The sequence below is a fragment of the Sphaerodactylus townsendi genome, linkage group LG10, assembly GCF_021028975.2.
Source record: "Sphaerodactylus townsendi isolate TG3544 linkage group LG10, MPM_Stown_v2.3, whole genome shotgun sequence".
Classification (NCBI taxonomy): domain Eukaryota; kingdom Metazoa; phylum Chordata; class Lepidosauria; order Squamata; family Sphaerodactylidae; genus Sphaerodactylus; species Sphaerodactylus townsendi.
Window position 1 is genome coordinate 36,474,455 of NC_059434.1, and position 72,089 is coordinate 36,546,543.

At 40.3% G+C, this 72,089-nt stretch overlaps 2 protein-coding genes across 4 annotated transcripts; one reads left to right on the plus strand and one right to left on the minus strand.

Annotated features, from left to right (window-relative positions):
* Positions 1-20,350: 20,350 nt before the first annotated feature.
* CEP44 (centrosomal protein 44) lies at positions 20,351-31,728 on the minus strand. Of its 2 annotated transcripts, none has more exons than XM_048509592.1 (11): positions 31,428-31,728; positions 29,943-30,071; positions 29,218-29,365; positions 28,214-28,360; positions 27,423-27,527; positions 26,589-26,696; positions 24,861-25,073; positions 23,316-23,391; positions 21,418-21,542; positions 21,174-21,211; positions 20,351-20,551 (listed from the first exon to the last, which is right to left on the minus strand). In XM_048509592.1, the coding sequence occupies exons 2-11, from the start codon at positions 30,029-30,031 to the stop codon at positions 20,503-20,505; spliced, it is 1,098 nt and encodes a 365-aa protein (XP_048365549.1). In that variant the 5' UTR covers positions 30,032-30,071; positions 31,428-31,728; the 3' UTR covers positions 20,351-20,502. The 2 variants fall into 2 exon arrangements, with proteins under 2 accessions (XP_048365549.1, XP_048365548.1); XM_048509591.1 differs by lacking the exon at positions 31,428-31,728 and adding an exon at positions 31,258-31,421.
* Positions 31,729-31,793: 65 nt separating this feature from the next.
* Positions 31,794-49,741, plus strand: FBXO8 (F-box protein 8). 2 transcript variants are annotated; one of them, XM_048509589.1, is made up of 6 exons: positions 31,794-31,932; positions 39,587-39,923; positions 42,832-42,958; positions 44,827-44,945; positions 47,686-47,882; positions 48,935-49,739. In XM_048509589.1, the coding sequence occupies exons 1-6, from the start codon at positions 31,794-31,796 to the stop codon at positions 49,120-49,122; spliced, it is 1,107 nt and encodes a 368-aa protein (XP_048365546.1). In that variant the 3' UTR covers positions 49,123-49,739. The 2 variants fall into 2 exon arrangements, with proteins under 2 accessions (XP_048365546.1, XP_048365547.1); XM_048509590.1 differs by lacking the exon at positions 31,794-31,932 and adding an exon at positions 39,122-39,245 and having other exon boundaries at positions 48,935-49,741.
* Positions 49,742-72,089: the final 22,348 nt, after the last annotated feature.

A 72,089-nucleotide genomic window follows, 5' to 3' on the forward strand; every position in this document is an offset into this window, starting at 1 on the left:
GGGTAGTCCACACGTAGGTCTTATCAGGTTCAGACGTTTAATGAGTACAGAACAAGGAATCCAGACAAGACAAGAAATAGTAAACTGCAAACTAAAACACAACGTTGCTGCACAAGCTAGCTCAGCTGCAACCTCTCTTTTATAGCCAGCCTCCCATTCCCTTGTGCAATAACCTCTTGCAGTTGGGTTACTCTAGTCTGGCTCCTGAAAAGACTTTGCATCTACTCTAGCTTGCCCCATAGCTGCTAACCTGCTGCCGCATCTCCGCTGCTGTAAGCTAGCACTACTCTCCTCCTGCGTTGCTTCTGTGGCTCTGGAGACAGGGGGGTGAGGGAGCTGTCAGGGTCCCCTCTGGCTCTGTATCAAGGGGCTGAAGAGTCTCAGAGATAAGCTCTTGCTGGGGAATCTCAGAGCTTGGATCTAGCTGTGGATCCCAGCCTGAATGCTCTGCCTAAGTCTGCAGACCTGGTCCTGCAGGAACATCTGGCTGTCAGTCTGCATCTACAGGTAGTGCCTGAGAATCTGGAATTCAACACTGTTCCCTCCTCTCTATCTGAGTCTTCCTCCTAGGCCGGGATTCCCATTCAGACCAGGCTGAGCCCTAACAGAATTAGAAGGAAATAGCCTTCCAAATCCTGAATGATACTTTTTAAAATTACTGAAAGGGTTAACAAAGCTCTTTTTAGTACCTAGGGCTTTAATGATAAGGGGTAGTAGGAGGAAGGGTAAGAAAGAAAAGCAAGTACTTATGAAAAGGAGCATGGAGAGCATGTAAACCCAGATTTTTAATTTAGTTTATCCGCAGCCTTTTGCAAACTCATTTGAATCACCATCAAAGGACTAGACGCAGACACTAAATTATTAAACAGATAAGAAAGAAAATGTCTGTCAAAATTAAAGCACAGATGTAATATATATGTTGCAGAACTTTCAAGGCAAAAACTTATCTAAGAACCTGCATGTGAATTTTTGAATGAAATGTGACACACAAACATGTGCACGCGCACATACACACAGCCTTCTTCATAAATGAGGTTCATGAAAAGAAGGAATGCATGCAGTGAGTTCTCAAGATTAAGAACCCTTACCATCAATACTCAGTTTTTGGTCTGACTTCCTTCAAGATGTTCACATGGCTCTGATTAGGGAACCAGCCCACTGTTTCAGACTACTCTGGCCAAGGTTTTCTGCTCAACCTTAACCCCACAGGTATCTGGATTATTGCAAGTGGCTTCCTGCTTTGAGATGGAGTAGAGTAGACTGTATGCCTCTGCCTGCCTTAAACTGCTGATCCTTCTGCCACAGGTGATAGCTATGGGCAGGATTTTAGTTAGCCTTTCCTAGGCAGCTGGGTCCTACTTGCCTTCATTGGCCATTGGACCTGAGGCATTGGAGTTGCAGGTCCTGGATGGGGATGGCATTGATAGTGCAATTGATACAGTCCACTACCGTCTCTCTATACTCCAATCACTCCTTTAAGCAGAAGAGATGTGAAGATGAGGGGAATTAGGTGAGTGTTCTGTCAGTGGCAGTCTGGCATCACTTCTGGTCCAACCGTGTTTATATCTGCCAGAGTTTGTTGTGCTGCAGAACAATTACCCTATGGTTGTTTCCCACCACAGTCACAACATCCCTAGAGCATGACACTAGCACCATAGTGTCCTTTTTGCTTGTGTTCGAGCAGCTCTTTTAGTTTCAGCAAGCAAGATGCTGAGGAACTGAAGATACACTCTGGTAACACAGGCTATTACAGTGGTACCTCGGTTATCATTGACTTCGGTTTTCGTCAGTTTCTGGTTTTGTCGACTTTTTCTGGGCAAAATTTGTCTCGGTTTTTGTCGACTGCCTCGGTTTTCGTCTCAAACCCAGAAAAAAATTGTCCAGAAAAACTCCACAAAAACTGAAACTGACGAAAAGTTCACGAAAACCAAAACCTGCTGGGGTTTGAGGAAGTCCAGCCGGGAGGCAAAGGAAGCTCCTTATTTGGGCAGTGACACCCCCTGATGTCACTGCCCAAATAAGGAGCTCCCTCTGCCTCCCGCTGGGGTTTGAGGAAGCCAATTAATCGGTTCAAGGCACTTCTTGGAGTGTCTCAAACGGATTAATTGGATTTACATTGATTCCTATGGGAAATGGTGCCTCAGTTTTCGTCGATTTCGGTTTTCGTCGATTCCTTTCGGACAAATTATTGACAAAAACTGAGGTACCACTGTATATCATATATGAAGAGAAGAAGAAACAGTCACTTGCCTGTTCTTCCTTGCAAAGAAGCAACTCCAATGCCTCAGGTGAACAAAAATGAAAGAATCACTGTTTACTAAGAGAAAGTCTGTTACTGTGGTTAAAGTATTTGACTAGCATGTGGGAGAACTGGGTTAAAATCTCCACTCTACCTTGGAAGCTTACTTGATGATTTGGGGCCAATTACATGCTCTCAACCTGGCCTATCAGACAGATGTTGTATGGATAAAGAGCAGGATAAGAAGGAGAGATGTAATATTGAAAGCCTGGCAACCAGTGAGAGTAATGGTATGGGAAACAGGGGTGTGCAATAATGGCTATGCTGCTATGTTACTTCTGTGAAAACTAAGAAGTGGCATCAGATACCTCTAGGAATCCCAGGAAACTCTATGGTAAAAAACTTCAGGTGGTTTTTAAAACTTCTGGTTTTCCCCAGAAGTGATCTAACGATTCAACTGATATCACTATTTTTAAAAATTTTGAAGTGTACAAAGAAGGCTACTGATAGGAGAAACCCCCCCCCCCCTCTTTAGTAGGAGTTCTGACAGCTCTAGGAAATGGGAGGAAAGTTCCTCCCTTATTGGGAGGAAAATTGAATATAAATTAGGTAAATAAACCTATAAACTAACAAGACCTTTGCATTTATGGCAGTAGCTTCACCCTGCTCTTTCAGAAAGCAGCTTGTATGTTATCCTTTTGGCAATTTGGAAATAAATCACACCAGTCAATAACTTTGGGTGGGGGGAGCATCCACTTTAGTAGAAAATACAAGATAATCATGTTACCATATACTTCTTCAATGAATTGCAAACACAAAGGATAGACAGAAAACTCACCGGATGAACTCTGCCCAATGATCTTATTCCCATTTCACTGGCTGTATTTTCAATGGCTTTTTCAGATTCTTTCCCATTAAATGGCATTTGCTGCATTTTAATATCACTGTATTCTCTCATGTTTTTAAAAATCATTCTGGTTTCACCATCCCACAAACGTGTCCTTAGGGACCATAAGCAAAATCTCTAGAGATGGCTAGCATGGAGGATTTTTATTGGGACATTATCACATCATTGCCACAGCAGAAAAAGTACTCATCTTTCTAAGAATGCTGCAAAGGAACCCATTTTTGGAATCATTCCAATTTTGCAAACATCTCTGTCAAATATGAGGCCCTGGAGATTATTAGGGGAATGTTAAAAGTGAAACAGAGCTGGAGAGAGAAGACAGCAATGGCTGCTGATAGCACCAAAAGGAGACAACGGAATGGGAAAGAAACAAGACATTGAGCATTATGATTGCCCATACCTGGCAAATTCTGCTAATCATCAACAGAAGAAACCTAAACCAGGTTGTGCAGTATTCCAACAAATGATAACAATTTAACAGAGGTCATAAAATTAAAAAAAATGGTATGTTGCAGTACACAGTAATATATGTTAATGGCAGGAAAGCTTTATGGATTGTAGCAAGTCTGTATATTTTCTGAGCTGAACAGAGGCAGATATAAATAGAAAAAGCAGATATTGCTAGATTACTAAATAGAACCCCAAGTTTTTAAGTACAGTTCAGACACAAAGTCTGACACTTTACAGTCCAGAAATTAAACTTTTCCATTTGGTATAGAAAGACAAAACAGAGCTGATATGCATGTATTGGACTATACCTAAAACAGCAAATGATTTACAAGTGGTTAACTAGTCATGAAGTACTGTTAACGGGAATTTTATTTTGCTATATTTGGAGTACTGAACTCAGAAATTTTTAAAAAGTTACACCATTGTCATGCACCGGGGGCTAATGGTCTCCTCAGAAACAGTTCTGTGGGTTGAGGTGAGGCAGGCCTTACCTGACTTCAGTTTTCACATCTGGCCTTACCTTCTCTTTGGCTATTTCCGCACGGGCGGAATATGGCGGCCTGGGGACGGCAAAAAGGCCATCCCCAGGCCGCCATTCGCACAGGGGGCGCAGCTGCATCGCAGCCGCGCCGCCCTCACGCCGCCCGACCGGCGCCAAGCCGGTGTTTCCGGAGTGCGTTGGGAAGCGCACTTTCCCGGGAATGCCAGCTTCAAGGCGCCTCCCCCCCCCCCACTCCCTCCCTGCACTTACCTTGTCCCCGGGCCTCCGGCGCGTCGCCGAGGCCTGGGGACACGCCCCCCTGCCCTGTGATGCTGGAGCAGGCACGCAGGGCCGGGGGGGGCGTGTCCTCAGGCCTCGTCGACGTGCCAGAGGCCCGGGGACATGCCGGGTCGGGCCAGGCGACAGCACTCTGCGGTGCCGTCTTCCCGGCTCATGCGGACGGTCCCAGCGTCGTCGGGTCGGCGCGAAATGCGCCGACCCAGCCGCTTCCGCCTCCGTGCGGAAACGGCCTCAGTCACATCGAGAACAATTTTTACATGGACTGCTTTTTATATAAGACATACTCTGTGTGAAAGCTGAGGGGCTAAACTGGTCACTGAAATGTGCTGCTTTCTTTTGTTTTTTACCTATAGCTTGGAATTCTCAAAATCAAGTGTCGAGAACCTCCATCCACTAGATTAATTCTACCCCTCCCCTTTCCACTTATACATCACTTCTGCTCTCTAGGTTCTATATTTTTTCCCTTGGTGGCTATGTAGAGAAATGGAATCATAGATTTGGAGGACATAAAAATGCCATAGGCCCTTTCCACACAGGCCTCCGGGTGCCCTCACGTCGGCAAGAATTCTGCCGGCGTGGGGGTGGAGGCCGTTCGCACGCAAGCGTGCGAGCGACCCCAGCAGAGGCCGGTGCAAGAGAGGCGGCTCCGCATGGAGCCGCCTCTTCCCTGTCCCTCTCTTACTTGCCTTGTCGCCGTCATCGCCCTGCTGTCTTCCTAAGCCCCGCCCACGCTGCCCTCCGACCTCCAGGGGTCAGAGGACAGCATGGGCGGGGCTTAGGAAGACAGCAGGGCGACGACGGTGACGAGGCAAGTAAGAGAGGGAAGGGGGAAACAGCGTGTTCCCGGCGGTGCCGTTCGCACCGCGCCGCAGGGAACACACGGTTTTCTCAAAAACACACCTTTAGAGGGGTGTTTTTGAGGATGGCCTGATGCCGCCCTGAGGGAGGGGAAGGGGAGTCAGGTTGGCGCTGCTGCGTTTCAGCAGCGCCGCCTGTGCAAACGGCGGCCTGGGGGCGGTGTTTTTCCAGTCCCCAGGCCGCCGTTTTTGGCCCATGCGGAAAGGGCCATAGGGACATCAGGGAGAGCTACCTGACCTAGGGGGGAAAGATATCTTGACCCAGCCTGACCAGGTCAAAAGAGGGTGGGACCAGGGAATTGATAAAAGTGCTGGGAGAAGAAGGGTGCTATCTCTTTCTGCTGGGTCACTGAAGGGAGCAGACCTCTTGACTGGACTCTGGAGAGAGCAGCCATCTTTGGGCCATGTGCTCATCCAGGTAATGGGAATTGCAACCTTCTAAGCTTTAAGTGCCTACCCTATTTTCAACAACTAGGGTATGTTTAGAGAAAGGGATAGAGGATTTGCATTTATTTCTCCATTGTTTTGGAAACCCTAGGTCAATCTGGTACAGTGCTAAAATAGACTTGTGACCATTTTATTTTTAATAAATACTTTTTAAACCTTGGATGTGAGGAAGTTTTCTGTACCACGAATGCCCCCACCATATTGGATGTGCTATCTAAATAGGAGGGGGGAGGAAGGCTGACAGCTGGCAAGCAGCTTTTCCCCCAGGACCTCCAATGTGCCCTGTGGAACCCAGCAGAGGGAACCAGGGGAAACTGAGGCTAGGCCTTACGGTTGGAAAGGCCTCACCTTCCTTTGCAGGCAGTTCCTCAAACAGTCAAGTGATGGCAGCGATTTACCCAGAGAGAAAGCTAGCTCTCTCCAGGAAAAATTGGCCACCCCTAGGAGAGACTTGGGAGTGGAATAGTGCCTGCCAGACAAAATAAGCCGATTCTGCCACAGGCTATACAGAGAGGGAAAGAAACTAGTCAACATTACTTGTTTTTGGGGGAGGACCTTTATTTTAAATGAGGTTGATGAGATGTTAAAACCAGAATTCAGGGGCAAAGCAGTATTGTGCAGATTTATTTCAGTGTTGGGATTTAAATATTCAAAACACATGGAATGCAGAACTGAACTGTTCCTGTAGTCACCAGGCAACACAGTAATCTTGATCCTCTGCTGCTACAAATGGTAGTAATTGACAAAAGTGAGATTTTTACAGCTAGTCCTGAAATCCATTAATTAATTAGATGCCACAATTAAGGCTTACAAATTATTATATAAAATCTTGGCTTAAAAGTATTAATTTAATGTTTTTTCCAGCACAGTTCCACAAGGTTCTAAGGCAGGTGTGTCTATTATACACCACTTCAATGCACACATGAACATGACAACATCACTGGAATTTGAATATGCATACTGTGCATAAGACTACAACATTACTTTTATACGAGATTTATTAAAGTTCTTGGTGGAGGGCAGCAGCATGTATGAAATATTTGTAGGGATTTTGCAAGTGTCTGTCACAACTCAGTTATAAAAGGGTTAACTGTTCATATGTAAACAAGTTGCTGAAGTCACTGTTTATGATCTGATCTATTGATTAGCTATTGGTCAGTCAAACAGCCATTGCTTACATGTTAGTGAGCACGTGAATCTGAAGTTATCAAGTTAATTCTGTTTCTCTGTTTGAGCAGACACATCAGTAGAGAGGAGACATGAGGTAGAGACATCATGTGAGACAGCAGATAGCAAGATGTAACCAAACATACAGTAATGTAGATGTGTAATATATATATATTGTATATTGTATAATATATATATAATATATATATTGTATATTGTATAATATATATAATATATATATAATGTGTGTGTGTGTATATATATGTGTGTGTGTGTGTGTGTATGTATATATGTATATATATGTATATATATGTATATATATATATGTATAATGTATATGTATATGTATATGTATGTATATATATATATAAACATAAAAGACAGATTCACAGTTGCTTTCCATATATATATGGATATGTCAGTGAGCACTAGCCATATGTGCTTGCCAGTAGCGGAGCTACAACAGGGCAGGGAGGACAAATGTCCCAAACACAGGCGTGGGGGGGCAAAGAATCACTCACCCCTCCCCTCATGTCGCCTCCACGGCCCGCAGCAGCCTCTGCAGCTTGCAGCATCCCCCATGGGCTGCAGCAGGCTGCTTTTTCCCTTTAAAAAGGTAGGTAAGGGGTGTTTTGCGAGGTTTGAGTGGGGCCATGAGGGTGCGAGAAGGGGGAGCAGCCACCATTTTGCCCCAGGCGTCATTTTCCCTTCCTATGGAACTGGTGCTTCCATTTCTAGCTATGTTGTCCTACAAAATTTAGGATGTGAACCCTCTGAAAATAACTAGTCACGAGCAAATTGAATGGGAAAAAGCATGGCAAATGAAGTTCGATGTAGTTAGGTATGAGGTGGTGCAGACTGGAACAAAAATTCCTCATCTTTCTAAATAAAAGGATCCATCCATTTGTCTGTAGTACGCATAAGTTGTCAGAAAATCAGAATTGGCCACCTGCATCAAGGTGGTTTTGCAAGTTACAGTGCAAAACGGGAAAGGAATTGGAACATTCTTGTTCCATAAACGCACACACATATACCATTTCTGAAAAAACATTGGCTTGGGCAAAATATGCAAATTTCAGCCTTGAAATAATTTTCTTTTTATTCATAATACTATAATTGCCTTCAGAGATGTGCCTCTTCAAGCAGCAAATTTATTATAGTTTCAGAATGTTGACATTCCTCAACATCACTTGCAAAAGGAGAGACACGGAAGCATTTCTGTAATGCAGGTTCATTAATAATTGCCATTGTGTTGCCATTATAATCTCGTTTCCAAGACTGAAGATAATTTTTCATTTTATAACTGAAAGCTTTAGCACTTTATCATATAACTGTGAACCATAAAGCATCTGTACATAGACTCAAACCAGCTTTCAATATGACATGCAAAAATTGTATCCCCTGGATTTAACTTCAGTAACAGAACAAAGTTCCTTATAGAGAAATTTGAGTGCATTGATTTACATCTAAAATAATCAGAGCTAAATAACATTTTCAAAACATTTCTCTCCCTTTCTACATAAACTAACTTCAAACTGGTTGTTGTGGGTTTTCCGGGCTGTGTGGCCGTGGTCTGGTAAATTTTGTTCCTAACGTTTCGCCTGCATCTGTGGCTGGTATCTTCAGAGGTGTATGACAGAGAGAAGTGTGTCACACACTGTGTCCGGTGAGAAGGGAATGTTTTAAAAATGACATAACACACTTCTCTCTGTGATACACCTCCAAAGATGCCAGCCACAGATGCAAGCGAAATGTTAGGAACAAGATCTACCAGGCCACGGCCACACAGCCCGGAAAGCCCACTACAACCAGTTGAAGGCTGTGAAAGCCTTTGACAATAACTTCAGACTGTTGATAATAGGGTAGAAGAAACATACAGTATAGGCAACTATTTTGCAATAGTATTTATAATCAAAACATTTTAGGAAAACAGCCCCTTTGACAACCTGCAGACCATCAACAGATATTTTCATATATAAATAGATGTGTCTTGCTAGAAGGAGGCACTGCTGGATTTCTGCCTAACAGCCAGACTTTTATTTGTTCCTAGCTGACTGCCAACGGGTTTTTCTAAGCTAAGCTTGTAGCTACTGTACATAGGCCCTTAGCAAAAACTGGACAACCAACTGATTGGGCAAGGCTCTAAGGCAGAATACGGTCATTTGCTTCAATCCCGTGTGATAAAATAATTATTTAATTTGGAATATGACCATTTCCAGGTAAGAAGTGAGATCCTGGTTTTAGAACAGGATGTCTCTGGTTTTAACAAAAGAAAAAATGGTGACTCTAGAGTACGAATGTATGCATTATAAAAAGGTAAAAGATTCTGAACTTACAAATTAATGGCCCTTAATATGTACCCTTTTGATACTAACAATCATAGACATTAACACAGACACATTTACTGATAATGAGACTGTTAAATATGTTTGCTGCGAAAATGATGACCGAAGGGCGGGCTCTAGCAAGGGCTGGCTACATCTAAGGTTGCTGTGGTCTGTCCTTTGGGGCTCAGTGAAAGCCCAGCTTATATACAGAAAAAAAGATCAAGCTGGATTTAGTCCAAATAGGCCCATTCAGAACCAAACAATATTGGATGGTGGGTCCGGGGCACATAAAATTGATAGAATTGATAGTTTTTATCCTAATGAGATGTTGTGATGCAATCCAGGGTCATTTTTTGTTTGCAAGCATTTTCTAGATTGCATACCGTATATACTGGTGTATAAGTCAACCTATATAAGTCGAGGCACCTAATTTTACCACAAAATGGGAAAACTTATTGACTCGTGTATAAGTCAAGGGTGGGAAATGCAGAAGCTACTGGTAAATTTCAAAAATAAAAATAGATAGAAGAAGAAGAGTTTGGATTTATATCCCAATAAAATTACATTATACCAATAAAATTACATTAATTGAGGCATCAGTAGGTTAAATGTTTTTGAATATCTATTCCAAAGAAAAACAGTAAACTAGTAAGTGGAAAAGAGGGTCAACAAAAACAATATGGTCTCAACAATAACTTTAAAAGTACAAAAACCTTAGCTCATCCAGCAACCAAGCTAAAACACAAGAGTTAAAATCCTTCAAAACTGGATTTTTGGTCAGGGGAGGAATGTTTATGTTAGCAGTACCAACATTTCAGAGTATCTTTAGGAGACCTCCTGATGATACCACCCAGGTTTGGTGAAGTTTGGTTCAGGGGGTCCAAAGTTATGGACCCTCAAAATGTAGCCCATCTACTATTAGTTCCCATTGGAAACAATGGGACATGGGGCACCCCTTTGGGGGTCCATAACTTTGGACCCCCTGAACCAAACTTTACCAAACTTGGGTGGTATCATCAGGAGGGTCTCTTGAAAATCCCTAAAATTTTGGTGCCGCTAGCCTAAAAACTGCACCCCCTGGCGGCTGACAAAGTAAAAACCCTAACATATTTTTTAAAAAATACACCTCACTCGCATATAAGTCGAGGGGGGATTTTTCAGCACAAAAAATGTGCTGAAAAATTTGACTTATGTGCGAGTATATACGGTAAAACCTTTAAGGTGTTCAGTATGAAACTGGTTAGCACATCACATCTTGGTGGTGGTAAAAAGTGCCATGAAGTCATAGCTGACTTATGGTAACGCCATAGGGTTTGCAAGGCAAAAAGACATTCAGAAGTAGTTTGTCATTACCAGCAATCCTAGACATCCTTGGTGGTCTCCCATCCAAACGCTAACCAGGACCAACCCTGCTTAGCTTCTGAGATCAAAGGTTGGGCTAGCCTGGCCATCCCTATACAACATACAGAACAAGAAGTAGGAGACATTAAACAGTGTTTGAACAAGAGCATAATTATATAGCCCCAGTGGCTCATAACTTTACACTGAGCCATATGGATTGCAAATAGGTTGCATCCTCTGGATGGTCATTAGTCTTCCAAGCTCCAGATTTATAGACATGGGAATTGGAAGATCCATTTTTATTACTGCATGGTTGAACATCTATATCACATAACTGGTTTTTGTTCAGCTAATTGCACTCCATGTGTCTGCAATAGCTACAACTCTATATTTCTTCCAGCAGGACAATATCCTTCTCTCTATATTATTCTTCCATCAGTCTTTAGGACCGGCTTTCCTCACAATGCACTTGAGTGCTGTTAAGAGCTTTATATGTGAATGTCACACAGAATGAAAAATCCTTTTAAACCTGTGAACAATTGATCCCATGGAGGGATAAGTAGTTCTATACCTCAAATAGTCTGAGTTGACTTCAGAGTAAAACACTTTGCCAGTCTCCTTGATTTATAAATGTGCTTGCACACACACACACACACACACACACACACACACACAATGCTCCAGCACAAATACCAGAGTTGGGCTTCTCATCAACTGGAAAGTGAAATATTGTCAAACTGATGATTATTTTTTCTTGAGCAACCTCACAGAACAGGCAAAGTATTTTTAAAATATTGCTGAGTGAAGAATTGAAGACAGAAAGGAAGCCACTGTAGTACAGTATTGGCTAGGATGGTATCCTGACATTTCACTCTGTCATAAAACTCTGTGGGACACACTTCAAAGTATTTCACACAAATGCACAGAAGAGGACCCACACAAAGACTTTCTTTTTTAATTAAAATTACCTCAGAAGGTGCAATCCTTAGACCTTCCACATGAATAAGAACAATGTTCTTATGTTTGCTCTATTTAAAATCCTCCATTCTCAGTTCCAGTTGTACATTTACAAAATGTAAATACATATCTGAAAGGGTATTCTGCAGACAAAAGGGGTTATATTTTTCTGCTCAAAATTGAAGGCTTACGAATTTGAGTGTTTTTCCTAAGATTTTGATATAGGAAATTGCCTTTAAAATGTATTTGATTCGGGTATACTGGAGCTGGAAAAATAATGGCATGGTATTTGGAGCCAGGTTTTTGTTCATGAATACAAAATTATCTTATTCCATTATAGCCTATAGAAAAGTTATTTGGGGGCATGGGGAGCTTTTTTAAAAAAAAAAAAAAAGCTAGAGCACCAAAATTGCAACATAGGTACCTGACCATGGGGGGGGGGGGGGGGATGGACCATAGGGGGGGGGGAAATAAGTTTCAACAAGATTGGCTCAGAAGGTCCAATTCTATGGGCCCCCGTAGAAGGGGCCTCCATCCACCATTGTTTCCAGCATTGTTTCCAGCAGGGGGGAGGGGTTAGCCATTGGACAGCCATTTAGCCAATGGACAGCCATTTTTTTTCATCCAGAGTAAAAGCAAAAAGCAACCACTGTTCATGCCTTCCCATGCCAAAAACCAACACAAGCCCAACAGAACCAAAGAAGAACCCAGAAAGCCCAGCAGAACCACAAGTAATTGTAAAAAGCTCAACAGAACCAATGTCAAACCAGAGAATCACAGCAGAAAACCAAGCAGGACACTTTTGCAATGCTAACAGAACCAATTAGTAACAGATAAGCCCGCAGAACCCAGAGCAGAACCCATTTTGAGAGTGCAAGCCCAGCAGAACCAATGTGCAATCAGAGAATCCCAGCAGGTTTGTTTATTTGGCAACTCACAGAAATTCAGCAGTACAATTTGAAATACAAATATATATATCCATCACAATACAATTGCATGTGCAGACAAAATATTTACCTTGGCACAGCTGATGGCTGCTGGGGGGGGCACACAGGGCCATCAAGCTGCCTCAGTATTGGGGTGGGGGGAAGTGGTCAGGAGCTACTCAGGGCCCAGCAGCTGCCTTGGTGTTGAGGGGTTGGTTGGAAGCTGCATGGGGCCTGACCAGTTGTCTCACTGTTGAGAGAGGTGGCTGGGAGGCGTACAGGGTCCAGCTTCTGGCAGCTGCTCTGGAGCTGGAGCAGCTCTCTGGCACTACTGCCACCAGGCTCCACCAGGATGGACGGACCTTGAGATGTACAAGTTTTGGCAATGGGTGAGGGGAGAAATAGAGAGAAGGGGTAATTGTTTCGAGGAGCAGGGATGAGGGAGAGAAAGAGACGGGTAGATTGAGAAGGGCTGAGAGGTATTGATATACAAGGGTGAGGAGTGGAGGGGTAAGAGAGGATCGGGTGTGGGAGAAGACAGACATAGAAGGGGAAGGGGAGATTTATAAATGGAAGAAAGGAGGGGTGGGGCTTTGACCAAGACACAGAAAAACTGAAGCAAGCAAAACAAGGGGAATTCCCACTCTCCACAAGTTTCTTGCAGGTCCCCACTTGTTCCATTCTATTTTTCATCTCCAACAATGAAGAACAGCTTTGGTGCAGCTACATTATTTTTAGCATACAGTTTGTGGTTGGGGTGGCTGATTATTAATCAAACTGGGGCAGGGAAAGGAATAGATGTGTTTTCTGGAAGATTCCTGAGCAGGAAGAATCTCATTACTTGAAGTGTATCATCTGATGCTATCAGTCAAACCCTATAATTGTAGCAGTTTAGGTTGGGCTTTCTTTCTCTTTTGTCTGTTTTTTTCCTTTACCTGGCTGTTGCACCTAGTGCTTAAACTTGTATACTGTATTTTGCCATAATTTGGATTATTTTTCTGTTCAATATTAACAGATTGCTCACAGCAGATTTACCACTTTTGCTGCAGGTATTCTGTTATATTGTGAGTAGGTTTTATTATTTAGCCACTATTGGACCTAGTGTAGAATCTACTGAAATTTATTGTTTAGCTTTTTATTTTTAGAAACAAAACATTGATGTGTAATTTCTGGTTCTGTTACTGCATGAGCAGAAAACACCTTGAAACACATAGGGAAGGGGTCTGGCAGCTTTGCCAGGTTTTCAGGAGGTTTCACAGGGTTCCAGGTACAAGGACTAGGAACACCATCCCTGTAGGGTGATTTCAGTTCTGTTAGTTTCTTTTTTATAGAACTCATGGCAGCATATAGCACAGACAAATCACATAAAATGTATTGAAAACATACAAGCCAAGGTTAAAAAAAATTTTTTAGGACTGATAATAACCAAATGCAGACCTAAATAAAACCATCTTATCTGCCTCCTAAAGTGAGAAGGAAAGGCGAACCAACCTGGGGAGGTTGTTCTGCAGTTGTGGGGCTGCCACTTAAGTCATCTCTTGTGGACCCACCAAATGAGCTTTTTTGAATGATAGGCCAGCGAGAAGGGCCTCTCCCTATGATTTTAACTGCTTGGCAGGAACTGTAATCCTAAGCCATATAGAATTTTAAAGGTCAAACCCAAAGTCTTAAATTGGGTTCAGGAATGGATTGGTAGTCAGTGTAATTGCTTTTACACTGGGGTCAAGTGCTCCCAATAACTGACAGCAACCGGCAGCCTAAGCCACAGAGTTCTGAACTAGCTGCAGCCTCTGAACGCTCTTCAAGGGTAGCCCCAAGTACAGCACGTTGCAGCAGTCCAGTCCAGATTTTACTAAGGCATGAGTCACTGTGGCTAGATCTGACTGACCCAGCCACACAGTTAATGCACCAGCCAAAGCTAGGCAAAAGCATTCCTTCCTAGTCACAGCAGTTGCCTAATTTTTCCCAATATAAGAAAATATCTTCTAAACAAAAAGGAGTGGTTGTTTCTTACATGTTGGTTTGATTACATTCCTCATAAATATTTTATTTCTTACACAATAACCATCATTATTTTCAATGTTTGGCCAGTGCACTTATCATTTTATTTGGGTTTTATTGATTTTAATTGCTTTTTCCTTGTGTGTGTGTGTGTTTTTGCGGGGGGGGGGGGGTTGGGTTAGTGGTGGTTTTGGTAGTTTTTACAATACATTTAATTTTGTTTTAAATTTGATTCTGGGATCTATGAATTCCCTACAGTAGGGCATAGAGAGTAGAGTAGGGTGAATTTCCGACATTAGAAAATTAGCTTTTATATTTCCTAAATAAAGAAAATATTTCTGACAGCTGCACTAAAGGGAGGGGAAGTCAGCAGTTTACATCAATATCAGAAGGATTAGGAGAAAAACTTGCCATTATCCAGAGTGAAATACATGTAGTGAAAGGATTTTAAAATGTATCTCCTAATTATTTATAAGAAGTAATATTTGAATAAAAATTAAATACCACATTTTCAGCTAAAAGAATATACACATTATTTTTGTCTGGCATAAAAATGATAATGTAGATCCCACCTTCTCTATCTAAAAAGCTATAAAACACCAGCACTTTCAAGATTTAAGCATGGTTATAAATCTGGCAGCCATGTGTTTCTAGATCATTTTCTGTCATCTGCAAATGGTACTTACCTTGCTTGATTCAAGCAAAACTTGAATGTCACTCTTGTTTATATTAAAAGTAATGCACTTAAGAACAAATATGTCAAATACAACAAAAGTACCCTGACACTTAAAAAAATATATGGGGGGAAATGTATCCAACAACCTAACTTGAAAGTATGTGAAGGTGATGAATGAGAGATGACATGCAATCTGAGGAACAAACTAGTCTGGACAAAATACAGTTGAATGTCCAAGTGGCATTCCCCTTAATTTATGACCAGCCACAAGTCTCCACATTTATGTTAACACAGATGATCCCACACGTGTTCTTTTCCAAGTTCAAGCCGCCATGAACAGTGTGGATTTCCAACACTTCTGACAGCAAGCAGGAAAACTGTTTAAACTGCCAAAAGCCTCACATTCATTTGCTCCAACCTGGAGTCACTAACCCATAGGCTTCCTATGGGTTCCAAGCCTCTCTCATCAGCCATACAAAAACTTCCCCTCATTACCTTGAGTGATTGCTTCAATTACCAAATGAGCAAGTTGCTAGCCTAACGTTCTAGGCTTTGGTCCCAGAAAGGTAGAAAGGTTCAATGATATGCTTCAGATCCGTCTAATTAGGAGGAAAATTAACTTTAATGCCCCAGGATCCTACTGCAGCAACAGATTGCAAATGTTTGGTTGAATAATCTCCAGGTACTATCTGCACACCTCTATGCCTTTTGCGACTATAGCTTTGTTTACCTTGTACATTTGATTCCCAAATTAGTGGGTGTGATTAATGGAGCTTTCCACTGGTAACGCTGAGAATTTAAGAAGTGCAGAAGGCAATTCTGGGACAGAAATCATAAAAAACACAACAATTAGCAGGTGACTCCTGCTACAATTAATGAACAGGCTTCAGTTTTCACCACAAAGATATAAGTTGGAACAACTAGCTTACAAATCAGTAAAATCAGAAATGTGTGTAAAAGAGAAAGGACACTAAATGGCTTATAGATGTTTGTTACTCTATTTTTCTTTTCTTATCCATGGACCACACATCCTAACCCTTGTTGATCCACTGCTTCCTGGATGCAGGCATCAGGATTTTTATCATGAGTACCCTCAAAATAAGAGAAATGCTACATGAGTATCTGAAAAGAAGGGATGTTAGGTCAGAAGTTACATATATTAATAAAACGCCATTCTTCAAAGTAAGATAATGGTACTTATATAGTGCATTTCAAATGTTCAGTGCTCATCTCATGTTTGTTTTCATTTCAGCTTTTTAATTAAAAATCTTTTCTATATTCAGTTAACCTTGTGGGCTGCATCTACCTACACTTCAAACTTTGAGGTCAGCCAAGAAAGCCATTTTGCATCAGCCCCATTAGAGGAATCCAATCAGTGATAACCTACAAGGGCTGACTTAGCAGTCCTTGAGATTTCACTCCCTCTCGTACTGCAGACAGTACCTTCTCATAGATCTCCTTGTATCAGCTTTAAAAAATAAATAAATTCCAGGCTGCGGTTAGTTAAATCTGCCTCTGGTGCGTGTCTTTAATGACTGCTGTTTCATACAGATTATTGCAAGCTGCCTTGGGTTTAAATAGTACAGTATTGATAAGTAGCAAGTTATGCATTGGAATACATACATTTCTCCAGCTTGCTTTCTTAAACTATATGTAGTGTACAAGGATTGCACTGAACAGAAGTTAAAAGACTGTGCTAACATTGTTCCTCTTACATACCATATTTCACAGAAATTTGTGCTTGCAACAAGTTGCTAACGGTTTATATAACTGGATTAAAAATCATATTGTCATGCAGCTGAATTGTTGACAGATTATTTGGGTACACAACAGCACAGAAGTTACACGAGATTTGTGGGGAGCATCTTCTGTATCAACAAGAAGCTCACAAAGGTTGACAAACTATTTCTGGACTATTTTATTAGAAAGTCAGGAAGCTACTGCTTTTTTACCATAAAACCATAGAAACTTCTCATGTTCCACAAGGTGGTGCCAGACTTCCAGTATACTTGAAATCCAGTCAATACCAATGTAATTTAAAAAGAGGAATTTTTATAAGATGTCTGAATGAATTGAAAGGAAAATATAGGGTTTCAGAAAGCATGACCTTGTAGTAAATGCACTCACTATGTACAACACATTTTTATATCAGTAACTTCAGGAGATAGACGTTTTTGAAGAGAAGTTTAGTGGAGGTGCTTAGCCACTGCTCTGTCTAACACCACACCACCCCCACCCCGCCCAATAACTTCTCCAACATTTTTGCCCTTAGCCTTGGCTATAACAAAGATGTTTTTGCATCCCCTTCCAATCCATACAAAAATTTCCCCCTTGTATCCCAGCCTTATTATTTCTCCTTTACTTAAAACCCACCTGCATTTCTACATCGGGAACCACGCATGGTGGGTGGGTATAGTAAACTTCCCGTGTAACTTCAAAGTATTTTTTGGGCTGATCTTGAATGGGTAAATTTGCTGCTCACTGAATGAAAGCACTTATTGTCTAAATCCAGCTTGAATGTCTCCCTCTCCCCCTTTTTACCTTTTTGTAGTCAATAAAAATCACTCTATTAAATTAGAGTTGCCTCATTTCCCTTAATCTCACCTCCAAACACCCTTGTACATACACAAGCTTCAAGATCCTGCAACCTGGGTCCAGAGATGCATGTGTAAAGACCATGAAAGAAACTTTTACTTCCCTTGTTTCCCATACTGGAATGTTGGATGGAATTTTGAGCCTTTAATTAGGAGAATGCACAGAAACGATATTAAAAAGTAACTAAAACTATCCCCTACAAAAGTAGTGTAACCCTGGCCTTCATCCCCTGCCTTATAAAATATTGAAGTTCATATTATTTCTCATACTGTGTGCTGCAAAATGCCAATTTCCATGTTTGTATGGGTGGATAGCAGAGTGTCCCAGCCAAGAGCAAGCCTAAGGCAAAACAGCCTGTTTGCAGAAAGCTAATCTGTGAGTTACTCCAGGCAATTATCTGGACCTCTCATAACAAGGACATGCATCTTTGATTATCTTACCCTACCAGAGTACTCCATTGACATAATGGAATCTGAACATCTCCTGGACACCACACCTCAATAAGATGCTTTTGGAAGCCACTATGCTTTTGAGAAAACCTTTCTCCAAACAATTGCTTTCTCCCTGCATTTCCTCATCCTCTAGATATGATCTCCCTAATAACAAAATCCCTTCCTAAATAAATCAGCCTCAGCGAAATCTGAATACCGCAGGCAGAGACTTGAGGAAGCATCTCTGCATAAACCATTCATAGTATCATTGATATAATCTAGGACCAATTGGCCCCATTGTCCTGGGGTTTAGAACAATAGATAGAGCTGTTAATTCGCTCAAGCCCTGCAAGTCCAGCATGGAAATCCCAAGTAAAACAAAACCTAAGCTCCCGCCAAACTAGCGATCCACCCTATAAAATACTGCTCACCAGAGCCTCAGAGCTCATTGCTAGCTTGAACCTCTCTTGGTCACATTGGTGTGAGACATGATATCGTCCTTCACATTGGATTTCTATGCTGGCATAGAAATCCTTGCCTTCTTCTAGATCTTCATCAGCTGATTTAGGTAACATATAAGTCCCCTGCTTCCCCAAATCCCACTCTATCATCCCACCTATCTTTTCCTCCCTATCTATATACTTAGGAACTGTGTGTATGTGCCTTGACATCTTACTGTGTGATTGCTTGCAACAAAATTTATATAAAAATATTTAAACTACAATTTGGTCTTTCGTGAATTCTCTGCAGATACGTTTCAAGCCGTTTCTGGTATACATAGTCTAAAAAGATCCCCTCCCAGCCTACCTCTCACAGTGCTAAGCTATTTTCCCCAGCGCCATTTTAAAGATATTTGTGTGCTGTTACACTCTTAGCAGCTGGTGGAGATTCCCTAAAAATACATCCACAACCTGTTAAAGCTGGGTAACAGTAGTTTAGAGAACTATAGCCTTCAAAAATTAGAAACAGAAATTCATAAAATTATGAGTGGTGGGTGAGAGAGGTCATAGAGAAAAAATGCAAACTTTTGAAAATGCTACAAAAAATGTCATCCACAGATGTTATTAGGGACCAGACATAAGAAACAAAAGTCAGTACTTAAAGAATTAACACATGCTACTCAATGCTATAGAAAGTTGTGAGAGTAGCTTATAAATTATTAGATGCAAGGGGAACTAAACATGAAAGACTTTATCTGACAATTCTTATATTGGGAATATATAGATCTTCTAAAGGAATGGAGGCTTGTTCCATTGTTTTGCAACGATTTTCTGTTACGAAAAGTATTACAGCAGTATTTTATTGCTGATGTTTTGTACTCTTGTTAAAACAAGCCAGCATAGCTCACATTCATTTTTAGAAAAAGACACAAGGTTACAAAATAAATCATGTTTTACAGCAAAATGGAAACAGCTGTTTTCTCATCATCTGCAAACCACACCACTACAAACCGTTTGATGTCAAATGCTATTACAATGTTACTGAAGGATCCTATCTTTTGAACAGACAGAATTAAAGTTAATCTGTCTGATTAAAAAGTTCCCTTTGCAACCCAGATTAATATGCAACCATATAGAAACCTAAATAGCCGAAATTGATCCCCTCTCCCACCATCTATTCGTTATTTGATTAGATCATATTTATGACTGTTTTACAGATACTTTTGTCTCCAAAGAGTCATTGGCCTCAAATCATAAAACTGCAGTGTATCTGAGTATACAGACTGGATGGCCTCCATCTGTGCTGCTGGTCTTAAAATGTGTCAGGTAATACAGCTCTAAAACGCTCAACACATTTCCTAGTCAGAGTCTGTAGACCTACATATGTTTTAATGTTTCAGATCAAAATGGCCTGTCCAAATCAATGGAAGCCTATATGTACTGGTGCGTTCTGATGAAACACTAACAAAAATACATTTAAAAACCAACAAAAAACCTAGAAAGAGGACACATTTACAATATGTGTACTTGGCTTTTCATTAAGGTTTGTACAACTTTACAGATGGCAGGATGGTATGTATGCAATTCTCTTGGGCGCAATATGCAAGTCCCAGCTGGAGTGTTTCCAACAGGATATAAACCATGGTCCTCAAGTCTGCACTTTAAAAAAACATATTACTTAGCCAAGTGCCAGCAAATGTCAATACAAAAATACATTTCAAGAAAGGAACAGATTTGTTACAACCACAGAGGGTTTTTTACACAGAAAATAATTACAGGTAAGAAGGTGAAAATTATGGCAATGACAATGGTATTGTAAAATGTTTTATTTTTATTAAAATGTATCATTGGCAAACATTTTGATTCAAAAAGAATCACAAATGGATTCAAATGGGTTTAAATTTTTTTTACACATATACATAATTACTTTCAGATAGCTGGAAGTTTAGGACAAAATACTTTAGGAGGTACTGTTGGAGGTCTTCAATAACTCTGAGGTTTCTTCAATCCTAAGAAATGTTATAGATTAAATAGGCTAAGCAACAATTTTTTCTTATTTAATACAATTAAATAAGCACCTATTTCCCCCCTACATAGGGAAGACTCACACTAGTTTGAAAAGACAGCCTAACCATGGTGAAGAGAAGGAACACTAGTTCAGTTTTCAAGTTTAATCATAAGCATTTTGCACAGACCCATTTTGATAAGATTGAATTATTAATTTATTACTGTTGAAATAGAATTACACTAAAGAAGAAAACTGCAGCCAGATAAAATTACTTCCAAGTAATGAAAAACGTCCCATTTTTAAAGAAAGAGGATAACAATTGGAACAGAATCATTATCTTCATCAAACCAAACAATCTAATCTCTAACAAACTAAATTAGCACTCTAATTTCCAGAATAACCAGTAAACACACCTATAATTGTATTTTGGAAAGTCACTCTCCCACAGCCACAGAACTGTATATAGATTTATTATCCAGTGGGAACAGTAAATCTTAAGGAAATGCCACACCTAATGCAAAGACCTTTGTGGTCTAAAGACATATGCACTTTCTATGTACATTTAAGTCAAAGGAATTCCCTGTTGAGAAATCACTTGGATCTGCTTTTCCCCTTTTACTTACATTTTGCTTATCCGTTCCATTCTCTGAATTGTTGTCTCCTGCAATTTAAAAGCAACAGGTTCAATTAGTTCTTCAAAGGGCATATATTTCAAAGTTTTGTTACATGCACAGTGAATGTATCCAAATAAAACTTATTTTAGCAGACTTTGAGAGAAAGCTTGCTGTTATTTGCAGCCCTCAAATGAAAAACCAAACATTTTTTCCTACAAATATTAAAACTAGGCATTAGTCAGTGTTAACTGACCTTTGAAAGCTTGGATAAATCATGATTATTAACAACCATGGCTTTGGGAGATGGGTCTGAAGATATCAGTGAACTGTATCCAGATGAATGGTGAAGACTCTCTGGCAGCTCCTCCTTTTCCTTATCTGTGGAGAAGCATTAACTTTAAAGATCACCTTTGCCTTTTTGATCTCACGCAACAGGTCAGCCATCACCCAGCTTGATTTATAGATGATATCAACAACATGCATTTCATAGAAGAATATTACAAAACCACAAATAAATCTTATTACAAATACCATGTACTATTTTGAAACCATAAAAGAACAATCTTCTAATGCAAAGTTTACTGGGGAAATGTTATTACAAACTGATACAAAACTAACTTTAAAGGCAATGTGAATTTAACTGGACATGAGGCATATTCCAAGCCCTTTTAGAATTCCAACCTGTTAGCATCAGGTACAGCCTGACGTTACCTAAAGCATTTTTACAGGTTACTTTTATCAGCAAACAGGAAGCCCTTCTATTAAATAAAAAAACAGCACAAAGGCCTATAAAGGACAGAGCACCTATTTTGGGTCTATATATTTTTGAAAGACCAACAAAACAACATATTACTTCATGGTAGATCTTTGAGCCTGTCACCAGTACTACTATAGAATAAATCAGGTCCAACTTGCATAGACAACAAAAGATTTTACCAATAGGCAGAAATGTGTGGCTTAACTATAAAATTAATATAGGTTTTGGAGAAAATGAATAAAGGTATAGTAACTTCTGCTGCTTATGCTGCAAATCTAAGTGGAGTGTGACAAAGTTTTAAATGGATAGCTTACAGATCTTCAGGTAAGTGGTTTCAGAACTAAGAACTGCAATATTTAAGTATAGGATAAAAAAATTAATTTATTACTGAAGATTTTGACTAAAAGAAAATAACATCCCAATAAAGACCCATCAATACTGATGAGCTCCTGAAGAATATTTGGTCAGACTTCACTAATATAACTTTGGGAGTCTTTTTTAAAAACTCAGTCTTTCGCAATAAATGAAAAAAGACTAAAAGCTCCATTCAAAGAGGGGAGCTGAATCGTGGGAGTGGCAAAGCAGCCGCGCCAGAAGATTCTACCTTTCCAGGGTACTTTACCCAGTGGAGGAATGAAACTACTGCTGCTGCCCTCCCTGCTGGTGCGGTGGCACCAGATGCGATGCCAAAGTCCTAGTGCCCCTGGCATAGCGGGGGTGGACCAGGGATGGAGCCAACTAACTCATCTCCCTCCTGGCTATTCAGCGTGTTGCACTGGCAACCAGAAAATTGGACTTACACAACCCTTTTGGGAAGCGCATGTCCGTTAAAGCCAATGGGGGCTTCTTGGTGGCGGGCAGGCTTTCACGCTTGTGAAGCCAGTGGAGTGGCATGATTGTGCCACTGCAACCAGCCACCTGAGGCTCGGATAAAGCTGCCCATATTAAAACTAAAGAAAAATCCCGTATATATCAAGTTTTATATAGATATTGTCGAAGGCTTTCACAGCCAGATTCAACTGGTCGTGGTGGGTTTTACGGGCTGTGTGGCCGTGGTCTGGTGAATCTTGTTCCTAACGTTTCGCCTGCATCTGTGTGTAACAGTCTTCCCTCTGTGATACACCTCTGAAGATGCCAGCCACAGATGCAGGTGCAATGTTAGGAACAAGATCCGCCAGACCACAGCCACACAGCCCGGAAAACCCACCACAACCAGTTTATATAGATAGTTGAACAAAGTTATTTGTGCACAACACTAAACATTTGGAAAGAAAAACAGCAGATTTAAAAAATGCAATGACAAACAAATCACTTTTTTGGATACTATCATGGACTAGATAACAATGTGTCATTTCAGAAGACCCCAAACTGCCAACCCCATATGAAATACTCACCTGGAGAAACTGGAGTCATACATATGCCAGACGCGTTGTCTTCTTTCATATGATTACATTCTGTGGATAAGTCAATCTAAAATTGAAAACATATTCTGCCAGTGAAATTTTAAATATAACAGTTGGAGGTTCTGGGATTTGCCTTGCAAACTGTTTTACAGTGATCAGGAACAACATTACCAATTTGGAGCAACTCCACATAGAACTTCACTTACTGCCTTTGAATGAATGTATAATATGCCCATGTAACACTCCTTATTACATTACTACCAATAAACCCCACCACAACAATGAGGCTCACCTCAGTTGTCATGTCCTGATCCTCTGACCAAAGACTGGGATTACTGGGAACAGGATGCAGCAGCTATTCCCAACCAGGGTACTGTGGTACTCTGGGGTACCATGAACACTTCCCAGGGGTACCGCAATGATGCTACCGCCCCCTCCCTTTGCAGTGCCCCTTTCGCTGGTTGTCAGGGCAGCTCACTTTACGGCTCAGCAGCGATGGCAGAGGGAACGCAATATTGTCTTAATGTAATTAGTTAAAATTACGTTCATTTTCACATCATTAATGAATGAATAAACAGACACTTAACAGCAATAAACTATTATGTCTCTCAGGTAACTAATCATTGAAGTAAATCAATTTTTTAATGGGTGTTTTCCTCAAGGGCACCATGAGATATGACAAGTGAGGTCAAGGGTACGGCGACGTCAAAAAGGTTGGGAAACACTGGGCTGCAGTCTTATGCACAAACCCTTCCTTGCTAATTGCTCTCGTTGTTTATTTATATTCTTCAACACAGTATGCTATGCAGTCTGAACTGGACAACTATAGTTAGAGTCATGAATAGAGCATGTGAACGCAGCCAGTATGTTTCTGCTCCTCTGAACTCCTGGAGGATCACCAATATTTTTGAACCAATATTTTTGCAAATCACATTATATTTGGCATCAGCCTGCTATGCTGTTCCAAAGTGGCAGCTTGTTAATTTCTATTCATATAAGATATATGAATCATGCTGCATGGGAAAGAAAATGGCGAGCACAACGTTACTAAAATACAGGTCTCACTAATAGGAGTTTGGAGGAATATAAATGCTATTTCATCAAAATATTATGTTTCCCAGCTCAGATAATAATGGTTTGGATGGCAGCAACGTTTAAATAAGATTTTAAAGTGCTGCCGGAGTATTGGACTTCTTTACAGTACCGGCACACTTTGCTCCGACTTCTGCCAGAGAACGCACAACCACACTGTCTTCTTTATCCTGAAAGGGATATGAACTATAACCATTGCAAAAAGAATTATTTCCTGTGCTTCTCAAAAGTTCAACCTGGGAATAACCATTATTTTAAAAATGTTATTTAAAGGAATTAAGAAAACTCTTTTAATTTGCAGTAAAAAATCATTGTTTGGGAATGCGAAACAACTAAATATGATCACTTTACATTTTAATGAGACTTTACACCCTCATTAAATCAAAAAAGTAATACAAAATGTTCCACTAATATTGTTTCTGGAAAATGAATAGTAAAACATACCTTTTTGGGTTGCTGTATGAGCTGTGTTTCAAGGAGCACGACACGGCTCAACAGATTATTCCAGTCTCTCTCATCTATAATCACTTTACCCTGCAGTTTCTCTTCCAAAACATACACTTTTTCTTCTACCCATTTCAGTTTATTAACTTTTTCCTGCAGTTCAGCAAGCTGGCTCTTTAGTTCTTTCATTTGATCATCATAATTCCTCAAAAGCTGCAAATAAGATGTAAGGCATAGAACAGTTTTATGTTACTACGTACTGCTGTAAAGAGTAAAGGTTTTTTGCTTTTTATGATATTGATGATATTATGATTTTTATTATATTTATGATATGTTTATGATATTCAATCATAAGTTAAGTTTATCAATCTTTCCTAGATTAAAGACAAATTATTGTTAACTTTGTGCAACGGAACAAATTCAGCCACTAATTCAGTCATGGAACTGTTTGAGATTCTGGAACAGCATTATCACTTGTATCAGTTCCCTATCTGTGTGAGAATCATTTATTACTTTCACTATACCCTTCCTCATGAAAAGATGACAGGAAGATGTGAATCAAACCACCAAATCTTCTTGCCCACCCCCCCCGGCCCGGTCAGATTCTCTTTGAAGACAAAAGAATCATATTTATCCACCAGATTCGTCAAAACCATTACTGTTAGCAATGTTAAACCTAGCACTTTGATGAAATAGGGTTTTTTGTGCTCTGGGCAGCTATATAGCAATTTTAGTTTTCTAAAATTGCGCCCACCATTTGTTCCCTACAGCAGCATGAAGCCTACAAAATGGTGGATACAACTTGAGAAAATGAAACTGTTGCTATACAGCCATCCAAAGCACAAAAAAGGCTCTTTTATCAAAGTGCTACATTTAATATTGCCAGTGATAATGGTTTTGATGAAGCTGGCTTCATCAGAGCACAAAAAAACCTATTTTATCAAAGTGCTAGGTTTAACATCTTCTGCACATGGCTTACATCATCAGGATTTTTAAGCAAGGGTGATATTGTCATTTGTGGTATCACAGCACCCCTTTAAAAAAACCCTATCTATTTAGTGTTGTATTGATAGTTTAAGCTGGTTCTCTGAATTCCCAGGTTTTTTTAAGTCTCTAGCTCCAGCTCTTTTCCCTTCTATCTCTGTGAGAGAAGATACTAAAGATTTACTTTTTATTTTAAATGGAAGCTGGGAAGTCAGAGAACCTGCTTAAACTATCATTACAACACTATATTGCTACATTGATATTTCAGGCTTTCTTTTTAAAACCCGCTCAACTTTTGGGGAGGGGACAGGGATTGGTTTGACAATGATGACAGTCCAATTATTTAAAGGTAGGCTGAAGATGGGTGGGAAAGGATGTGACAAAGCCATGAGGTGTAACAGAAATACTACATCCAACAGAAATACTACACCTAAAAAGAAGATGATTCAACATTGTCTTCCCAGGGTAAAATGAGTTTTTTTTTAAAGGGGGAAAACTATAGAACATCCCCTCAAAAGAAGCAGCAACTGAATACCACAAATGCATATGAAAATTGAGTGATAAAACCAAAGCAATGTTTGGCCAGAACCAATGGAAATAACCCATGCAGAAAACTCTCAAGAGAGAATGCCTTTAAAAATCTGAATATCTGAACAATGCTAAGCCTCCATCTCCATGAGTAGTCCCTATTTTAAATCTCAGTTCAACAGACAGAAAATGGGTGAAGCAACTTAATAGCCTTACTTCTTGTTGTATATTGGAAGAATCAGTCTCTTCATGAAGTACTTCAGTGACTACATCTTTGGAGCAACAAACATTGATTGCACTCGAATGGCGTTCTATTTGAAGTTTCTTTGCATGTAAAAAGAAAACAAAATTTCACACAGTGAAAAAAATAACTGAATTTAGTGGCAAAATACCTTTGATTTTAGTGGCTGTGGAATAAACCTATAGATACATAAAGCCTTGACAATTTGTATGAAAAAGCGAAAATAAAAGTAAAAATAGAACAGGACAAACCACCCCAAGCCTTAATGCCAAATCAAGCCACACCATCTTTTTGAATCAATGTTATCCCAGTTTTGATAGGCTGTGAAATCAGTACACTAACACCACTTTAAATAAGCAGTACCAGCAGCCAAAGAAATAAAGAGGATTTATATGAAACAATACTTAATAAAAAATATTATTTTCCATTTAAAGGAAGAAATAAGTGACTGTTACTCCACATTTACTCCACTTTCTTTAACAAATGGATTCCTAAATAAATAGAGGCGTGGTATGTTCACTGGTACGTTCACTGGTAAACTTCAAGTTGGCTAGTTTAAGGGAATATTTCATCTTCCACAACTTGTTATATTGCCTTAGACTCAAGGCATTAATTTTACCAATTTGAAAATTTACAAAATGTCTATGATTCTTCCAAACTATTAAATATTTCATTGAATCTGACAATTTTCTTTAAATATGATTTGAAAAAGCCATTGTTAATTTTGTCATATGTTATAAAGTATATCTGCCAGAATAAGAATCAAGATTTTCTACCGTGTGGCAGTTCTTCATCTAAAATAATCCTACCGGTTGAAAATCCACAGCATCAACAAATACAGAATCAATATCTGAAATGCTTGCTTCTGGTTCATGTTTCACTACATGGATTTTCTTTCTTGGTTGGGATTTCACCTGTAAAACAACAGAAATTCCACTGTTGCTGATGCCAGCATTTTTCTGTTTGCACAAAACAAAATACACTCCAACAAAATATGCCAAAAAAGTAAGTTGAAGCAAACTATCTCTAAGAAAATGCAAAAAAAGACTGTCCAAAGAGAATGTAGCCAATTAAGGCAAATATCCCAAGTAGTAACTTTTCAGGAATTTCAAACTGAACCAAATATAGCACTATGGCTTTATTCAAACTTCATAAAAAAACTTTGTCAACTGCCAACTTTTTTTAAAAAAAAGTATATTGCATGCAAATATGTACCATAATAATGATCAGATTAATTGTTTCAGTTTGGTAGAGTAAACTGGAAACAGAGAAAACCAACAGCATTAGTGGTTTCACCTTCGTAAGGGTTACTATGCAGCAACTGTACTGATATAAATTAGCGATGGTAAGCTTTTGTTTTATGCAACAAATACACCACTTCAGTCAGTGGAAAAAGCTTCACTCTGCATATCAGAGGCTTCTACAGGTAGGTATCACTTCCAATATAATTCTAAGAAGAGTTACACTCTGCTTAGTGCACTGAAATCAGTGGTTTAGAAGCATATAACTTTACTTAGGATGAAAATATAAGTTAAGCATCAAAAGCCTCCAACATTAATGAACCTTATTTGTTCCTCTTGAATGTAACAATAAAACATACCTTGTTCACGTTACTAAATTCTTTGTGCTTTTTATAGACCATATTAATAATATCACAAACAATCTGCATTTTTCTTTCTGCAAAACCGTACTGGAGAAACTGTTGCTTTGTTAATACCGGTTTATATTGAAAATGATCCCGGAGAAGCTGCAAAGCACACAGGGGGAAGAATTATCTTTCATAATCACTGCTGCTGTGTGTAATACCAACATTTTATATTCCTGATTACTATTGATGTAACATGTTGTATTTTGTGGCAGCATGTCATATAAAACATTTATTGATGGCAAGAATACACAGACTTATTTTTAATCAACTCATGTGTCTATCTGCAAAAGTAACTACAAACATCCCTCCTCTGTCTCATTCAGTATATTTGATTAATTGTTGCCTTAAAAAAGTGAGTATCAGTGAACAGACAAGGCACTAGAATGTTTAAACTGCTGTACAATCTTCAAAGTTCTACCGTAGCTTGTAACATTTTTGCTAGGATGGAACAAGTTACAGTGTTTTCCTTACAGTCCAATCCCAAGGGGGGGGGGGCAACAGCACCATGGAGTGTCACTGGTCCACACCAGTGTTTGGCTCCTCTGCTGGCATAAGGGGCATCAACACCAGTGGAGATAGTAAAAACACTGGCATGGGCTCAGAGTTACACCAGCATTTGAGTGAATGCTGATGTGGGGAGGCGGGCTGGACCAGGGCATTCCCAGGGGTTAAGATAACTATTGTTGGCTTCTGCCCAGGCCGTCAAGCCAGGAATGCCTCAGCACAGACTTCACACTTACACCACCCAAAAGGGCAGCACAACTGCATTCATCTCTTTGGAAGCTGGGTTTGTTCCCCCACCCCACCCTTTTGCTGCCTCCCCATACCACTTGAAAGTCCTCGGAAGGTGACACGGTAGTCCAGTAGCAGCGCCATCTCCAGCTGCCAGAGCCCTGCGGATTGGGCTGCCTGTGTACTTGACCTGTCGTCCTCCTTAAACACTATTTTATAGATACCTTATAAATAGACTCAATAAAGCGCAAGTCATTTTTCGCCATAAGTTCCACATCCAGTTCTACCAGAAGTTCCATTATGTGGGCTGAGAAAGACGTGAAGCAGTAGCTGATGATGGGCAAAAATGCAGCTGGATCACCCTTTGCTAATCTATTATAGCGTAAAGATGAGACAGCAAAGATGAATGTAATTGTGTTAGGTCAAGCCACACCAGTGAAAACATGCAGGATTGAAAGACTGTCATTCCACTCAGAGCTGAAATTTACTCTCAAACCTGAGGGGGCTTAAAGTTTGCAAATCACATTCCATTTATTATGTTAACTGTAACTGTGTCCACAAAAGAGACTGTTAGTATCAGCAACTGGTACTTATGTAAAAACCAGAGGAAATGGAGGCAACACTCCTTTTAATCAGAGCCTTTCCAAACAAGGAATGCACCTAGTTCCCCAAATTCAGACTCAGTTGTCTTGTACAAGTATTTCAAGGTACAAGTATTTTAAGAAATAAAATAAATGAATATGAAACATTCAACACCTTTCACAAACAGCTAATTTTATGTATCTAGCTAGCATAATTAAAATAATATGCTTGTTTTCTCTGCTAGCTTTTTTGTATAATAACATCATTTTTCATACTGGCGAATTTCATTATAATGACTGCAGACACATTTCCTATTAAATTCTGTGAAACCATAGAAAATATGTATCAACAATACACCAACACTTACCCATTATAATCCACATCTTTGGAATAATTTAGAAGCCGAAGTCCTTGCTCTATTCTCCGCAAATTTCCTTTAAGGTCTCCTGTAGCCATATTACAATTCTTTCAGATCACAACAACTTCTTAATGTGGACTAGAATGGAGAAGTGCAACTTAAAATCAAAAGCATGATCTGGCCCAAGAAGTTTCTCAATACGCAAGATTCCCAATATGTAACAGTCTCAAGGTAGAAAAATCTTATTCACTTACTATATGACAGCACATGATACATTTCATATTAAACAACATTTAAATGTTTTGTGAAATTTGGAGGGAAATCTTGCAAACACCATTTCTGATGCTGAAAAACCTGGCACTTAATCCTAGGCACATTTACCTGGGAATAGGATTCATTGATCTCAGGGGATTTTTTTCCCTGAGAAAACTCACATATTATGCTAGAGCGGGACATTCAGTTGCTAAGAAAGAGACCTGTTTAATCTCCTTGGTGCAAGACATACATGTACCATACTCATTCAAACAGAAGGTGACCCTTGTAAGGTGATGCCCCTAAAAATGTTATACCCTCTTTTTTCCCCCTGGACAGTCAATAATTTAATTTGTGTAACATTCCTAAGCAGAAAAAGCTTAGTCTTGCATTGGTGTAAATACTGCAACTAAATTTTATATTCTGAAAGTGGCCATTTTTTTGCTTCTCTGTTCCAGTGACCATTGGTGCATCTTAAAATCTGTTTTGCCACATCACTATGTAATCAAATATCAGCAACAAATCCTGTAATCCATGCTAAAACCATATATATTTCACTGGTGCCACCCCACCCCCCCCGGGGGTATGATTGTACTTAATATCTAGCCTGATAAAAAGTTCTGCAAGACTCAAAAACTGACACTGTTCTGTGCCATTTTGGCTGATCTAATTGAAGTATTACACCGCCAATATGTTTGGAATCTTTCTATGGCTCAAAATGGCTATTTCAATATTCATTTAAAGCAAAAAAATTTTTTGTTTAAGCCTTGAGATGCCTTATGTTGGTTTTTATAGCATATATGTGTCTTCAAGTCAGTCTTTAAGGTGGCCATAAACTCTGCGTTGTTTTGCCTGCAGGTGACTACCCGGGCTGCCTCTCTCTCTCTCTCCATGAACTGAAACATCCCCCACGTCAATTTAAAAATTCTGCACGATGAAGAATTCTGGATACGACGAAGGTTTGCATAGTTATTGTTCACTTTTTAAAAAGATGCATCATACAGCTTTTCTGTTTGCGTTTTGGTCTAGATTTCCTGACTATTCTGTCAGTATCATTGGAACAACTTCTTACCCTAGACATGCCAGAAGCAACTGCCACTTCCTGGGGCTGAACCTGCCACCCTTCCCTTAAATCTCGGCGTCTACCTCCATTCAGCAACCCAAGAATAGGTGATCACCAGAAACTCAACAAGTTCCTACAGCAGATGGGCTGCCTACGTCACGCAACCCCGCCCCCTTTACCCTCGCGCTCCATGCAGCGGTTTCTTCCTTCCTCCTCTTTGGCGGCTGTTTGAGCCCTCCCGCGGGAACAACAGCACTCTTCCGCTTTACATCCGCGGATTCGACCCGTTTCCAAGTCCTCCCATTTCCCCTCCTGCAAACGCAGTCCTTTTGCCTCAACTGTCACCACAATACCCTATTTCCTAAACCCTCCGTATTTCCCTCAAGACTATAAAAACCGGTCCTGGTTGCCGCCGAATCTGCCGATAAAGTAAAGTCCACGAGTAAAAGTAACGTAAACGTCACTTCCGGTAACAACATTCGAGGCCCCGCTCGCAACGGGGACAACAAACGTCAAAAAAGCAGGAGTGGAAGCGGTGACGACGGATGTTTTTGCGTAGCGATTCGGAAGTCAGCTTTCTCCACCGGCTATATGAGGCTGCTGAACCCGCTTCTCATCCGCTAAGGCTCGCGCACGCATCTGAACGATTCGTCGCGGCGGCGGTTGGGACCTGGATTAGCGCAGGTAACGACTCTAGCAACTAACTAGACACGGCTGCTGTGCATAAAAATAAGAGGCAGGGACCCTGACCAATCGTTGTCCCCAATTGGAGGGGGAATTCTTATTCAGAGCCAATCGTGAGGAGAGGGTGGGTCTTTCGCTGATCTCTTATGCTTGTGCAGCTGAGACCAGCTTTAAAGGGGTTTTGTGGTTGGAGGGGAAGTCTGTAACTGAGGCCTCTTCAGCACATGCAGAATAATGCACTTTCAGTCCGCTTTCACAATTGTTTGGAAGTGGATTTTGCTATTCCACACAGCTGCAAAGTGGATTGAAAGTGCATTATTTTGCATGTACAGAAGGGGCCAGATTGTTGGTGGCCAACTTCGCCTTGCTAATGAGACATCCACATTCTTAACTCTCAGGCAGAAGAGGAGGTTTCCCCAGCTTTTTTTAGTGCTTACTTGTAAAACGAGGGTTCTGTTGTCTCGTTCGGTTTGGCATGCTGTTGGAAAAGGGGAACACCACAGTCTTCTGTCTAACCGCTGATACCTGAAGCGTTTCTATGTTGGCTGCTAAGCCACTGAGAGTGAGTGCAGGAGGTGAAGAGAAGAGGAGGAGCTTAGATTTATACCCTGCTTTTCTCAACCATAAGGAGTCTTAGAGTGGCTTACAAACTCCCTCCCTTCCTTTGCCCAGAACAGACACCTTATGAGGTAGGTGGGGCAGATAGAGTTCTGAGAGAACTGTGACTAGTCCAGAGTCACTCAGCAGGCTTCATGTGTAGAAGTGGAGGGCCAAACCTCGTTTTTCAGATTAGAGTCTAACCTATTCTTAATTATCACACCATACTAGTAACGTCACTCCCTCTTCCCACTTTTTTGAGGAATGGCGGTCCAGTGTCTCCTCTGTCAGCTCAGGAGTTGGAGCTTTGCAACCAACATACAAGAGTGAGTTCCCTGGGGTGGGCAACATACAAGGGTAAATGCCCCGGGGCGGGCAAATTTTGAGAACCACTGCTTCATTGCTTTTGTTTTATGGCCGAGTTTCTGGACACCTGTGGCTGTGTTTCCCATTATATCTTGGAACTCTGAGAGGTGACTATGGTTCTGTGGTGTTCTTGAGGGCCTAGATTAAATCTCTGGTATTTCTAGTTAAATAATTTCATATCTCAGGCCTGAAACATATATTTTCTAAGTACCTGCAGAATTACTTCCAGTCAGAGTAATCTGGCAGTGCTCATAATTCTGGATTCCTTTCTAGAACTTTCCTGTCAATAGAAACCTACTTTTCCATTTATGAATGACTACTGCTTCCCCAGTATACAGTTATGGAATGTTAGGTTTGTCACAGAGACTTGTGTATGTGGAGTATGTGGGCTGCTTGATCTGTTGGCCTGTGCACTGACTAATACTGTGTTGAGTTAACATAAAACTTTCTTTGGTGATGATTGGATCTGGCTGTATGTGTATTTCATATTGTAGATTTACAGCCTGATCATTTAAAAAGTTTGGAATATGTGTGCTTAGCAGCTCAATCCAGAGCTGTCGGGTGGGCAGAGACAGCACAGCTCCAGCACCACTCTCACCCCTCCAGAGAATTTTTTTGCAGTGCGGGAAGCCCTCAAAGGGTGAAAAAGAAAAAATCCCAGAATTCCCCATAGTGGCAAACAGAGATACACCACTATCTCTGCCGGCAGCTTTGTCAATGTAAGGGGTCAGGTGTGGTCTGGAGGCTGGCTAAGTTTTCCCCCCTTCCCCCTGGAATACCAACCTAAGTTGGGACAGCATGCCAGCACCAGAGTGAGGCTGGACGTTACAGGGTGCCACAGTGACTGGGCAGCAGCGGATTTGCCCCTCCACTAGGGTAAGGGCCCTGGGGCGGGCAAAGCTGCTGGTGTAAGCCTGCACCACTCCCAGAGAAGGATTTTCTCCTCTATGGATTGGGCTGTAAATATCAAACTGTTAAGCTTGTTAATTTTTTTAATAGAATACACTGACTGTGGTAGATGTTGTTGTTCCAAGCTTTCATTTTTCCCACCGCTGAATAGACTTGAACACATGTTTAAGTGTTTCAAGAAATACTTTCAGTTTACTTAGGCAGATTCTGCACGGGCCCCGGGACGCTGGTGTATATGACACCGGCGCTGGCCTGGGGCTGTTCACACACTTGTGTGCGGGCAGCACCTCCTCATGGAGGCGTCCTGCTTTTTTAAAAACTTACCTCCTTCTCCCTGCATAGCTCCATCAGGACAAGGAGACATGCCCCCATGGCCCTGGCAACTGCCCGGGGGCAGAGGCATGTCCCCTTGTCTTGACAGAGCTAAGCAGGGAGGAGGAGGCAAGTTTTTTTTGAAGCTGCGCGCTGGAAAACGGCACCTACCACCCAGTGCCATTTGTTCAGCACCATGTGGGTGCTACCGCTTTCCAAAAGACTCGCTTGTTGAGCGAGTCATAAAAACGCTGTTGTGGGGTGAAAAAGCCGTTGCTTTTTCATCCCACAACTTTTTCCAGCAGTTGACCTGGTTCATCAAGTTGCAGCCTGTGTCTGAAATATGAAGTTCTTCTGTTCTGCACTTACAGTCACTATGCCCACAGTGTTACTAGGAGGAATTAAGTGCAAGAGAAATAATATATTGTGAATGTTGTTAATACATAGAGCAGATGGATCAAGGTAGTATCTAAGCAAACTAAATCTATACAGTTCATTCTTCTGCCCAGTGATCCTGATAATCAGAGATGTGGTTTTATTTGAGATGTTCAAGTTAAACTTCTACTTTGTTATTATTGTAAAGTTGTTGATAGGGAGGAAAAAAAGATAAATCCTTGAACAGGATCAGTATCAGTAGTTTTAAAAATTTGACCTCATGGTAATCACTGGTTGAGCAATATAACGTGTCAATCTGTATTGACTGTTCAAGCTGATTAGTTGATACTTAACATAAACAACCTATTTTCAGAAACATTGTTAAAATGCTTCAGTACTTCAAAAAAATTTTGTTAGGACATCTCTGATAAACAATTTATAGGAGCATTCCAAAGGGATTCAGATTTTTAAGAATCTTGATTGTGCCTTTTGCTGTCTAAGACCATGAATGTTCAATTGAGGTTTCTTGAAACTACATGTGTGTATATATGCAACCATGTAATTTGAATCTCTGTTTTGAAAAAGGATGCTGCTATTGTATTGTCGAAGGCTTTCACGGCCAGATTCAACTGGTTGTGGTGGGTTTTCTGGACTGTGTGGCTGTGGTCTGGTAGATCTTGTTCCTAACGTTTCACCTGTGGCTGGCATCTTCAGAGGCTGGCATCTTCAGATAAAAGTTTGTTACACCCTGTGTTTAATGAGAAGGGAAAGTTTAGTGGGGTGTATATTGTCCACGTCCCAGGGTGGGGAGCCAATCAGAAAATGTTTGTGTGGAACTTGCAGTGCAAGTGCTGACATTGTTACTGTCAAATGCAGCCACTCTTTTAAATAGTTTGATAGCTGATCACTAGCTCTAGGGCCCTTTCCTCACAGGCCTAATACAGCGCCCTGGGAACGGCAAAAATACCGTCCCCAGGGAGCTGTTCACACGGGAGGCGCAGCTGCTTCGCAGTGGCGTGAGGCCGCTGTTTCCCAACCTCGCTCCCCGAGCGAGGTTTTTGGGAAACAGCAGCTTCCAACTGGAAGGCACCATCCCTCCCCCCTGTCCCAATCGACTTATCTTCCCTGCGACCGTCCAGCGCGTTGCTGAGGCCTGGGGACACGCCCCCGCTGCCCTGCAACTCCGGAGCGGTCGCGCAGGGCAGCGGGAGCGTGTCCCCTGGCCTCGGTGACGCACCAGACGGTCCCAGGGAAGGTAAGTTGATTGGGCGATGGTGCGGCGTGGCGCTGTCGTCCTGGTAGTTTCTGGGACCGTTCGTGCGAATGGTCCCAGGGGGGTTGGGTCGGCGTCATGTACGCCGACCCAACCCCCACCGTGGCCGTGCGGAAACTGCCTTGGTTCCAAAAAAAAATCCCTGACTCATAGCCTCCTCACAAAAGCAATGAAAAGCCTTTTATTTAAACTGGGGAAAGGGGTTATGTAGGCGATGTCTTGTGTATATTTTGCTAAAGTTTATAAAATATTTTTAGTTTATCGCCTGTTTTGAGCCTACCAACAGACTTAATTTTAAATTAAATTTGAAATTGTGCTACTTAAGATAAGTACGCCATGAATTAGTACTATTGTTTTAATGCAAAGCAAAGGACATAGTAACTTGTTCTGGAAAGAGAAGCTTTTGTTCTGTCAGTAGCAATTATGAATGCATCTGTTGTTTCTACACTATACTAGCATATAATCTGGTTCTGTACAGGATTAGAAGCTTTTTTTACATCAGAATGTTGACAGAGTAGTATGCTAGTGCTGATTAAGAGTGAACAACTTCACTGTGTGTCCAGGTAATTGAAATATCTGAGCATAATCCAGTTTAGTTTTACAGTTAGAATTCAGTGTTCGACGCTTGAACCAAATGCTGGTTACATTATTGGACAGGGAACAGAAAGTACAAGTCCTCCTATTTCTCCGTATCTCAGTAGTTTCTTTATAACTTTTTCTTTCTTTTTTTCCTTTTTTTTGCACCCCAGTTAAGCAAGCTGTTTTCACATTTAATATGTTCATTCTTATTTTATCTTGAAAGGATGTAAATTATGCTTTGTAGCTGGTTGTGATTGTAATGAACTCTTAAAGTGCCATCCTGAGCAGAGTTATACCCTTCTAAGTAAATTAATTCTTATAAATTCTTATTATTATCAGTACTTCTGGGAATTCTTAGGTATACACTTATTGCAAATTGTTATAATACTACTGTAACTATCTCAAAATTTCAGTAACAGAAGATATGGTGAATCTTGTTTTGGTTGTATGTCAGTTGCATTTCCTGTTTACTTTTGTGCTAGATTATTGTAATGCTTTCTTTTCTTCTATCACATTCTATGCTCATTTTTGTGCAGATGTATTTTAGAAATCTATGCTCCGTGCTATGTGCAGACATATTTTAGAAATCTAAGAAAAGCCCCTCAAATGAATTTATAGTAAACAATTGCTTCTTTGTCATTATAAAGTGGAGGAACCTCCAAGTTGGAGTTTGGGGACTGAAGTCCTGCTTTTCAAAAGGTTGCCTGCATAAGCCTCACTGAAATAAATAGGTTTTATTATGAGGAACTCTGAGCTCACACGGCTTTCTTTTTTAGTAAATACAAGCTATTATTGAAATATTTACTGTAGGTGTCTAATTTACAAGGTGACCGAACTAGACTTCAGGGACATTTTTTTTTGTTAAATTTCAGCCTACAACATAAAGTAACTGGCAAGAATTAACAAAATAAGCCACATGGTTTGCATATGGCCTTTAAAAAAAAACCTAGAATTTTTAAAAGTTGAGCCAAAAAAATCTTAGCTAAGAACTGAGCTTGATTTTTTTTTTTGCTTCATGATTTCTCTTCTAACTGGAAAAAAACAACAGTGGAAAAATGTTTATTTGCAGTATACTGCAAATCAGTCATCTAGTGTGTCATTAGGCTGCTTAAATCCTACTAAAGGCAATAGGATTTAAACAGCACAACTTTGTGCAGAAATGTAGCTTTAGTATATATCTCCTTTCCCAGCACAGTTTGTTTATATAGGCAGTGTCATTGCTCTCTTGCTTGTATTGAATGCCATAAAGGAGCAAAAGACATTCATAATCTTAAACCAGCTATTTAGTCAGTAGCCTCAAAAGCTGGACACAATAAAATATCTGTTTATTTTAATACACACAAAAGAAATAGGAACAGCGAATGTAGCTGGAATCCAGTCCATTGTGGATGGAAAGAACTTTCACAAGCATACAGCAAAGGAGGGGCATTTCCTTTCAGAGACACCTCCTTGCACCTCATAGGATATTATTCCAGAGAAATCCCTCTCTCCTTCCCAAGTGGTAGATGCTTTCTAGGAGGGCTGGAAATTGCTGGCGAAATGGGGGGAGCGGAAAGTATTTCTGCACTACCCTGTTTCCCCTAAAATAAGACCTACCCTGAAAATAAGCCCTAGCATGATTTTTCGGGATTTTTGGAGGATGCTTGAAACATAAGCCCTACTCCAAAAATAAGCCCTAGTTACAGATTCCCCAGTACAGCTGATCTGGTCACGTGGGGTGGGGGGTGCAAAATCATGGAAAAAAATAAGACATCCCCTGAAAATAAGCCTTCCTAACCCATCTTTTGGAGCAAAAATTAATGTAAGACCCTGTCTTATTTTCAGGGAAACACGGTAGGAGAAAACCATCTGCAGCTTTTAGGATCCAAACCATAAGTTTAAAAGAGCAAAAAATGGACAGAGCAATTAAACTGATGTACAGTTATATAGGGTGTGAAACGGAGCCAAACAAGTTGAGTAGTACTGAAGTGTATATATTCTATAAAGCTTTGCTGATTTTATTATGAATTAGTATGAATTATACCATAGGGAATCAAGTTTTGACTTATTTACATGGAACTTGGGAGAAAGTAGAGGAATCATTTCCTAGTGCAGATATTTTGCTTGTGGAAGACATTCATGCCAGTGTCGGCCAGAATATTAATTATTACATCAAAAAGACACAGACTAACCTGGAGGAGTCATGGTATCTTTCATGGCCTTCCTCACATGGGGGCTCCTTCCGCACATGCAGAATAATGCACTTTCAATCCACTTTCACAATTGTTTGCAAGTGGTTTTTGCTATTCTGCACATCCCCAAAGTGCTTTGAAAGTGGATTGAAAGTGCATTATTCTGCGTGTGTGGAAGAAGCCAGGGTTTTGACAAGAGTGGGGTTGGTCTTCTGAATCTGACCGTCAGGTTTGGCTTATATAACCTTCATGGCATTGAATATATGATATACTTGAAACTATTAGACTGAAAATTAGCTCCACAGCTCTGTGTAGATGGGTGGGTGCTGCAACCAAAAATAGTTTGGATTGTTGCAGTAACCAAAAATAGAGATTGCAGCAGTTCTGCATTTCTCTCCTGCCTCCATTGCTCACCATGCCTGTTTTTAACCAATTTGTTCTCATTGTCTGTGGTTATTTTATGCCTTCAGGATTATTTTTGTTTATGTTTGTATCTACTTTAGTTGTATCTACTTTAGATGGATTTCTGGGTTGATTTCGCGCATTGCTTTCCAACAGTTCCGCACCTTCTCATATTAGAAGTTGGACCTTTTGAGTGTTCTGTAAATTACCAGTAATGCTGAACACCAGAATCATGACTTGAGGCTGCCAGTGGCTGCTTAGAGTGGGAAGAATTTTAAGTAACTAATACTGCTGTGAAAAATATGAGGTCTGAGTGTAAATATGAACATGCAGGTCCATTACTTTTCTTATTTTTCCTCTAGCGTTCTTTAGCAGATGATAAAATAATCTACTCAGTGGCAAAAGCTCAAAAGTACTGCTTCGAATTGTTTACAGAATCAGCTTTGTAACTGTGTCCAAAACTAGTGCAATAAATTCCAATGTTTTCTTACTGTGCCATGAATCATGCATAAGTGTTTTAATTCTGCACACCTTGAATGAACAATGTAATCCTATAGATTTAATGTATGCTTAGAAACATATATCAGTGCAAGACTTATTATTCTTACAAGCAGGAATAAGGAGCAGTGTTTTTTTTTCATTAATTTTTCATTTTGTTTTCAACCTACAGTCTTGCAGATGGGTCAGGGGCTGTGGAGAGTGGCCAGAAACCAGCAACTGCAACATCAGGGATTTACAGGGCAAGGCTATCTTTCAAGAGAACATGGTAGAAGAATAGCTGCTAATAACGTTCCAAATGCAAATCATCGGAAACATGCTCAAGGGGGCATTGACATTTACCATCTATTAAAAACCCGGAAATCAAAAGAACAAGAAGGGTTCATCAACCTGGAAATGCTGCCGCCTGAGCTTAGCTTTACAATTTTGTCATACCTGAACGCAACAGACCTCTGCCTGGCTTCATGTGTGTGGCAGGATCTTGCTAATGATGAGCTTCTATGGCAAGGGTAAGTTAATGAGGGGTCACGCACGCGGGTTACAGCAGACTATTTGATTCATGATTTCTTGTCTACACCACTCTCTTGTTTAAACAAAACACCAGCAGTGGAAAATTGCTGGAAATTAGTGTTAATTAAGCTCCTCCTGCATTCTATTTAAGTAAACAAGAGTTGGTCTCAAAAATGTCTTCAAGTTGATAAAAGCAGAGAATGATTGAAATTCAGAAGCAGTTAATTATTTTGAATGGAGACACAGAAGGGAGCAGTGACACAGAGAGACATTACTCATTTCAAGGGGGGGGGGCATATTTTTGCATATCGGATGGTAGAAGACATTGAGACTCTGCTACTAGAAGTCTAATCAGCCTGCACAAGTAATACACAGATTTCTAGTCCGGATCAGAAGCCCATTATGGGTACTTCCAGCACTGCAGTTCAGGAAATCAAACATGAACATAATTTTCTTGCTTTGTAAACTGGAAGTGTTTCTAACCTTGGTCTGTTTTAGTAAGCTTGAGACCTAATAAGCTCTGCTAGTGTTAATTTTGAAGACCAACACTTTGGACCATAGAAAGCTGTCATCTATCTGGAAAAGAACTTAGTTTGACCATTGAATTGGGTCTGGCAGTAATGATTTGAAGTTGTGAAATCATATTCGCAAACAGCTTCCTGAAACTTGAGTAGATATCCACAAAATGCAGAATGTAAATGAGATCACATTATGCAGCTTCCAAGCATTATGTACATGCATATTAAAATGTATATGTTGTAGAGGACTGTAAATGATAACCACTTCCATGTTAGGTTTCTCCATTCCCCCCTCCCACAAAGATGGTATATATTATATATGTCAGCTGTGGGGCTTTACATTGCGTAACAATTCTAGAGATAAATTTAACACTTAATCCCCACTGGAAGCTTGCTTCACTTACGAAGTTAATAAAAATGTGTAATAGCTATAAACATAGTTCAGTAAAAATTACTGTGTTCAAATACAAGATGCAATTATGACTGGTGTTATTACTGCTAAGAGAAGTAACTCTTGGAAAAACCCAGTCTAGAAAAAAGACTGCTGGGAGAGCATGATAAAGATTTATAAAATTATGAATAGGGTGGAGAAAGTAGGTAGAGGGATCTTTCTCTATCCCATGGTACTTGATTTCAATCAGTGAAACTGATTGGCCGTTGGTTTGGTACAGGCTATTTTATTCAACAAGTAATTGAATGGTGGGGTTCACTGCCAGTCGAAGTATTGGCCATGAATGTAGTTAGATTTAAAAGGAGATTCTATTCATGAAGGACAGGTCATTTAATGGCTACTAGCCATGGTGAGATAAGGTCATTTAATGGCTAGTAGCCATGGTGAGATAAGGCAACTACTTTACACTGCAAATCTCTGCGTACACAAACCTCCAAACTGGTGCTATGCATTGTTTGTTGGCTCTCCACAGCAGCTGGTTGGGCACAGTGTGAAAGAGCACAGTTAACTAGGTGCACCACTGGTCTGATCTGGGATGGCTTTTTTTGTTTTTTTAAAACGGCATCTTAGCACTCCACAGCATAATGGGAGGTATTTTAGAATTGGTGGTACTGGTATATTCACCTTCAGTGTTCTCCATGGGTTCTGCTAAAATAGCTTGTACTCTCTCTCTCTCTTTCTCTTTGTTCGCCTTCCCTCACTCCATTGAATTGAGTATTGTATCAAGCAGTATTGTATCTGAAATATGCTTGATTTATTCGTTTTATATCCCGCCTGTCCCCTTGTGGGCTCGAGATGGCACAACATTTCTATAATTACACCATGTTGGATCATGTATGTAATATTTTTGTTAAACAAATCCAATTCAAAGTGTAATGTTAATCATTGTACAGCTCAGAAATTAACCACTTTAGAAAGTGGAATCACAAATGGGGGAAACCTGGGCAAAATTGACCATCACTTTGGCCTACAATAGACCTGAAAGATTTGAATGAAAATGCTTCAGATCAAAATATGTGTCAAAATATTCTGAGTGAATGTCATTAGTGGATTTCATAGAACATTGTCACAGGTTCATAAACAGCACAAATGATGCCAGTAATATAAGCATCATGTTCCACACTTATATGATTTCTACTGATTTTGTATATCTGCATGTGAATTCACGTGCATGCGTGTGTGTATGTATGGTTGAAAGGATAATAGTCTGGGATTGTGATCCTGAATGCTTCCCCCATCCAACGGACGTTGCTTCGCATTCCTTCTTTGTATAATGATTTATTTTCTGGAAGAAAAGCTGCTCTATACTTATGCCTGGTTGGGTTATTATTTTTAAAAATTCAAGATTAGGGTCAGTACATTACTTACCCAGTTAGTCTCTGCAGTTTTAATGAGCCTGTTAGAATAGGAAGCCAAGTACTGGATTTCACTATTAAGCTTTTACATTATGGAGGCTTACATGTGCTTTCCTTTATCAGTTAGAATACCGCAGCATGTAAATTTAGGAACACATGTTTTTGGAAGGTTTTGAATCTAAGCATTGCTATTGATGCTCTCTAACAGACTGTATGTGAAAATGTTTCTTGATTATAACCAGAGAGGGTAATTTCTGTTGTTGTACAAATTGTGTATTCTTACAGTGAAATTCTGTGCAGTCTAAGCTGGTTGATTTCTGCATAGGATTGCATCATAAATTATCTTATTTTTGTTTGGCAAGAGGAATGAGATACTGATACGAAAAGCATATCTGAAGCTATTAACTCTGGACTAGCCCTGTTAAAGACTGAAATAAAGAGTGCCACCTTAAGCAACTTTTAAAATGTTACTGCAATATTGTTGAAAATATTTAAAGACTTCTTACAAATTTCCAATAGGTTTAAAAAGGAAATAGAACTTAGCATTGTTTTCACACTGAGTATTCTTCTTCAATTTTTGTAGATTGTGCAAATCCACTTGGGGTCACTGTTCCATATACAATAAGAATCCATCTCTAGGATTTTCTTTCAGAAAACTGTATATGCAGTTGGATGAGGGAAGCCTCACCTTTAATGCCAATCCTGAAGAGGTAAGTGAGGAGCTGCTGTCGTTAGAGTAGACAACAAATCTGAAGTTATTGTTTAAGTCGGGGTATCCAACCCTGGCCCTCCAAATGTTCATGGACTACAATTGCTAACCATTCTTACAGGGGCTGATGGTAATCGTAGTCCATGAACATCTGGAGGGCCAGGGTTGGACATCTTCTGTTTTAGTTTTCAGTTGCTCTTCAAGGCACATTTGCTGGAGTGTGGTATTTTTCCCATGATGACTAGATAGAGCATTACACTGAGAGCATTACATTGAGATCCATTTGAATTTCCTTCTGGTTAAATGTGTTTAGATTTGGGTATGATAGAGAGAACTTATATTACGTTCACTCTGATTTTAGAATTATCAATAAATTATCCTGTTTTCTTGCACTGAAAGTATAGTATGGGGCTCAGTTGTTTTACTTGGATTTTGCTTCAACAGTGACATTGCTTCTAATAGTTTTCCGATACTGAAACACAGTTTGAACCTCTATTAGAGGCAGTTGTATACATGACTTGTTTGTATATTGAGGTTTCCATATATTTAGATCTGTCGTGCATTTTGTAATTGCTGTTTGCTTTTCCTGTCTTGTAAACCTGTTTTGTTCTGTTGTTGAAAAAAAGTTCAGGTATGGAAGAGACATTTTTGATTAAAGTATCCCTTTAAGTACAGTGATATTATACCACATAGATAACATTTTGCATTTTGAGTATTCATAAGATTTAGGCTACTGTACTGCAACATTTAGCTATAAATTAGTTGCGTGTTTGCATACTATAAAGGAAGTACAGTGCTGGAGATAAAGTTGTACTCATACCTACCCTAACTGTCAAACTGTCCTGAATAAAAGCTGAAACATTTGTCAAGCAAAGCAGATGCTTTGCCACTGAGCTACAGCCCTTCTCGTGAACATGTGACTCCTTTACTCTTGAAAATAAAAATGCAGCATTGTAGTGACAACCCTTGACTATTAAAAATACTTGTCTGGTGTCACAAATAATTTTTGTGTAAATTGTGTTGCAATACCATCGTCGAACCTGTTCCTGCTATTGTTACGCATGTATAGTTGTTACTGTTTTTTGGACCGGGATCAGATTCCAGTGTGTGGCTACCAGGGCATCCTTGTGCCAGGCAGTCTGGCAGTGAAAAAGCAGCTCATAAGAATACTCTTCTGATTAGCTTTAAAAAGATTAGCTTTAAAAAGCAGTATCTCATCCTCTTTAATTGGGAAAGATATTTTATCTCTTACATTAAATGCATGCAGCCTTTTAAAATGTTTTAAAGAAAAAACCAAAGAGCTAGAAAATTTGATTAAATATTTCTGTAATATGGAAGTAATAAAAGAACTGTACAAATTACATTTTTATGACAAATGCTGAGTCTGTGACTATTTTGAATACATTTTAACATTTGGAATGAGTTCTGTGGCTTCAAGATATGCATAATATGCATATGCCGGTAACGAAACATAAGTGCGTAATCATGCATTTATCCCACACATGTCACAACTTGACAGTGCCTGCAGTAAAACAAACCAAAGGGCTAAATAATGCGTTTTGGATATGATTTCTTCATGAAATCAAGTTAGAAAATTTAAATGTGGGTCCATAGGAATCATGTTTCTGTAATGTTGTCTTTTTTAAAAAAGCGGCGAGGCAGGCATGTTTGCTGTTCTTTTGCTGCATATAAAATCTCAACACTAATATTTTGTATGTTATAAACTAGATTGAGCCTGTTCAAATATAGTTCTAGAGACAGAATTTCAACACAGTGATCTTTTATAGTTGTTAAGATTTGTTCCATACCAAATTGTTTAGATGAATATAGAAACTAATCTTACATATTTAAAACTTGTCTTTGTCCCAGGGAGTCAACTACTTCATGTCCAAGGGAATACTGGATGATTCACCAAAGGAAATAGCTAAGTTTATCTTCTGTACAAGAACCTTAAATTGGAAGAAACTGAGAATCTATCTTGATGAAAGGTAACTTGATCATGAAAGGAGGGGACACTATTCCATCTATTTAAAAAATGCATATCTGATTAAAATACTGTGGAGTAATGGGGTAGTTAGCAATGATAACATTCAGGATATTCATTTCCATTCTGCTTTGTACTCAAGCAAGCAAAAATGTCTTTCTTAGATTACAGAAGCCTAGCATTAGTTAGTTTAGGTTGCTGGATGATACAGCTCTGAATTAGGACTTTATCTCTTATGCATAAAATTTTCTAAATTTGGCACAAGGTAAGTGATCCTTATGTCACAACATGTTACACAAATGGCATTTGGGCATCCCATTCCACAATTTGTAGTATCAGTTATTTTCTATAATAATTAGTTAGAGTTCTGCTTCGATTGACACTTGGTTTTAGTGCTTGGGCAAGTACAGTCATGTGTGGTTTTCACACACACACACCCCCAGTTATTTTGTCCATATATCATATTCAGGATTTACTAGCAGCAATGTGACAATCTTTGGAGTAAGGCAAATTGTTCTCCTTTTAATTAAATCATGTAAAGAAACATGATCTCAGAGTTGCTGACTAGAGACAGCTCTCTTATCCCTACAAAGAATCCCAGGGTGTTAAAGCAGTATATTCTTTCTTCAGATCTTTGGTTAATCACAAATCACGGTGTAGTTCTGGCCATGAGATCTCCACTGACAGCTTCTTATCTGAGATAACAGACCTGTTAATGCTTACTTCCTTGTACCTTGAGACAAAGAGAGGCAACAGCCACCATCTTTCCAGTCCATGAATGTCCACGTCTAGTCTACAAAAGTTATGCCATAATCACACTGTGTTTCTTTAAGGTGACACAGGATTTATTGTCCAGGAGGTCATTTTTTGAATCAAAGTTTTTTGTTTGCGTACTTCTTGAATATTAAATAAATGAGAGTTTATAACATGGCAAAGAGCTACCGTCCCAGAACAATCAAGCATGTGAACAGACCATTGGAAACTGCAAAAGTAAAAACCAGTTTTTCAGTGCTTGAACAATACTTGGAGTAATGTGATAGAAATAGCCCAGTAACGAAAAGAGTATATAAGGATGTTAGAGTTTATTTCACTTTAGGAAAGCTTGGCTCTTCAGAGTTGTCACTTGTACTGATGAGGCCTGTTGTGACTTGATCTTTCTTTCCATTTTATTGTCCGTTCCATTCTAGTCCTGTCATTTGCAACTGTTTCTGTTTTGTATTTTTATCCAACACCTTCCTTTCTAAAATATGTTACATGAAAACCTGATTGCTGTTTAATGTTACTTCTACCTGTAGAAGGCTTCCTAAGTTTCTAGGCCCATTTATTTGGAATGTGAACGTGCAAACATTTTTGAGTGTGTAGGAAGGGGTGCGGGGGAATGAAATTTTGTACATGTTTAGTCGGGATGGAAACATTTTATGTGCAAGCAGCATAGCACTAGACTAGACCCTAATGCGGACAGAAAGGCAGGGTATACATTTTATAAATAATTTGTAATAAATGGGGTTGAGGAGGAGGGGAAATATTTATATTGTATACTTGATCATAATTGAGAGGTATTCTTGGAATTTAGAAGGTCTGGGGAAGTGTCCTAAGTGTTTAAGTATACATATATTTCCAAAGTCAGTACAAGCCACTGATATGGCAACACAGGTTTTTAAAATCTGGAGATCCTAAGTGTTGAATACATGCTAGTGTTTCGCATGTTGTTATTACAAAATAGCTCCATGGTGGGAGAAAGCAATCAAATTATATTTCTTTTTTGTACCATTTCTGTTACTCTGTGCTGAAAATAAGGCGGGTTCTTTCCACAGGCTGAAAATAAGGTCAGTTCTGATGTAACATTTTCTTTCTCTGAAAGACTCCTTGAAAGGTTCAATAGATTCATAGATGTCAAATTATATTACCATACTTATATTACTTCAACTATAATACAATGTTATCTGCTGAAAAGTAGTCTTATGAACTGGGTTTTCCAGCTGTAGCTCTAGATATCTTTTGGGATCAGCTGCCTATTCCAGCAAAATATTTTCATGCATCTATATTTTTGGAAATCTTTTGAAAATGCTATGATTTAAAGCGTTACATCAGAACTAGACTTTAAATGGCCTTATTTTCCATAGGACCTATATGGACCTTCAATTGGATATATTAACAGATTACTGCCCTCTGTTCATATTACAAATAGTTTACCTTTTGGATCTGTTTTTTTTACTGAATTTATTGAATTCTACTTTAGGAGTATGACTTATACTTATATTACTAATGGCTAATGCTAAATAGTATTATTCTGTATTATTTGATTGATCAGGGTCTAACTTTTAAATACCATTTTGCCATAGGAGAAAAAACATTGTAGGAGTCAGAACACTCTTTCTGCATTTCTCTTTCAGAGACCAGAAGCCTGCTTGAACAGGGATGTTACTGCTTCTGCATTAGGGATGATATTGCCAGGCATATCTTTAGTGCTAAATATGCATTGGCATTGCAGTCATATGGCTACTTCCTTGAGAGGGAGCCAACATACTAAAATTTAGTTAAAAATTAGTTATGAGTAAGTTGCATAGTATGAGACTGAATCTTGCAGACTAAAGAGTACACTGTTTGTTCTAATTGAATATTTGTATTACAAATTATAGAAGCAATTGGGGGGGAAGCCCTGTATTGTTCTAAATTTGAGTGTACAGTTGCTTAAAAGCAGGCATTTGTCTTAAAGTGTTTTCTTTTTTTCTTCTTCATATCAGGCGAGATGTTCTAGATGACCTTGTGACACTACACAACTTCAGAAATCAGTTCCTGCCAAATGCACTAAGAGAATTTTTCAAACACATTCATGCCCCTGAGGAACGTGGAGAATATCTCGAGACTCTTATTACAAAGTTCTCACACAGGTTCTGCACTTGTAACCCTGATTTGATGAGGGAGCTTGGTCTTAGCCCAGGTAAAAAGGGGGTCTTGCGTTCTCTTTATGTATAGCTTGGCTCATCAGGCCTGACTAGATACATCTTAGTAATGAGATTAATACAGTTTACTTCCCAGGTTTAAGTTTGGTGTGTAAGGCTAAAGCTCAGCAGGGATTTGCATTCTCTGTAGTTTTAGTGTGGCTTATGCTCTACCTCCTAAAAGTGGTTACTTTTTAGAAAGGAAACAATATTGTATCTGTTACATACAGGATTGGTATGAATTCATATTCTTTCTGCTCCAGACTGTAAGCCTCAGGTCTGGCATTTCACTGCTCAAACTATTCTTATACACAGCATAACATTTTGGAAGTTAATCCTTGTAATATGTGTCACACAATGGTTTAAAACTGACCAGAGCTAGGGCTTCCAGCTTCCCCTTCCCCCCTCCCCCGCCGCTGGTGAGGCCAGAGATTTCCCAGCCACCACCCCAACCACCAGTGAGCTGGCCGGTGGGAGTAAGTGGCATAAAAAATAGGGGAAAACATGAGCAGCTTATTGGTCCTGCATCTGGCCAGGTCCACTTCTCCGGGACCAATACCCCATGCTGTACTTGACACTCCAATAGTCGTGACCAGAAAATAGTAGTCCCTGGCAACCAGCGCATCATGAATTCCAAGTCCAACACCATGCGGCGAGCCAGCAGCTGAACTCCTGAAGCTTTTTGGGCAAATTCATGAAATACAGGTTTTATCAGTATGTTACTCCAAAATAGCAAAGAACAGAATCTCAGTGTTTAGACGCAAAATATATCAGATGATCATATATAAGGATTAAATTGAATGGCTTTCTCCATTGTACCTGATTTCTGAATTCCAAGAGTTTCTAACCAGCCACTGGTTTCTCTCTAGAAAAGACTTTGGCTTGATCTAAAAGGTATTTTTAACGTATTTGTATTTACTGGCTTTATGTAGCTAATGTTACTGATTTGTATGATCATGTCCTGAAGCATCAAAAAACCTGTTAGATGAAAAAATTATATCTTTAAGATTTACGTTTTCAGTCTCAAAACCACTTTTTCCCTTTTTCTTAGATGCGGTGTACGTATTATGCTACTCTTTGATCCTGCTTTCCATTGACCTTACTAGCCCTCATGTGAAGAATAAAATGTCAAAGAGAGAATTTATCCGAAACACACGCCGTGCAGCTCAGAACATTAGTGAAGATTTTGTTGGGCACCTTTATGACAATATCTACCTGATAGGCCACGTAGCTGCCTAAAAAAGCACAATTTGCTAGAACTTGGAGTTTGTAGTTTGAAAGAAATTTTATCCAAGGATTTAATTTTGGTAGATAAGGGGTTTATATTAGTGCTGGTCATTCTAACCTCTGTCTCCAATGCAAATGTACACGAGCAACTTTTTATTAGCAACTTACCATGGAATCTGAAAAAAAGTTTTTTTCTTAATTTTGCTTACAGTTTGCACAGACGTTGCCATTAGACTGACACACTACTACTTCTGAATGTTAAACTGACATTATGATTTTAAACTGACAAAGATGGTGGACTTGCGCAGTAGATTTGCTTGAAAACTTTAATTCTTTCTTTTTTAAAAAAATGTAATGTGTACATATTTAACTACAGAGATTTATAATCATAATTATTTTATTGTAAAATATTTTAACTAAAGTTTTTCCTGTTTCTCTCTAGAAAAGACTTTTGTGTTCATTTCGTTGCATTTGTTACTGTGTCATTGATTGTTTAATTTACATAGTTAAGATTTTTATAGATTCTAAGTTGCCATTTGCAGTCGTCCTGGAAGAGTTGGACCTCTATGTCATTTTTGGGGCAGTGCTAGATGTGGCATTAAATAAATTCTCCTGCTAGAAAATTGCAAATAACAGAGATGATTTAAGGACAAAATTGTGCAATGGCATAAATATTTGTTTCTTGGGGATGTGGACAAGACAGTGAGTTGTTCGGTGAATTACTGCAAAAAATACGCTATTCTCCTTTCCTATGCTACCAGTAAAGTCTCTAGCCCTGTGCAAACAGCCCATCTGCACGTTGACTCATCACACAGGGAGGGGGAATCGCTTTGAGCATGCTGACTCCACTTTCTGCCCGATTGCTTAATCATCTGTATGGTGCATGCATGATGCCCATGATCAATGATGCTGTCTTCCAAATGCTGCTGATCATAGGAGGGGGCTACATGTATTCATTCCCGCTTTCCCTGCCTGCACTGTGAATCAGGACATGGACAGTTCATTTGCACAAGGCTGTTCTCTTGTCTGAAGGGCAGAGTGTGTTCTGATTTATAGGTCAGTAGCAACATTACAAGCATAAATTGTGCTTGCACAACTGATGCACAGTGAGGAAAATGCCTGCAGTTGAGACAGCCCTCCTTCATATTAAGTGTAGCTACTTACAGAATTCCATGAGTAAAGGGCAGGAGAGCTTATTGAATGTGCAGGATAGATGCTGGAAGGAAGCATGTTTAGAGAGCAATCCTAATCATGTCTAATTGGACAGAAATCATATTTTACTCAGAGCCCTCAAAAGTGTTCTTAGGATTGCAACCTTAGACAGTTACTGGCACTGGACTCAAGTTAGAGGAACCAATTGGAGTTCTTGTCCCTTCAATGATGTTGTAGAAGAAGGAATGTCAACCCGTGCTACTTTTCTTCTTCCTTCGGGGCACACTTATTTATTTATTTATTATTTGGTTTTCTATACCACCCTATCCCCAAGTGGCTCTTCATCCACTCTTTTTCTTTTCTTGAAACTTGGTGAGTTTTCCAGGACTACTGTCATTTTGGGAAACAAATGAGTTCTCATTTTCAAGGACTAGTTGTGCAGCAAAGAATGTTTTACTTTCCTGAAGCCAGCTGTTAGTTTGGACCTTAAACACATAGCAAGTTTCATACCTAATCTAAAAAAGCATACAGGGTCCTAAAATTTAAAATAGGCAGTCTTGTCAACCACAAGCAAACAGGTGTATAGGTTGTGGGAAATTTTTGTTCTGTACATTAGCATATATGACAAAATTATAAAGCTTCTACTTTTCCTTGTAGGGCTACATTGTTTTCAAAATATGCTTCATCAAATCCTACAGGTTGTACAGAAATACAATATACTGTTAAATGTTCAAACAATTTAGAAGAGGACAGTGTCTCAAAGCTGTTTTTCCTCCAAAAGAGCAAGAACTTTTAAGAACAGTTTATTGACATTCACTGAATGGCAAGTTATATTTTGAAAACGTAGCTTGAAAGGCAATAAAACACTTAAGAAATACAATGCTACAGCGCTTTATAATGTAGTGTTTATGTTACTTATTATAAATGGTTTTCCCTCTAAATGGCATTCATACTTTATATCTCTCATTGGAAAATCTGGCCAGCGTTTTGTTTTACATGAAAGTGGTTTCAGATTTCCACTATTTCTCACCTAATTGGTGAATTCATATCTCCCCCCCCCCCCCACCATCTCCTTTTATGGCTATTTTAAATAAATGCTGCACCAATAAGATTTAGATTACCAGCTTTTTGATTGCTTTTGGAAAATCATCTCCCCTAATCTCCAAAGTACTATTAAAGTGGACAAAGGACAGACTTAAAGGATTTCCTGTTTCTTCCTGCACAGTTTGGTTTTGATTTAAGAAGTAAGAAGATACAAGCTTCAAAATCTACATGCAATTATTTCTCTGCCATTGTGTTTTAAAAGGCTTTTGATATTATCAGCCAATTGGAAGGGGAGGTATATTTTCTTGTTTTACTTTATGAAGTAGTAATTTCTGTATGCCTGAAAAGTCCCTTGTCCATGGGTGGCTCCATCTCACTGTTAAGCATCCAGATATCAACTTCTGTATTAAATGAGTTTCAGGCAGGAGACAAATTCTATCAGAAAAAACGGAGCATTTCTCATAGCACAATATTGCAACCATGCTGGCTGGAGAGGACATGAAAAAGCAACCTTACTGAAGATATACCTGTAATGCACCTCTGAAGATGCCAGCCACAGATGCAGGTGAAACGTTAGGAACAAGATCCACCAGAACACGGCCACACAGCCCGGAAAACACACCAGAACCGGACCTGATAAGGTCTGGTTCATGACAGTGTTTGGGTGGGAGGCTTCTTGAGTCCACTGTAAACTGCCTTGAGTTTCATAATGGAACGTTGGCAAGATATAAACATAATAAATACTATGGTGGGACTGCTCAGTGGATAAAAATCAGGGTCCCTTTTACAGTCAAGCCATAGGCAAAATCTTTTACCATCACCTGTTCTGATGGTGAAAGGGATTAATTTCTGCTTGTTGTAAAACTGTTCAATACAAGGATTTCTGTCTGAGAAGATGGTAACTGTGCCCTGCTGGTCTGAGTTAAAGAGGGCCTGTTTCAGCAGCACTTGACATTTTCCAGACACAACTCAAGAAGCTGATTTTGACTTGCAAATGAGTACACAAAAGCTATGGCCTACCCGCAAAAAATTCTGCTAGTTTGCCCTTGTATTAGTCATGTATGGTAAATAGACAGCCTCAAAGAGAAAATGAAACTCTTCCAGCTTACAAAAGCTTCTTTGTGTTGGAAGAAAGGGACTGTACGCTGTTTCCTGCCTCATCCTGCAGAGGGGGTTTTTACTAGCGAGCTAGTGGCTAGATAGGGACTTAGGAATTTGTCACCTTTACTCTATCATGCTGTGTCTATCCCTTTGATGTAGACTGATACTCTTAGGGACTTCCTCCCTCTCTTCCGCCTTCTTCTCGGCACTCTCCATTACTCTACTTTCACCAGGCCTAGGGAGAGGATGTGTCTCCTACGCATCCGCCTCCATCCAGCTAGATTAGACTAGATAGTGAACCTATTTCTCCACCTTTCTATCCAGAATGGAGTTCACTAATAAATACTCTTTTTATTAGATAAGAAACTACAAATGACTCTGATTTTCTTTTGTTCGAAGTTCTCTCTAACCAGTATCCACGTGTTTGTACCCAGGTAAGCTTCCCTGTGTTAAGCCTCTGTGCCACTCTGCTAATTTTCAAGGGATACACACGCACCAGGTGTGGATATTCCAACAGGTTTTGGGCTCCAGCATTTAAAGAGGTTAATTTTTGCCTCAGCTGTTTTAGGGCACCAATCGTGTTTTTTGCTTTTAAGTTTTGAGTGTATGCACATGCTAACAGGAGCACCTTTGAGAAAGCACATTTTGAAGTTTTGGAGCTTTTGAATGAGAGAGGAACTTGACACTAAGGAGTTAACTTTGTTTGTTTTCCCCGAACTCTGAAGAGGGGTTTGCCGGAGGGCTTTTTTTTAAATCCTTCTTTGGATCACAATGGCAAGTTACAATGGAAAGTTTGCTCTTTTGATTTTGACACGGGATAATTATTTGGAATGGAGAGATCGTATTACTCTGGCACTGGACGCAGAGAATTTTTTGGAGGTCTCTGGGCAAGATCCGCCCCCAGAAGGAGAAACCAATGAAACTCGCGCCGTGTTACAGAAATGGATCCGGACTGACGCAAGAGCAAGACACCTGATCTCCTTGTCTGTAAGTGGAAATGCTTTATCACATATTCGTCATTTAAAAACAGCAAAATTGATGCTAAACTTCTAACACCCTATTTGGCCAAGAGCCCTTGGTGTTCTGTCCACATTACGAAGTCGGACTGTATAGTCTACGGTATAGAGAAGGGGAGGATTTCCTCACCCATCTGACAAAGTTGAAGACTTTTACTAAGTTGACAAACGAGGGGAACCCTAACTGAGAGTGCTAAAACGCCTGCCTTATTTCTAACAATGCCATCTTCATTTTAAATCGATTATATCTGAGTTGGAACGCGATAAGACTATGACATTTGATCAAGCTGCATCTAGATTATCCTCTGAGATCAGCTTAAGTCGAACATTAGAACTTCAGGAAAGCCAGCCAGCAAGGGAAAGCTTTGCTTTCTTGACCAGCCCCAAACAAAGGGTAATTAACAGCCACTCGAGGCAGTCAAATTTCCATGAGGTTGCCAGGGCAACGCAGCCAGAAGGACGTGGTCACATGTCTGTAACCAGAGATCAGTCCTTTGAAGTCCGCATGAGAACAAACCGGACAATCCAGGCTCTCTTCGACCAGAGGGCATCACAAAGCCAACCGCCCCCCCAAGTGTTATCCCGGTGTCACCAAGAAGGACATCTAGTGGACGAATGTCCAAATAACATAACGATATTCTCCACTTGGTAGGAGAGTTTAAAAGACAGGACGAATTAAGTAACTATTTCTTAAAACCACCAAAGAGGGCATCTGTGAAATTATTCTTGATAGTGGAGCAGCAAAAGGATTTTTTAATGATTTAAACTATTTCACAAATCTTCATGTGACTCCTCAGCAACATATTTTATGGCTAATGGCTCTAGTTTAATAGCTAAACAAAAAGGCACTGTGCTTATTGAGTGCAAGCTACCTGATAATTCAATCAGAAATTTTACTCTAGAGAATGTGCTGTATGTACCAAATATGGATACATCTCTGATAGCAATCTCTGATCTAGAAAGACGAGGCTATGCCATCACATTTCAAAAGGAAGATGCCAACGCCACCAAAGATCACAAATTATGCATGACTGCTTATAATATTGAAGGAGTGTATGCTGTGCAACACTGTACGGGAAACAATGACTGTTTTGATGAATCTGAGAACAATGATTTTTATTATGAATCTGATTTTAAAGTCCATGAGGTGAATTTGCTAAGTCATGTAAACCAGACAACAGAGAGAGAGCATTTATTCAGCAAAGCCATGCAGCTGAAAAGTGTTTTGAATAAGCAAGGATTTTAAGAAACAATGCTTTAATAACAAGAATGATGGACTGTGTTTGAAGGATTATAATAGCAGAGAACTGTGTGACATGAATGAACAAAATGGATTTTGCAATGTTTATGAATTCAGTGACTGTGACAATGATGATTTTGAATCCAGAGAGATGAATGATGATGATGAATGGGATTTTGAAAATGAGGACTGTAATTTTGAGAATTGTGAAGATGATTTGGAATCAGAGACTGAATTTGATTATGCAAGTGATTACCAGTTCATGCCTTCAGAGGGGGGGGCACACCATGACCAGACCCTGCCCTGTGATGATTGGCAGAAAGATGACAGCATAGAACCAGATGATCCAGATGAAATACCTGACCAGGATGTTGACCCAGTAATGCTGACAAGTGCAGCAACAGAGGGGGATGCAATTCCAAGAATTGAGGTGAGACGACCAGAACACCCGAACAAGGAAATGCTTCCATTGAAGCAGTCCTACCTTGCAAGATCAGCTGTAGATGAACCAAACCAATGGAAAGACCCTGATGAAACTTTTTTTATTCAACGGTCAATCCTTTACCACCATAAGAACTTTGCTCAGCATCGCAGCTAGCAAGCAGATGAAAGTTCAACAGATAAAGATCAAATCCACATTTTGAACAACGTGCTACTTCAAGCAGACTTTCAACAAAGTAAGGCTGATTCATGCCTTTATGTCAAGAACAGAAATGGAAAATGGACTTATATTTTTGCTTTTAATAAAGAACTACTTTTAGCCTATGATGACCAAGATGACTACAAAGGATTACTACAATATCTGAACCAACAACTTGAAATCATACAACTAGGAAAAGTTGCTAACTACCTAGGAATCCAAATTGAAAGAGAGAAAGACGGGAGCTTTCTTCTGAATCAACAACAAAAGATCACAGACCTGCTCAACTTACTGAATCTACAAGTAGCGTATTCAGCTCCCATTCCTATGCAAACGAGTTACATAAAGGAAGATAATTTCACCAAACGACTCTCTGACAACACCAAGTACAAAGAAGCTGTAAACAAACTTCTGAGCATCAGTGCTCAAACCCGACCAGATATAAGTACAGCAGTTGGATTACTAAGCAGAAAGATTGCTTCACCAACAGTAAAAGACTGGAATGCACTACAAAGAGTGTCTAGATATTTGAAAGGAAGTACAGAACTTAAACTGAAACTACCAGCTACCAAAGATGCTACACTAATAGCTTATGTTGATGCAGACTGGGCTGGAGACTTAACTGACAGAGCGTCTACCAATGGTCAGATCATTTTCTTTGGAAATGGCCCTATTAGTTGGTCAAGTACCAAACAAGAATTAACAGCAGCATCTACCACAGAAGCAGAATATGTATCAGCTGCTCACGCTTGTCACGAACTACAATGGATATGTCAACTACTAAAAGACTTAGGCAAGGAACCATCACTTCCTATACCAGTGTATGAAGACAACCAAAGCTGCATCAAACTATCCAAACAAGAAGACGTGAAGAAACAGACCAAACACACATTGATCCAAAGTACCACATAGTGAGACATCTGCAAAAGGATGGCGTCATTCAACTGATCTACTGCCACACCAGCGAGATGCTTGCAGATCTCTTCACTAAGCCCCTACCGAAACCAGCTTTTGAGAAGCTAAGAAGCAAGATAAGCCTGACTACCTGAGTCAAGAAACATCGAGAGGGGGTGTTGGAAGAAAGGGACTGTACGCTGTTTCCTGCCTCATCCTGCAGAGGGGTTTTTTACTAGCGAGCTAGTGGCTAGATAGGGACTTAGGAATTTGTCACCTTTACTCTATCATGCTGTGTCTATCCCTTTGATGTAGACTGATACTCTTAGGGACTTCCTCCCTCTCTTCCGCCTTCTTCTCGGCACTCTCCATTACTCTACTTTCACCAGGCCTAGGGAGAGGATGTGTCTCCTACGCATCCGCCTCCATCCAGCTAGATTAGACTAGATAGTGAACCTATTTCTCCACCTTTCTATCCAGAATGGAGTTCACTAATAAATACTCTTTTTATTAGATAAGAAACTACAAATGACTCTGATTTTCTTTTGTGTCTGAAGTTCTCTCTAGCAAGCTCAACCACGTGTTTGTACCCAGGTAAGCTTCCCTGTGTTAAGCCTCTGTGCCACTCTGCTAATTTTCAAGGGATACACACGCACCAGGTGTGGATATTCCAACACTTTGAATGGCCATCTAGAGGCAATTAGTGAAGTTGCTATTTTCAAGCCTTTCCTAAACACCTCATGTCTTCCGTACATGCAGAATAATGCACTTTCAATCTACTTTCAATGCACTTTGCAGCTGTGTGGAATTGCAAAATCCACTAGCAAACAACTGTGAAAGTGGATTGAACGTGCATTATTCTGCATGTGCGGAAGGGACTTTAGAACTTGTACATTCCCTCACTACCTTTAAAATCAACACAATGTTGTTATCTACAGGGGGTTTCTTAAGAAAAAAGACCCATAGGTAAGAGAACAAATATATAGGATAGTTGCACAAAAGAAAGGTTATTCTTGAAACGGGGAAGGGGTATCTTCCCATTGGCAGCTATCCAAAGTCTGAGCATTTTCAGAAACACTAATTGACTGTTTGGATTGTCTTGCGGTTTAGATTAAGGAAGCACAGATTTCAGGAATAAGATTCGTCATCTTATATTTTTTGCTATAACATCTTGTTTGTAACCATCCTGAATCAGGCAAGGGAGCAGATTTTAAATACTTCATTTAGAATAACATGTGCCTGAAAATTAGGTCTGTGAATAGCTGAGGTTAGAAATAACAGTTATTTCCTTTTATGCATGCATCTCAAATCTGTTTATTTAGAAACATACAAGACTGGGATACTGGATCTTTTTCCAAAGGCATTTTCATTTGTAAGTTAGTTTTCTACTTGGCAGCATCAGAGAGGAATGTTGGATTTAATTTAAAATGATTAATGAGATTTTGTCAGACTCCTGCCCTCTGCTGCCACTGCAGTATGTCAGCACAACAACCTGGGAAACCCGGACGCCACTCTGTCGCCCCAAACAGCTTTCCAGGAAAAAATAAACTCAAAGAGCCAGAGCCAGGTACTTATCAACGGTATTGTCTGCTGACAGTTAAATGCTAAACTAAGATGCTAACATGCTCAGAGTGGGAGGGACCCCTATTAGTTACATTTTGATGCTGGGTATCAATATTTCGTGGAAGTTTTGAGATATGTGCATGATTTTTTTTCTTAAGTCATGTAGTTTCTGATAGTTGTAAGAGAAAATAGTGCTGTTCCTGCAAAACAGGGATGAGGGAAAGGAGAGTGTATCATTGTGACTCCCACACATATTTTCTGCAATGGAACTGTAAATGTGTTATCTCATTTTAGGAAACAATATAAATCTGAGTATAAGATTCTAGAAATAGCCTTTTATGCATCCTTAATCCACGTGTGATGCTATGATTAAAGGGCAGGCAGAAATAATGGGAAGCATTGCAGTCTTAAGCCTTTAACTTAGACATGTTGGCATATTTTATTTATTTTAAATTTTTATATCCTGCCTCTTAAACCCAGTTCTCAAGTCAGATTACGATCTGTTTTAAAATGCAATGAAACTTTTTTTTAAAAAGTCATTAGAATGAAAAGCAGCAGCATTAAAATATCAATGATAAATATCCACCTGGTAGTAATGAAAGCAGCATACACAGGGCATTTGAATCAATATAGTATCTATTTATTCGCAAATCTAGAAAGCAAAAATATGCAGCTCTTATTTTATATGATTGCTCCCATCTTGCAGGATTTGGGCCAACTGCTGCAGAAATAACTGGCACTTCTGTATGTTGTATTGCAGTCTAATTGTATTCTATTAACTACAGGTACAAAATTCTAGACTTCTGTCAGACTTCTGCTTATGATGCACACAGAATATTTTATTGAACTACCACAGAATGTTTGGCTACAGGCATGTTTAAAATTCTATTCAGTTTTGTTGGATTCTAACCATTGTATATACAGTCTAAGCCTAAGGAATATATTCACAATATTGTATAGATATTGTAGGCAACATCAGCTTTTAATGATGAAGCAACCAGACTTGCTTTAAAACACAGGTTTATTATGCTTGTTTGCAGTGATGCTTTATGTATTGGAAATTCACTGTAACTGCATAAAACCTCAATATCTGAGCTTTCTTTGACTCAATATGTATTGAATAGGATTGGTAAAATTAAGGAGGAATAGTAAAAGTGAAAATTACATCCATGGCCTTTGGGATCTCTAGATCAAAAATTCCCAAAATAAGGGGTGCATTAAAGTTGTTTGTTTTATGATAACCATCCTTCCAAGGTCAAGTGTAGTGGTTCATTTCTTTGCTGAAGCATAGGATCCTACTTTCCACTACACATTTACAAGCCACTCTGTTTATATAAATGGTAGCAGGCAGAATCAAAGGCCATTTTGAGAACAATTGCAGGCAAGCAACAGGGATATCCTGGAAGCAGTAGGGCTATTTAGGAAGCAAGCATGCGACCTCAAGGAAGCATGAAATGTTGCTACCCACAAAGGCTTGATGTATTTTACAGCTGTTGCACAAGCCCCCCCCCCCCCAAAAAAAATCTGAGACAACCTTCCTAACAAAAGATTACTTAAACTGTAGATCTTGTAAGGACACAAAGTAGTTTATTAGGATCCTATTCTTTGATTTTAGATAGTCCTCCACTCTATTTATTAGTTACTTGGCCCTTTTCAACTCACTTGACATTGCTGGTGTTATATGAGTAGAAGCACCCTAGCCCTAGAACAATGCACTCCAGAGCAGAGGGCTGCCTCCATAATGGAAAACATCTCTGCACAATTAAAGGCAAGGTAATGTTTTTCACAGTAATGTTTAAATATCTGTGCAATCTGCTCTGAGCTCCATGGAGATAGATCATAATATGTACAGAAACACTGGGGAGAGAGGGGGGTACTGGCATTTGAAGAACTAAACCAGGATCTAATCAGCCAGTGAACTCACCAGTTGACCTCAGCCCAAGTGGGGTTCCACTGCAAGTACAGAACAGTTTCTGTCTTTTCCCTCTAGTAATTTCTGAAATGATCCCAAGGGATCCCCACCCAGAAAACTGCTGAGTGTAATGCTGGGGGTCAGCAATAGGAGGGATAATTAGTGAAAAATCACCCCATCCTCTGTTATGTTAAATCACCTCATCTTCTGTCACTGGAAGTACCCTTATGCTGGAAGAGTTCAAGCTTGGGATACATCTGTGTATATAAATAAGCATCTTCTATTTAGAAATGTGGGTCCTTTTTTTCAAAATATGCTCGGAATGTCTTCAGTTACTCCCATTCACTCACACACATGCCAATGTATAGTCATATAACATGTCAGGAGAAAAGAAACAAGACAGAAAAGACACAGAATTCTCCAGTTTTGTTTCTGCCCACTAAAAATGTGAAAGACCGAATTAATACTAGTAATAGATGCCACACTAATGTCAAGCTTGCCTAACCTCCCACCCAGCCATTCCTGTGGCCACTCCAGCAAACACTTAGCTACTCTACCTTCTCCCCACCCCCTGATGACTTCTTGGCTACCTACCTGGCATCACCATTCTCTCTCCTGGACTGGTTTGCAGTGTGGAGGAGATGGAGCACACACTGCCACCCACTGGAGTGCTGTGAGCCAGTATCTCGGTCCTGAAGAGCCATGGACCTGTGGAGGCAGTGCTATGTGTACTACCTTTAGAACAGGCTTCTCAGTCAAACTAGTGCCCACCTAGCGCAATGCCTTGCCATGGTCCCTTTTTTTTTACCTGTCACATTGCCTCCACTTCTCCAAAAATATTAAGCTAAAGGCTTGACTGTGCACCACACCATCCTCTAGGAAATTTGGGGGGGGGGATCCTTGAAGGACAGGGGAAAGTTCCATTCCAAAAGCGTACACTTATTGGTGCTTAGGATCCAGTAAGGTCAGGGTCAGTATATCCTGAGGAAGGGCAGCTGTAGGGGCTCAGGACTTCTGACAAGACCAAGGGAGCTTACATCATTGTCCTCTCCTGTTTTTTACCCTCGCAACAACTGTGTATCGTAGGATAGGCTGAGAGGGTATGACTGATCAAAGCTTCAAGGCAGAGTAGGGATTTGAATCTGAGTTTTCTAGACTCAAGTCCCATACTGTAACCACTACACCACACTAAATCTTACTGTTAGTGGTTATGACTACCATAGGAAAAAGGAGGGTCAGCTAATTCAGGCAGGTTTGCAATATTGTGTTCTGGTCCGTTTAACAGCAGCCCCACATGCAGAAATCCAACAAGCCAAATAAGATATAGTGACAGGAAAAAAATGTTGCCTTATTTAATTTATTTCATGTTATGAACACAGGACCTGCCACAAACCAAAGAAAATTAGGTTAAATTCTTATGGGTCTCAAATTAAGACTGGATAAAACCCTACTGAGTCATGAAGCACATATCCATTTCACACATCCATTTCAGGCTAGACCAACCTACCACATAAGTTTGCTAGGGGATAAAATTAAGAAGGCAAGAACCACGAGCTCCTTGAAGAAAGGGCAAATTTTTGCTGCCAAGTAATTATTAAATTCCCTGATCCAGTTTTATTCTCAGACTCTTGATTGCAGTTCTTCCTAGGTATTTGTGATCCTACAGTAAGTTTTTTTCCCCCTGGAGTATCAGGGGGCAAATAATGGTCTGCTTACCTTCCCTAGATGGCCTGCCTGCCTGTTATCTGTAGTAGCATCAAGGCCATGAGCAATGGTGATAAAGCACAGTTGAGTAAAACAGCCTCCAGGGATAGCAACTGTGCCCCAGGAAAAATTAATCATCCTGTCCTTGCTCAAACACTGTGCCTGAGATAGGCCTGTCCAGTTAAGATTACAAACTCCCTGGTGAAGGACACAGTGCCTTCTCTTTCACTCTTTTATTGGTAGATGAAAGAAACTGGGCATTTTAAAACTTTGATCATGTCAACCTGCATAGGCTGATTAGGGCTGATTGGCACAACCATCAGGTATATGGTGGTTACAAGAAGTCCGCCTGAAATTAGATGTGCCCACTGCCTTCCTGACTGTGGTATGCATGAACTGGCTTACACAGAACTCAAAGTTTTTATACAGCCCCGCAAACCAGGGTTTATAGAAGTGTAATCTTATACAAGATGCATCTGCACAAGGTTAGTATCCTTATTATTCGATCAATATGCCTAATGTTTCTTAAAAATTGGTAATATACACTAAAAATTGGTAATATACACCTTGGGCACTGTCCTCCCCTACACTGCGCCTCTGCCTCTAAACTCAGGTGGAGTTTAGGGGGCACAGACAACAGAATACAGCTAGAGCTGGACAGTTCCCATGTCCCATCTGATTCTGGCCTCAGCTTAAAACTGGACCCAAGCCTCACTAAGGCCAAGATCAAACATGTCCTTTCTGCTCCTATCTCCATGACTGGCACCACACCCAAACGCCATGGGTGTGGGGAGTCCAGCTGGCCTCGCTCCCAATCTCCATGTGGAGATTCGGGGCAGGGTGAGCTCCGTTTGCTGGCATTCAACTGCACCCCTGCCCCAAACTTTACAGGGAATTCAGGAATGCAGCTGTGAGGGGAGGCACAGCCCTACTGTGAGGGGAGGCACAGCACTCCCAAAAATTGGTGCCCAGGACTCCAGCCCCCCTCCCATGATCCCTTGGCTGTGCCACTGCAGGCTCTTTACTGTGCTTTCAAGCAGATAACTAGCATAGGCTCCAGGAGCCACAAGACCAGGGGCAGGCAGGCAACTCCTGGCACATGTGTCAAATAAAAGCACCCCAGAACATTTTGGTCCTCACATAGCATCAGTTCTTTACCCAAGATATGCTATAGCCCCATGGTGGCGAACCTTTGGCACTCCAGATGTTATGGACTATAATTCCCATCAGCCCCTGCCAGCATGGCCAATAACATCTGGAGTGCCAAAGGTTCGCCACCACTGCTATAGCCAGTAGCCACCAGTGGGGTTCAGCATAGTGTGGGAAGTACTACCCTTATATTTGCCCCCTTCACACCGGCCGACATAACATCTCCATAGGAAGCAGTTGCAGGGTTTTGGGACACGAACTCCCAAAGTTGCCTACCCCTGTCTAAGAGCTTGTCTCTACAATGCAAAGGGAAACAGGACTTCTAGTGAGTGCTGCTCAGCTGAGTTGGTGATGAGAAACCTTCAGGCTACTGCAGTGTCTTGCTTGCATCTGGTCACGTGATCATTGGCATCCAGTGGGGTGACTGGTGTGTGCACACGTGCATGTTATACTTTCAGAGTGAGAATGACATTTTATCTAAATGGTCCTTTCATGTTCAAGACACGTACACGCACACAGAAATATGTACGGTTTTCAAATACTGCAGGAAAAAAACACTCTCAAAATTGTGACAATATCTATGAATACATAGTAAGAAACTTTTTTTGACCTTCTACCAATCAATTAAATCCGGAATTGTCCAAGTCTACTGCAAAAAACCAAATTACTTTGCATTTCAAAAAATCTGAGAAAAGAACACCCTTTTACAAGAAGCTTAAAAAAAATAAACACCAGCCATCAAACTCTTCTCTTGTACTATTTAAACATTTGATATTAACCTGAAGGATCTGATTTACATTTCTGTACAAAACTCTTCCTGTTACTAAAGACCTTGAATACTTAACACCGGGGCAGACTTATTCAAGCTCAGATTTCCGCTCATTTGGCCAGTGTCACCAGCATATAAATCTTTGCCTCCGGAGGTCCCTGCTCAAGGATGGTCTGCTACACAAAGCGCTTTGCTGCTCTACAGTTTAGCCACATCACAATCCAGGGTAAAGGGCATGGACATGACCTCTAGTAAAAGCAGTTGCTTGTGGTCTCAGTGGTTTCCCAGAGATGCTTTCCATGTGACAAAAAGCTCGACCTTATTAGAATTTAAGTCTGTTCCTTCTGGATGAGACCAAGATGTAGCTACTTCATCAATCATATCTTCAATTTCCATTGAGGCCACCATGAGCGGACCAAAACTTCTGTCGGGAAGGCCACCCAGGGATGAGATATGTGTCTGAAAACCTGGGATAATCACATGATTTCAACATATATATAATTTTGTATGCACTATATTTTTTAGAAGGTGGAAAAAAAGGGATAGGAAATTAGGTCCGGAGGAAAAGGGCATGAGAGAGTCAGTTGCTTGTATGGGGAAATGCAGATGTGAAGGAATGGGGAGGCTGAGGAAGAGAGGAAGGTATGCAGTAAGAAAGGAGGCAAAGCACAACAGGGAGGGCTGAGGAAGGGGAAAGAAAGCATGTAGCAGGGAGGATTGGGAAGCAAAGTGTTCAGTGAGGAAGTCGGAGGGCAAAGCAAAATCACAGGATGTGATCAGTTAGTATTAATTAACAGTTCTATTCAGTTCTGACTTAAAGACTTTGGGTTTTCTTCTCACTACTGGTGTTAAATTAGAATAGGAAGATAGTATAGGGACTGGTGGTGTGAGTGATTCTCTCTGTTCTAGTCAATGGACACCGCATAACAAACTGCTGTGACTTCTTGCATATATTTTGGGCCTATAGGAGGATCTGAGTTTAATAAGCTATACACTGTAGTATGGACCACAGTCCCTAATAATTCATTCAGGTAAATTTGTGTGTCATTTAGTACAGTAACTCTAGTTCCTGGAAAAGCACTCTTAAATAATACAGTTTTGGGTAGTTTGTGTAAAGCCAGGAGAATGGGAGCCTTCCTGACTTCCTCATGCAGGCCATTTCAAAGATGGGGTTCAATGGAGAAGGCATGTGTACAGGCAGTTGTTGATTTTGCCCATTTGCAGATTGGGACCTTCAGAAGACCTACTCCAATGAGTAAAGGATGTGGTGATGGAGCGGAGTGGAGAGATTCAAGGCCATGCAGAGTATATGATAGCTACTACCTTAAATTGAGCCCAGAGCCTGGAAAGTGAATTTCCTGTAGGTGGGAGGATATGCATCTAACTCCCAATAATCACCAACTCCAACTGGAGTTTCCCAATTCATTCTGAGGGGAGAGCAAATTGCAGTATTCTAGTCTTAATTTGACTGTGGCATATATCAAGGGGGCATCTCATAGAAAGCTTTTTTTTTTGTAACTGCCAGTCCTTTAGTAGCATTGTAGCCTCTGGGGCATGTGTAGAGAGCAGCCTCAAATAATAAGATACTGAGGCAGACTCTAGGACAGAGGGCATTTCTCAAAAAGACCATACTTTTTCCATTTTCTATATTCTGTGTGTAGAAATATATGTGTGTGTATATATGTGTGTGTGAACATACATTCATACACACTTGTTTTCCATTGTTTTACAAAATGTTTTACATTTGCAAACTCAGGACATTTTATCTAAATAATCTAAATAATTTGCAAACTCAGGACATTTTATCTAAATAATTTTATCTAAATAATGAATCTAAATTCACCAGGATCGGCAGAAAGAAACAGGTGTTTCAAGTACTGCCCCCCAAAAAAACACCTTTCAAATTTACGATAGTATTTTTGAATGTGTAAAGATAAACTTCCTTTTGACTTTCTACCAATCAATATTATGCAGAAGTGTCTTTCATAAAATCCTTTAATACCTTCTCAAAATTATTTTTGTCTCTTCTGTTGTAATGTTCTATCCCCCTCTCAATTTAGTGGAACAGCTAAACTGATTTCTGACAAACATAACATCTGAAATAGCCAATGTACCTTCCAGTGCTATACATTATCATTAATACAATAATTTCCACTTAGAGCATAAAGCTTTATGAAGGGTGGAGAAAGTCCAGCTATTTACTGCTTTAATTGGGTGAAGTTAAAAGTGGATGGTTAAAGGGTTCAAAGGGGCAACTAATCAGTGTCCACTAACGTTACTTTGCAACCTTCCCTACCCACACGGCAAGCTCTAACTTTTTAAATGGCATAGGCCAGAACCCAAAGAAAATGAGATACCCAAATCAATCTGATATAATCCCACAGTGAAACCCATTAACTTCAGTCATGAATAGGAACCTTTCTATGGATTTCCAAACATAAGACCAACTTTCCCAAACAACATCACCTGGTTCCCTTCCTTACTTGCTCCAGTTCCCATGTTGCATGGCTTTAGTGAAGTCAATACAAGTTTCATGATCTCCAGCATAATCTTTCTGGGAACAATTCGGATCTCACCCTTCTTTCTTTGCAGAAATGGAAAGCCCATAGTTTATAAGTGGAAATACAGCAGGATCCTAAAGTTTTTGCATTGCACTGATTAGAAGAGCTGGGACACTTGGAGTTCAAACTGCCTTTCAGTTTTTCCCATGCATGCATCAACAGCCAGAGAAGAGCTGAGTGTGAAGTTTGAATCTTTCCTGTGTGTACTTAGAACTGCAGCTTTAACAAACAAATGTGGGAAACAGATTCACAAAATAGATTGGTAAAATAATCTGCTTCCTTATTAAGCAGGGTATAAACAATACATTGGGTGATGGTGGGCCAGTTTCTCACACCCAACCTAATTTGATACACAGAGTTGTTGTGAGCATAAATTTATTGACTATAATTTGCCTTTCTTGCTAAGACTCAAGGCAGATAATACAGCATTAAATGATGCACTCAAGATGAGATGTCCACCAAACAATACCATTAGGCCAGGATCTCAATCAGGGCCAGGTTAAGTCAGACTGATGTTCTATCCACAGTCCAACCTTGGTACCCGGACCCTTCCATTTGCAGGATTCAGAATTCAGTTTACTTGCAGATCAGATTTTATAATTTATGTTCACAATATAAACTGCTTTTTATTTCATTTGTTTAACACTTTATAGCATATAGCAAAAAGCAATTTATTTTCTTACAACTGGGGGTAGAGAGTAGAAAATGCTATTTTTCAATCATTTATGTTTTAAATTACCATAAGGGAACAATGCAAATAAAATTTATCATTTCAAATGTTTCAACTTAGAACATTTTTCAGAACCTTGAGAAAGAAAAATTGTGCTACATTGTACTTTTTTTGCTCATAGGACACAGATAGGCAGGGACACAAATATACAGTTATCGAGCACTATTAAATGCATAAACAAACCATCCTTTATTTCACTGTTTTCTAAAACCTTAAAGATACATATATGGATGAAACTATAATTGTTGTCTACATTTATATTTTGAAAGGTTTTTTTCTACTTTTTAAAATTGTAAAGTCTCTTATCAAGTCCCCAAACTTAATCTGGTGTAATAAATCTGCTACTGTGCTAAGCAGGGACAAGACATCCAGTCTGTCTTGACACACTGGTTCTGTTAGGATTTTTGATATGTGCAATTTGTGCAATTTGTGACCTTTAGTGTTAAAATATATGCAATGTGCTTTTTCAAATGTAGAGATTGGCTTGCATATATTTTGTCCTTTATAACTATTTTGTAAAGTTCAGCATAACCGAATACAGTTTTAACCGTTTTTTCTGCATTGAACTTATGGCGAACATATGAGTGAAACTACTGAAGCTCTGCAGATAAAGTAGGGTTTAAGTCATCTGGATAAGCATCAATTAGCTTTTGACAACACCTGCAGTACTTTTCAGTTTCAGCAAATGAGAAAGCTGCATCATTTGGGAGGCCATTTGAAACATCAGTTAGATAAAAAAATCTGTCTGCTATTTTATGGCACACATGCAGAATAATGCACTTTCAATCCAGTTTCACAACTATTTGCAAGTGGATTTTGCTTTTCCACACAGTATAATTCAGCTGCAAAGTGCATTGAAAGTGCATTGAAAGTGCATTATTCTGCATGTGAGGAAGGGGCAAAGACTTGGAAATTCAAAATCTGTTATCTTTTTTGCCAACCCATTTCTTGCAGGTTCAGTTGGTGTAGCTTGGGAAACTGAGCACAGGACTTTCCAGGTGCCTGACAAAGCGGTCTCAAATAGGGGCCATCGGCCCTTCTAAGTCTGTGGGTAACTGTCATATACAAGAATCCCACCTGGGGTTAATCCCAGATTCGCCAAGCGAGCACAAACTTTTTCTCTTTCACTTTGCTTTGGTCGGTCCGTGGTCCTGATCCAGAAAAATCATGCAAAAATTGGTGGAACCGCCTTTCAAACTAGCCATTAATTTGAGACATCCATATTTGGAATCGAGGTGTAAGGTACTGCGGCTTAATTGGTATGTGGATCGAGATAGGTGTAGTCTCGTAGTTTATGTGCTTAAGTGGCTTTCCTCAGCGGGGAAAAATATCGAAAGGCAGTCTATAATCAGCAGATGGCGGAAGACTTTGCTCCTTCTTTTGCCTCTCAGATCACTTGTTCTGTTGCATTTAGTGGAGCAGACTTTAAAAAAAACCCCAAACCTTTCCCTTGCAGTGCCCTTTGGGGAAACCTCCCAAACTCTGCCCTCCTTTGACTCCCATTATTGTTCTCGGAGACATAACAAACAAACGATTACAGGTTGGAAGGCACTCCGAAAAAGAGAGAGGTCACCCAACGACAACGGTCTGGACAGCATTAACGGGGGTCTGGAAAACCATTGACAGCTTGCTGTGTATTTTTTTTTTTTTTAGCGCTCTTTAAACACAGACCCAGCCTTCTCCCCGCAAACAATAGCTCTTCCAGGGTCCCAGCTACCCAGTGACACGGCGATCTCACCGGGGTAGGATATGTTCTCATGCGAAATAAATTCCTCAAATTCTCAGGAATCAAATTATCCGGACGCGAAGCAAAGGAAGAGGGGACTAGAGCCGTCCATTCCGCACGACGATCCCACCCCCACCCCCCACCCCCCTTCTGCTACACACCTACGAATTGGAGACCTTTTTCCGGAAGAAAAATTTTCTCTGGCTACTGCCAAGTGAACCAGAATGGAAGTCTGCCTTCATCTCGTGGAAGTCAATAGGACGGAATGCGCTGATTTCTTACGGGGTTGGCTGGGGGAGAGCTGGTTAGCAACTTTAGACAGAATTTCAGCCTCCGTTGGACTACCCTCCTTCTCAGCTGATTTTCGGCTAAGCTAGCAAGCAACGATTGGTATGCCTCAGCAATAGGAAATTTCCCCCAATAATTGAATTTTTGCGCTTGTTTAAACCTTGATGCATTCTGATTTAGGAATAAGCGCTTTAAAACAGTGATTTGTTCCTCACAACCGCGTTCTCTTCTAATGACATTCGGCTTCTCCCATTTTTTTCCTTTAAAAAGTGTCTGCTTTGTTCTTTAGTCTCGAAGAGGATCTCTCAAAAACAATTATTTGAGTAGTACTTATTTTGTATTTGATTTGATTGCAAAGAGCAGGATGCATGGTTACAATTAAATAAATAAAATAAGCGGGGCGTAGATATTTTCAAGCATCGGAAAACAAGAATGAGTCCGATTTTTCACTGGCGAAAGTTCTTGCCTGACATATGAGCCCCCCCTCCCCCCAACCTCCCGTGCCTGGTCCAAGACAGCAGCAGAGAGGGCGCGCATGGTCCGCCGGCTCAAAACTGGGGGGCGGGGGGGTTGACGTCAAAAAAGATCTATAGGGACCGCTGCTCACTCAGGAAGGCTTTTATCAGAGAGTCTGAGGCGGAACTCCTAAATAGGCCTATTGAGAAGCAAGCCCCATTTTATTCGATGGGGCAATCCCCCGCATAACATTTATTTTTAGGATGTCAGTTTCATCAATCGATGTTAATGCCTCATGAATTCAGCAGGGGGTGTGTGTGTGACGACCCGTTCGGGATGGGTTTTTAGAATTAGCCCCAGTTTTAGGGACAGCCACTGAAGTTTAGGGCGTCTCGCATGCCCCTTGAGCTGTCAGATTCCAAATAGCTCCATCAGTGACGGCAGTTAAAAGCTGTGGAAATTGACCAGACTCTGCAGCAGGGGCGTCAATACGAGAGATCTATTGGCTGGAATGGCAACGCCGGGCGAAAGTGCGGGAGTGTGCTTGTGTGTGTATGTGTGTGTCTCTCTCTTCTGAGTGGCCACCGCTCCCAGACCCAGCGGCGCAGTAAAAAGAGACAAGTGAGGTCCGCTTTTATATGGCTCGCCTTAATGAGCCTAGCAGAGATCTCGGCCTGATCCAGCACAGAACTGCCCGGGCAGCTTGTAAATGTCAGGGCGTGCGAGCGACAGAGCAGCAATCCGGCTTCAGCGGGGGAAAAAAAAGGGGAGGGGGGGGAGCCGTTGCCAATCGGGCCGGTTCCCCTCACTTTCCCTTCCAAACTCTCCTCGCCTTTGGTAAAATAATCGGGTGGCGTCTTGGCAAGGCCGGCTGTTTCGAAGACGAAAAAGAGGCCGGGGTCCCTGCCTGGTCCCACGGGATTGACCTTTGGGTGGACGGACGGGCCGGCGAGGAGGCAGGGAATGCTTTGCCGCCTGGCACTTGCCAAGACGGGTCCGCAAAACACGCACGCACGCACGCACCCACCCACTCTTTTTGCTGAAGCCCAACACGTCGAGTCAACCAGACTGATGCCGGCCCGTCCGTCCGTGGAGGCTGCTGAGCGCATCAGGCCAGGCACTCTGCGCAACACGGGTGCTTTCCTCTTCATGGAAGTTGCCCCATAGGAGCTGCTGGTCCTGGCCGGGGATGGGGGAAAGGGTCGGTTGGCCTCCGGTTATTCGTTCAGATGAGCTTCGAGCCCCCTCTCGTGAAAATTAGTTGCCATTCAGGGCGCAATCCTAAACAAGCTTCCTTGGGAGTAACCCACGGAACCGGTAGATTTAGCACAGGTTTTGGGCTTTCTTTCAGGCACACTGAAATCCATGGAAGCTTAGGTTCAATGCAAGCAAGTCATAATGACAGACTTTATATCTTTTAGTTACCTTTATATGCTTTCTAAGTTTTAGATAAAGAAGAATGGCAATGTAAACTTTCTTGGTCAGGAAGAGCAATTTTGTACTTTACAAGTTCCCATTACAAATCAAACCAGTTCAGATCTTGGACATTTTCAAACTGGCAGGGATTTAGTTTCTGGAAAGGTGGGGCTGTGCCCTCAATATTGTAGGCCTTTAGCAGTGCAGTCCTAAAAGCACTAGCAGTGTAATCCTAGCAGTGCAATTCTAAAAGCACTTTCTTGGGAGCAAGTCCTATTGAATAGATCTGAGTAGGATTTTGATAGGCCAAATGGGATTCCAATTTCTCTCTCCCTCTCTCTCCTCCTCCCTCCCCCCCCGCCATCCTGCCCCCATCAATACCTCAGTTAGAAGAGTAGTTTTGTAAGGCTGACTGCTTCAGTTAATAAATAACCAATTCCCCAATACCACACATGCTGCATTGAAGAAGAGCTGTTGTTTTCTGCTCCGTCAAAATAGCTAGGGGGGTAGGGGGCGGGCTGCAGCAGGCATGCTCCCAGATATACTATGGGGCATTTCAACCGTGGAAAAATGGCCAAAATATCTTGTAATAGTATAACAACAGATAAATGAGCAGCTTTAGATTAAAAGCACATTATAAAATGGTGTCAAAAATTAATCCAAAGCCTGGGTGTATGGAAAGGTTTTGGCCTGGCACTCAACCTTGGTGCCAGGTGAGCCTCAAGGGAAAGGAAGTCCATATGCAAAGTGCAATTACTGGAGACATTTGCTCTCTTTCAGTCTAAGCCATTCACAGGATTATTATGACGATACAATGGAGGGATACAAAACCACATCTGGCCAACTTGAATTGCTTGGACAAAGTGTGAGTGTAAAAATGAAATTAACAGAAATAATGTCCACTGATTTCTGTGAGATTTATTTTTTCCACATGAAGACACTATATATTACAGGTATGAAGTATGACCGCAGTGACCAAAGAGTCCAGTACTGATATGACGTAGCCAAGACTGGAAGGTGCCTTTTGTGGAACATTAGGAGAAAAGTGTCCAGTGGCCATTTAACTGTGAATTATCTTTGCATTTGATATCTATGACAGTTAGGCAAAGCAATTCTTACGGCTACCAACATGATGATTAGGATAGTACTATCTGATTGTGAGCTTAGCTGGAAGACTTGCTTAGCTGGAAACAAGAGACAACCTTGGTGTGAAAGCCCTCTAAGTCTTCACATGTTCAGTCTGACGCTGTTTTGGGCTGTCTAGTCAGATGGTGAGTCTTCACATGTTCAGTCTGACGCTGTTTTGGGCTGTCTAGTCAGATGGTGAGCTATACTTTGTATGTATGTTCCTCTTTCTCCTAACACTGACATTTGATTTAAAGCTGGCTTTGTCAGAAATAAAAATAAATAACAAATATGACCGCAGACTGACATGAGCTGCTGCTTAAAATGTTGCACAGGAGGGATGACAGAACCACAAAAGTAAATAAACCTTGCTTACCTAATTGAAAGGAAGAAGAAAGCTGTTTGTATAAATAGTGCTTCAGACGGAGGAAAAACAGAACCCAAATGACATGAGACAACTGGTGGTCCATAGGCACAAATGTAGCCATGATAT

Bases quoted from the DNA above. Each gene is read 5' to 3' on its own strand.
- FBXO8 (XM_048509589.1), top strand. From the start codon at position 31,794: ATGTTTTTGCGTAGCGATTCGGAAGTCAGCTTTCTCCACCGGCTATAT. The intron at 42,959-44,826 runs GTAAGTGAGGAG...TCTTTGTCCCAG, and splicing joins TTAATGCCAATCCTGAAGAG to GGAGTCAACTACTTCATGTC. The intron at 47,883-48,934 runs GTAAAAAGGGGG...CCTTTTTCTTAG, and splicing joins GGAGCTTGGTCTTAGCCCAG to ATGCGGTGTACGTATTATGC.
- CEP44 (XM_048509592.1), bottom strand. From the start codon at position 30,031: ATGGCTACAGGAGACCTTAAAGGAAATTTGCGGAGAATAGAGCAAGGA. The intron at 26,697-27,422 runs GTAGGATTATTT...TTACATGCAAAG, and splicing joins ATGCTGTGGATTTTCAACCG to AAACTTCAAATAGAACGCCA. The intron at 23,392-24,860 runs GTATGTTTTACT...TTTCAATTTTAG, and splicing joins TCATACAGCAACCCAAAAAG to ATTGACTTATCCACAGAATG.